The sequence below is a fragment of the Paramisgurnus dabryanus genome, chromosome 3 (assembly GCF_030506205.2).
Source record: "Paramisgurnus dabryanus chromosome 3, PD_genome_1.1, whole genome shotgun sequence".
Classification (NCBI taxonomy): domain Eukaryota; kingdom Metazoa; phylum Chordata; class Actinopteri; order Cypriniformes; family Cobitidae; genus Paramisgurnus; species Paramisgurnus dabryanus.
In genome coordinates, this window is record NC_133339.1 from 13,067,864 (window position 1) to 13,128,811 (window position 60,948).

The 60,948-nt window shown below is 36.9% G+C and overlaps 4 protein-coding genes across 4 annotated transcripts in view; all 4 read left to right on the forward strand.

Annotated features, from left to right (window-relative positions):
- The window catches only part of LOC135768945 (uncharacterized), a 2,281-nt gene extending 1,411 nt beyond the window's left edge, over window positions 1-870 (forward strand). Inside the window, exons 1-2 of the mRNA XM_065278309.1 lie at window positions 1-58; window positions 521-870. The exon at window positions 1-58 is cut by the window's left edge and continues 1,411 nt beyond it. The gene's annotated coding sequence lies outside the window, so the exon portion shown is untranslated. The remainder of the gene's footprint in view (window positions 59-520) is intronic.
- A 3,010-nt stretch (window positions 871-3,880) lies between these two features.
- On the forward strand, window positions 3,881-8,085 carry LOC135769146 (uncharacterized). Its single transcript, XM_073814104.1, has 2 exons — window positions 3,881-3,968; window positions 5,721-8,085. Exons 1-2 carry the CDS (start codon window positions 3,881-3,883, stop codon window positions 6,482-6,484), a joined length of 852 nt encoding a protein of 283 aa, XP_073670205.1. The 3' UTR covers window positions 6,485-8,085.
- A 24,292-nt stretch (window positions 8,086-32,377) lies between these two features.
- LOC135768948 (uncharacterized) lies at window positions 32,378-35,134 on the forward strand. The gene has a single exon (XM_065278313.1). The coding sequence runs from the start codon at window positions 32,380-32,382 to the stop codon at window positions 33,502-33,504; it is 1,125 nt and encodes a 374-aa protein (XP_065134385.1). The 5' UTR covers window positions 32,378-32,379; the 3' UTR covers window positions 33,505-35,134.
- Window positions 35,135-45,269: 10,135 nt separating this feature from the next.
- LOC135768957 (uncharacterized) lies at window positions 45,270-59,888 on the forward strand. Its single transcript, XM_065278321.2, has 2 exons — window positions 45,270-46,446; window positions 58,493-59,888. The coding sequence occupies exons 1-2, from the start codon at window positions 45,270-45,272 to the stop codon at window positions 59,581-59,583; spliced, it is 2,268 nt and encodes a 755-aa protein (XP_065134393.2). The 3' UTR covers window positions 59,584-59,888.
- Window positions 59,889-60,948: the final 1,060 nt, after the last annotated feature.

Genomic DNA, 60,948 nt, shown 5'->3' on the forward strand with positions numbered 1-60,948 from the left:
CCGTAATGGTTCAGTACCCACTTTATTTGAAACAACATGCATCTCCTAACCAGGACCTGTAAGTATGATTATAGCTAATGATGAATGATGTGTATTGATGTTGTTGTTTAAACTCTTAATATACTGTCAGAGAGTCATGTTAGCAAGCGGCTAACACATGTTGCCCGTTTTGCTATAACCCGGTTAGCTTACATTAATGCTTTAATGAGTGTAAAATCATTAGTTTCTGACGTCGTTTTTTTTTTTTTTTTGCTTGGAAGAACGATGAATGATGTGTATTAATGTTGATAATGTCTTCTCAGTAAATCATGTAAATCCAGGTCAATACATGTTGCACTATTCTGTGCCACTGATCTGTGCGAAGACTGTGTCAGTTGACCAATCAGAGTCGAGTAGGCTACTGAAAGGTGGGGTTTAGGCTAGGGCTGGGTCAGAATATTTGATTATTCAAATATTCGTTCGGTGGCATTCGATTTTTAATTTTAAGATTTGAATGTCCTATTTGTTTCAACATTATTAGCTGCAGAGACCGCCAAGCAGGAAGTGCACTTTACGCTCCTGGTCTGCAAGTGGTGGTGTGGCGCTGAGAACCTGGCTTGCAACTGCCACCAAACCCAACAAGAACATCGTGCTTGTGTTGGCTAGAGGCTTGACGCTTAATAATTGTCAAATACATTACATTCAAGATGCCAGTAAGTCACCAGGATTCACAAGGATTACATCTGCTTTTGAGTTCTCAAAGTTGTGGATATATTGACTTGCATTAAATGACAGGGCACTGGGGTTTTTGCTGTGCTGCTTTATTTTTCTACTGATGAAAAAGTCACCAACATGTCGCATAGCCTGATGATCAGTAAATAAACTTGATATTGAAAGTATGCTAACGTGTTCTTTCTTTATTATTCTTTGTTAAACTCATTTTTTATTTAAATAGCCTACCTTATCATTTAAATGTAATTATTGTGCTGCTAATTTCTGATCAGGAAATGATTTGTTTGTTTAAAAATTTTATGCTACTTTATTATAAGTATTGCTCTTAACAGCCTGTGTGTTTTGTCAACTGCACTAAGATGCAACACTACACTCCCTTGGGTCCGCAGCAACACACCTGCCACATATTAAAACTACAAACAGTCAGACAAGCACACAGAGATTCCTTCCTTTAGAAAGAAAAATATGCTCAGCCCCTCCCTCAGAAGCTTCGAATATTCAATTTGATTTCTACTAGCGCTTTGAAGCTCAAAAAATGCTATTCGGACCAGCCCTAGTTTAGGCATACTACTGAGTCATTGAACAGCTTCACATGAATCGTTTGGGGATCTGAGAAATGGGGTAATTTTAAATTTATATTTTGAGAAATTACAGTGTTTTTTGACCTTGCATGCATTTAAACCTGTTGTCTGAGACTTATGATCAGTGATAGGATGCTTAAAATTTGCATCTTACTGGCTCTTTAAAGTCTACGTGCGCACAAAAGCCCAAAATGTCTGTACTTGTGAAACCTAAATCAGTTGCGGCCCAAAGTACTGCTCCAATTCCAAGTTCGCATGAAGCCATGTTCACATAACATCCCTGGATGTGTTCTTGATCCACTAATTTTATCATTGCACCTCGCCAAATTTTTTACAGTGCGTCAGTTCTACGTGGACCGCAAGCACTGTGATTGGTCCACTAGAACCGCTCCCGTCAGGTAAAAAACTGCTTCATAGGTATTTCCGTTTGCGACAGTGAGAACAAAGATGGACCAAGTTGAGGAGTGATTTAACTTAAACTGCAACATTAGTCGCTGTTTATGTACTTCCCCCACTGCTAGTCATTTCAAAACATACACAAGAAGTTGCTGATTCTCCTTCGGTTGTGGGTTAAACTTGAAAAGCTGCTTCTTCATTGAAGGTTGTGCTGCTTCTGTGGTAACATGCGTGGATACTGCCTACCAATGGTCTGCATGCCACCCTGCATTGCTGCAGTAATTCATGCAAAAGGAGCTGGTGCTGTACATGCTTATCATAGTTTTCATGTTCATACTTTCAGTTGGCCAAGATTTCTAAAAATCCTTTCTTTGTATTGGTCTTAGGTAATATTCTAATTTTCTGAGATACTGAATTTAGGATTTTCCTTAGTTGTCAAGTCTTATTATGTTTCTGTGGGTCCTTACTTATGTGTGTATGGAGGCTAATGAAGGGGTTGACAAACTAGCTAAGCAAGCTTTAAATCACGCAGATGTTGACATAGAAGTGGCTATTAGTAAAAAAGAGGTCACTTGTAGTAAATGACAAGAAGCATGAAGTATTGATAGCAAGAGCAAACATCTTAATAACATTTAGCTACTTGTTGGAAACGGAAGAAGTGCATTTAAGAACAAAAAAAGAGATATTATCATTTCAAGTCTATGAATCAGACATTCTGGACTAAATAATTCTCTTTTTAAAATAGAAGTCATGCAACTGGTAAATGCAGACATTGTGATCAAAGAGACAATAGAGCATATTTTATTTACATTTATTTATCAACACAGTATGAAAATTAAAAAAATATCACTTATTCAGAAAATGGAAAAAATGGGAATAAAACATCTTTTTGGAATGTAATTTAGAGCAATGGAAGAAGTATAGAGCCATTATAAAATTTGTTAAAGAAATCGGGTTATACAGGATAATTTAGTGTTTTTTCTTCTCCACACTCCAGTACAGCAGGAGGCGGTAGTGCATCATAACCAACCGCCATAAAACCCCAGAAGAAGAAGATTCGAATCAAAAGACTCGTAAATGTTTTGAAGCCCCGCGAATCAGTGTTTAAAGAGATCGTCAATAGAGCCTGATGTCTTCAGCGACGTGTAAATGCATCGGTGTACATTGAAATAATTAATCCGTTTTTGATTATGTTATTGGTTTGTCAACAGAAGACAGGATTTCTTAATACGCTAACCGTTAGCAGTGAGATGAAGTTGAAAATTTGACCCGGACTCACTGTTGTCTCTGGAGCAGGGATCCATTGTCCGGACAGCGTCATAAACATCTCCTGACTCATACAGTTGTGTACTTTGAGGTAATGTCCAGCACGTTTAATACCAATATTATTAAATGTTTTACCCATGTATTATGAACCAGTGTACTGTGGAGATCGAGGACTAAAAACAGAAGATGTGCGATATTCAGACAACTTTAAAATTACCTGAGAACTGCATCTGTATTTATCACTTCTTATTTTAGGGAGGAGCAGGGTTACAAAGTAAGGCTAGGCCTTGACTACCACAAAAAGCCACACTTGCATTTTACCTCAATGACTACATCAAGTCAAGTAAGTTTTGATGATAAACTTGGAAAAATATATTTGATCTATATTATAGTTTAACTAGCAAATACCAAAATGTGTTTATACAGTAGCTAGCTAGCCAGTAAATCAGATACCTAAATGTAAGCTAGTACTATTATAGTAACTATAATAATGTTTATTATGCTTTTAATGAAAGTTTCTTAGTGAAAGACTTTAAGTACTACTTACAATTATATCAGTCAACACGTCATTTTTAGCATTTGTATAACTTGCATGCATGTCTGCTTATAACCAAACACTGTTTATTTATGTTTGTATATGATATAGATTATATACATTTTCCCAAATGTAAGAAAGCGTCCACAGATTAAAAATAAATAAAATAATATAAATGTGTTTTTGTAATCTGGGTAGTAAATAAAACAATCAATACTTCTGTTTTATGGCAACTTTAATGTCTCTTCTTTCACCTTTAGTTCACACCCATAGAGTGAAAGTGATTGAGACCTTCAGTGAAGCTCCTCCTACAACAATCCACCAATAAATGCTGGAGTCAAACACACAGAGAAATCACTCCATGTGTGACAACTGAAATCTTCATGACATAATGTTGATGCTGGTGAAAGAGGAGCTTGAGAAGATGACAGATCCACAACCATGCAGAATAAAGGATGAAGATACTGAGGAAAAAATAGGTTGGTGTCTATTTTTCAATCTTCATTATTGATGGTTGGTTGAGGAATAATCATAAAAACATTGACATTGAGAAACATGAGGAGAAAATAAACTAAAATCCATGAGGTGATAACTTTCTGCATCTATAATAGATTCAGTAGAATTAGATTGAAACATCAGGTAAAGAGTTTTATACAAAGCAACCTTCAGTGGATTGAATGACTGTGATCTCCATGCAATGCTCTACTACAGTTAAACCTCATGTTGTGTTCACATCATTATGGAGAGAAATTTCTTTTACCCAAAAATAGTAGTTAATGTTACTGCATCAGATTGAAATTTATGGACTTTGTTTACAAAGACTATAACAATCTCACTTATACAAAATTGTCGCTTTAAAAAAAAAATTCCCCACCTTGTTACACTTGAGGTGTTTTTGGTCATAAATGACCGGCCTACAGAAAAAAGTTTATAACCAGGACCTTCTAATGTCTCATACATGGATACATACATGGATCAGATGGTCACTTCTCATGTCTCATTCACCAGTGAGAAAACTTTGCAGTACAAAGTGAATAACATTTCCAAAATAACCAACATAAACAACTGGTTTACATCAGAATTAGTTTAAGCACACGTTCGGTTGTTTAGACGTCGTAACTATATCGTTATGATAATCCGTAAACTAACACAAATTTCATAAGCAACACAATGTTTCATCAAAGTAGAATATCTGAACGCTTACGTATGAGGGACAAAAAAGGAAACGTCTGTTCGGACCGAAATCTATGATTTGTTGAACATTTTTTGGTCCTATGCCTTTCATAGATGACATAAATTTCTACAAATACATTTAAACAACTTAACACAGTGATTGCTATCAGGATGTGAGGAGACTTTTAACCAGCATAACTAAAAATGTTTCAGGATCAAATCTGTTACCCTACCTTTAAGAAAAAAATATTTTGCATACTTAATCGATCAAATGTACCTAGGGATGCACCGATACCACTTTTTTGGAGTACGAGTACTTGCATTTCAGTACTTGCCGATACCGATAGAGAGTACTTAATAAAAAACATGATTTAAATTTACAGGTAACAGCTTTATTCATATAATTTAACAAAAAAAACAAGGGACTAGTTTGTTGTAAACTCTGCCTCTTTGGACAACACAAGGCATTAAGAAATATAATTAGTTTAAACAAACATGGCTTACTAAAAACATTACTTGTGTGCATTTTGAGGCCAAACTAAGGGCACTGATGGATTTTAAGATATGTCAGTGCAAGATGTTTTCAGTTTGGACAGCTCTTATATTTATTTTAGTCTAGGACTAGTCTAATCCCTGTCTGGGAAACCGCCCCTTTATGTCTGACAACAGAACAGATAATATGTGAAAATAGCATTCAGTTGTGTTAAAATACAATAAAACAAACAATGGCTGTCAGATCAGACAGAGTAGAAAAACAGATTATCCAACGATTAAATAGCTAATCAAAAAAAAGAACACTGTATTAATGCTAAAAAAAATAGTCGTTAGAGTAGTCGACTAATCGGAAGAATAATCGCTAGATTAGTCGACAGAAGAAATAGTCGTTAGTTGCAGCTCTAGAACACAGCATAAGAGTTAAACTACAAGAGCAGAAATTGACAATAGAAGTGACATAATGCACTTCACATTAAAAATAACATGGATACATGACATCTCAAATGTGTTTTGTTTTGTCTCTCTGATTTATCAATATGAACTATTTACTGTCTTCATTTTAGATCTGATGGAAGTGAAAGAGGAGAGTCAAGCTGAAGTGGATGATAAACATCAGATTGTAAAAATAAACCATAATGTTTCACAGAAAGAAACTCTGAAGACAGAAGACATAAAGTGTGAAAATAGTTTCAGTGAAGATGAACGCCCTGCAGATCACAAGAGGACTCACAGTGAGGAGAAACCTTTTACATGTCTACAGTGTGGAAAGAGTTTCAGAAGAAAAGATAACCTTAACATACATGTGAGGATTCACACTGGAGAGAAACCATTCACGTGTCAACTATGTGGAAAGAGTTTCACCTTTCAAACGAACCTTAACCGCCACATGAAAACTCACAGTGGGGAAAAGCCACACGCATGCCATCACTGTGACAAGAGTTTCATAGATAGAAGTCAACTTAAGATACACATAAGAGTTCACACTGGAGAGAAACCTTTCACGTGTCCACAGTGTGAAAAGCGTTTCATAGATAAACGTGGACTTGAGATTCATGTGAGAAGTCACACTGGAGAAAAACCTTACATATGCTCTCAGTGTGAAAAGAGTTTTACATGTCAAAGTAATCTTAGGACACACATGAAAGTTCACACTAGAGAAGAAATGTTCACATGTCTTCAGTGTGAAAAGAGTTTCATAAATAAACGTGGACTTAATAATCACATGAGAAGTCACACTAAAGAGAAACCGTTCAAATGCCATGAGTGTAAAAAGAGTTTCAAAACAAAAGCTTATATTAAAATACATGCAAGATTTCACACTCAATAGAAACCATTCATGTGTCAATAGTGTGGATATGGCAACAAAGTTTATAAATCAGCTGAGGTCTTATTAATAAAACTGTGCGTAGGATCCTTACTTAAAGAGCCACACAGATCCAAAATCGAAACTGACCTGTATTGCAGTGTGTCATGTAGCTGTCCATCAATGTAAACAACGTGTAAAGTAGTTGAACCAAAAAGTGCACGATTAATAAAGTTATTGGCATCTAAAGTAGGGAGTCGACTCTGAATCGCTCAAATGAGTAGTCATATGGATTGAATCTCCTGCATGTCTTTATCCACATTATAGGTAATAACGTAATGGTTCAGTACCCACTTTATTTGGAACAACATGTGTCTCCTAACCATAACTTGTAAGTATGATTATAGCTACATACTTGCTTAAATGAGTGTAAAAATTTGAATGTCTGTTGTCGTTTTTATAACTTGGACTAATGATGAATGATGTGTATTGATGATGTTGTTTAAACTCTTAATATACTGTCAGAGAGTCACGTTAGCAAGTGGCTAACGTATGCTGCACTTACGGTTTTGCTATGACCCGGTTAGTTTACATAAATGCTTAAATGAGTGTAAAATGTTAGTTTCTGTCGTCGTTTTTATTGCTTGGATTAATGATAAATGGTGTGTATTGATGTTAATAATCTGCCACTGATCTGTGTCAGTTGACCAATCAGAGCAGAGTAGGCTACTGAAAGGTGGGGTTTAGGCTAGGGCTGGGTCAGAATATTCGATTATTCAAATATTCGTTTGGTGGGTTGTAGGCTTGTGACAATTAATCGGGCAAATGCACGTTTTCTCAATGAATGAATTTGAATGAATTACGGTGATATGCAACCACTTTCAAAAGCCAGAGGGCGCTCTCGTGCAGAAACACCATTTGTGCCACAGAAGAAGTAGCATTACTAATGCTGCGTTCCAGGGAACCTGTAACCCGCAACTCACGACTTCAAAACCACGACTCACCACTCTGAACTGGGAGTACATCGATCTAGTACGAGTTCACGGGTGGGAAGTCACGGGTTTGACCTGGCTTGCAACTGCCACCAAACCCAACAAGAAGACCGTGCTTGTGTTGGCTAGAGGCTTGACCACATTAACGCTTAATAATTGTCAAATACATTACATTCAAGATGCCAGTATGTCACCAGGAGTCAGAAGGATTACTTGTATATCTGCTTTTAAGTTCTCAAAGTGGCGGATCTATTGACTTGCATTAAACGACAGAGCACTATAGGGTTTTTGCTGTGCTGCTTTATTTTTTCTACTAAAGAAAAAAGTCACCAACATGTCGGATAGCCTGATGGTCAGTAAATAAACTTGATATTGAAGGTATGCGAACGTGTTCTTTCTTTATTATAGTTTGTTAAACTCCTTTCTTTTATTTAAATAGCCTACCTTATCATTTAAATGTAATTATTGTGCTGCTAATTTCTGATCAGGAAATGATTTGTTTGTTTAAAAATTGTATGCTACTTTATTATAAGTATTGCTCTTAACAGCCTGTGTGTTTTGTTACTAGTGCAGTATTCCGTTCTCAGAGAATGCTGCAAATGCTGTGCCCGCTTTGGTCCAACTGCACTAAAATGCAACACTACACTCCCTTGGGTCCGCAGCAACACACCTGCCACATAATAAAACTGCAAACAGACAGACAAACACACAGAGATTCCTTCCTTTAGAGAGAAAAATATGCTCAGCCCCTCCCTCCGAATATTCGATTTGATTTCTACTAGCGCTTCGAAGCTCAAAAAATGCTATTCGGACCAGCCCTAGTTTAGGCAGACTGAGTCGTTGAACGGCTTCACATGAATCTTTTAGGGATCTGAGAAATGGGGTAATTTTAAATTTATATTTTGAGAATATTAAAGTGTTTTTCGACCTTGCATGCATTTAAACCTGTTGTCCGAGACTTATGAACAGTGATAGGATGCTTAAAATTTGTATCTTACTGGCTCTTTAAAGTCTACGTGCGCACAAAAGCCCAAAATGTCTGTACTTGTGGACTTGTGAAACCTAATCAGTCGCGGCCCAAGTACTGCTCCAATTCCAAGTTTGCATGAAGCCATGTTCACATAACATCCCTGGATGTGTTCTTGATCCACAAATTTTATCATTGCACCTCGCCAAATTTTTAACAGTGCGTCAGTTCTACGTGGACCGCAAGCACTGTGATTGGTTCACTAGAACCCCTCCCGTCAGGTAAAAAACTGCTTCATAGGTGATTCCGTTTAAGACAGTGAGAACAAAGATGGACCAAGTTGAGGAGTGATTTAACTCAAACTGCAACATTAGTCGCTGTTTATGTACTTCCACCACTGCTAGTCATTTCAAAACATACACAAGAAGTTGCTGATTCTCCTTCGGTTGTGGGTTAAACTTGAAAAGCTGCTTCTTCATTGAAGGTCGCGCTGGTACTGTGGTAACACGCGTGGATACTGCCTACCAATGGTCTGAATGCCAACCCACATTGCTGCAGTAATTCATGCAAAAGGAGCTGGTGCTGTACATGCTTATCATAGTTTTCATGTTCATACTTTCAGTTGGCCAAGATTTCTAAAATTCTTTGTTTTGGTCTTAAGTAATATTCTAATTTTCTGAGATACTGAATTTAGGATTTTCCTTAGTTGTCAGTTATAATCATCAAAATTAAAAGAAATAGAAATTTGAAATATATCCGTCTGTGTGTAATGAATGAATATAATATACAAGTTTCACTTTTTGAATGGAATTAGTGAAATAAATCAACTATTTGATGATATTCTAATGATATTCACCGTGCTCTGGGAAGGTGCAGTGGAGGGGGCCTGTAAACGGAACAACAAGGCTGGAATGTGAAGGTACTCCCAGTGGAAGTAGGTTGCAGAGGATTCGTAGCCACCTCAACATCCTGGCTCCTCAGGGAAATGGGCGTGTGAGGAAAGGCCCACCGGCAGGCAGTCAAAGAGTTCGCTGCGGAAAAGGGAAGCCAGTGGCTGTGGGTGAAGAGAAAAGACTCCACCTGGGTCTTGAAGTGAGTTGATGGCACCTAGGGAGTGAACCTGGGATTCACGGCTGAACCCTTTTGGGGTGTCGTGGGCCTATCAGTGAAACACCCAGGAAGGAGTGTGCCCACTTGACAACCCAAAGATAATGACAACCCAAAGTAGATTTGGCACTGAACCTGCATTAACGACGACAGTGGGGTTTCTGACCTTAGTCAAACGGGTTTCCGTGTATATGGTTGGGTTGTGATGAGATTGTAGTGTTAGAGATTGAGGTTAGGTCAAGGGTTTATGCACTGAGTTACGAGAAAGGAACAACTTCAGGAGATGGAAGGGCTGAGGAGAAGTGTGGCAGAGGGTCACTCAATTGACCATCCCACAGAGTCTCATGGGTGCCTCAAGTATGCATTAAGGGGTTTCAACATCAAGTCCTATACAACAGATCTATGACCAGCACCTGTATATACAGATGGTTCTAAAGATCCTGCCTCTACAAGAACTGCTTCTGCAGTGAGTGTCCCTACATTTCAATGCAATATCAGCAAAAGAATAACTGATAATGCTACCCAGTATCATGTAGATGCGTATATATAGCATGAAGTGTGAAAATCGTACAATACATACGCCAAATTTGGCATATGATACGGCCAGTCCTTCCCATTCACTTAAACGGTGCATCTCTTTTTTTTTTCGTTTTATTTATTGGTTCCTCAATTTTTTCTGTTTTTTTAAACAATGTTTGCTTGGGTTTAGGGTTAGATTTCAGATTTGCTTAAGGAGGCATTTAATATACAGGTTTCTCCATGTTTTGTCTATATTTAAGCCATGGTCACGTGGAGCTGGGGTTAGAATTGGGATTTGAATTAGGATGTCATTTTTATATAACAAGAAGTTGCTAACCCTAAACCCAAGCGAAAATGGTTTAAAACAGAAAAAAACGAGAAACCAATAAATAAAACGACAAAAAAGATGCACTGTTTAAGTGAATGGGAAGGACTTGGAATTTGGCGTATGTATTGCATGACTTTCGTGCTATTTATAACCAACTCCGTGAGACTGGGTTCAATAATGTGTCTGTGTATACAGCAGAACTTATTGAAATTCTAGTAGCACTCCATTAAGTGGAGGATGTAAAACCAATATTAGCAGTTATCTGTTCAGATTCACATGCAGCAAATGCAGCACCTTCAAGCCTTGCAAGTGGACTAAAATCAACTAGGCAAGATATTATATATGATATTCTTGCAAGTTGTAAGTTTATTGAGAAACAGTAATAAAAGTCATATTATGTTTCTGTGGGTCCCTGCTCATGTGTGAGTGGAGGCTAATGAAGTGGTTAACAAACTAGCTAGCAAGCTTTAAATCATGCAGATAATAATAATAAGTTTATTTTATATAGCGCCTTATTCAAACCCAAGGTCGCTTTACATAGAAATATCACACAGTCAGATAAACATTACATAAGAAATTGCAATACAAGTAGCAATACAACAAAACATACAGTAAATGGACTATGACTGTATTTTAGAGCAACAGAAAAAGTATAGAGCCATTATTAAAGCTCCACACTCCAGTACAGCAGGTGGCGGTCGTGAACCATAAGTTTGGTTACAAACCGCCATAAAACTATAGAAGAAGAAGATTCGAATCAAAAGACTCGTAAAGGTTTTGAAGCCCCGCGAATGTATCAGTGTTTAAAGCGATCCTCACTAGAGTCTGATGTCTTCACGTGTAAATGCCGCTGTGTGCACTGAAATAATTGATCCGTCTTCGATTATTTTATTGGTTTGTCAACAGAAGACAGGATTTCTTAATACGCTAACCGTTAGCAGTGAGATGAAGTTGAAAATCTGACCCGGACTCACTGTTGTCTCTGGAGCAGGGATCCATTGTCCGGACAGCGTCATAAACATCTCCTGACTCATACAGTTGTGTACTTTGAGGTAATGTCCAGCACGTTTAATACCAATATTATTAAATGTTTTACACATGTATTATGAACCAGTGTACTGTGGAGATCGAGGACTAATAACAGAAGATGTGCGCTATTCAGACAACTCCAAAATTACCCGAGGACTGCGTCTGTATTATCACTTTTTATTTTAACGTTAGTTCTTATTTACCTTTTATATTCAGTAACTGTAGGGGAGAGGGGAGTACAAACTAAGGCTTTTTGACTTTGGCTCCAGGGGCGGATCTAGAAAATTATTTTTGGGGTGGCATGAGAACTAGGAGGGGTGGCAATGAAGTAAGCATCCTTGCATGGTTGTCGTGGATACAAGAAATTATATACTGTATATACTATATTCTGTGTATACGCTGGACCTCAAATTTTTATAACATAAAAAATGCAACAACAAATGTTCCTATAAGTACCCAAGCAGCTGTCTTTAGCATCTCTACTGTAGCACCCTTTGTCTTAATATTAAGTTAATACATACATCTTACCATTATCTAAAAACACTGACTGTAACCATGATGAGCAAGGTTGAACATAATGGTATAAAGACTGTTTATAAATAAAATAGGTTTGCCTAGTTTATATTAATGTAAAACACATTTGAAAGGCACACATCTCTTTCTCTCATAACCCTCTTCTTTAATCCTTTCAAATTCACTCACTTCATGATGGATTTCTGTTTTTTCACTTCTTTTAGCTCTTCACCATCCATTTTTATGTTTCTTTCTTTCATGACTTCATCTACTCCTCTCCCTTCCACAACATATTTTCTGTTTTATTTGTACCTTACACTCCCATAGTATTTGATTTTTCTATTATTTTTGGTTAAAAAAATGGATATCAGCCTTTCTTTTCATAGTATCCTGGAAAATGCAACATTAAGTTGTCTTTCAAGCTTTCTAAACATACACAACACTGAATAGTTTTGTCTCCTTAATGAAGACATATAAAAACATTAGACTATATCATAACGAGCGATTTCATATGCACGTATGGAATATTTTGATTGCTGCAGTAGCTAACAAGACATGACGGGCTAGAAAGAACTGCTTAAAAGATATTTACTGCTTACACAAACCTGCAGTTCAGTTATAACTACCAAACAACTACCGTTACCTCAGGCAATATTAAACAATCACAGTTTAATTTTTGTATTTTATCCTAAAGCAACATTTATCTTGAAAATATGACCGTATTCAGTACTCTGATTTGCTGATGTGATGCTCAACTTAATCACTTTAAGACCCTAAAGAGAAACCACTAATGTTTTGGCAGCATGTGATGATGTGAGGTGCTTTATTAGATCAGAATTACTCTCTACAGACGTGAAGAGACTCTTTCTTCATGGGCATAAGTTGCACGTTCATAATCATTCTTGCCTTTCACCGCAACGAAGGAAAAGTAACGTTTGTGCTTTTTATACTTTGTGCTTGCGTCCGCTACCTTTGTTTTGAGATCGTTGTACTTGTCATCGCTCGGGTTTGTACGACTTGGAAGGGATGGACTGCAGCGCGAGAACCGAGCTGCATGTGAGTGCCTTGGATGGGGCGATGCATCCTTTCACGGCAGTTTCCAAAAGTCTCCAACCACGCCAGAAAAGATCGCTAGATTTGACCGTGTCGCTTTTTTAATAAAGTCGCTAAAGGGGTCTAAAAACGTTCTCAATCTAGCGACAAAGTCACCAAGTTGGCAAGACTGCGCAGACTTTTTTATACTGTAAAAGACTTTCTACTGGGACTGACTGTTCGTGCTTGTGTATGATCTCTGCTGCCTCTGGTTGGCAAACGATGGAAATTAAGCCAATCATCATCAGCTGTGTGGTTGTCCCACCCCCTCTAAGACACACACACCAATCATCATCAGATAAGTAGAGATCGACCGATATATCTGTTTTCCGATATTTTCCCCGATATTTGAGCATTTTCCGATGATCGGATATCTGTTTTGTAATATCGGATTGACCGATAAACAAGAAAATTGCGCGCTGGACGCATCTGAGGAGAGGAGCTCACAGCAGCAGCAGCGTGCACAGCAAATATGACGGCGGAGTGACGCGACTTTATTAAAAGGACTTTGAGTATACTTACTTTGCATATGAGGCATTTATAGCACAGCTAATTTGTGCATTAATGTATGTTATGTTAAATAAGTTGATATATTAAAAGCAATGTATGCAGCTTGTCCAAGAATAGAGACGAACTCACAGAGTCACGCTGGCTGATCCATAAAATCCGGTCCCAATAACGACGTAGCTTTGCATGAATAAAACAGCCATGAATTAATGCTTTGTGGAATTAAAAACGCTAAATTAAATTCGTTTTTCTGTTATTTATGCTTATCATTAGCATCGTAAAATCACGTTCATATTGCTGATCACTTACCGGAGGCTAAAGCACATCTACCACTTTTAACAAGATTAACCCTATTAACATTTACCAGATAAACATTATTTTGCTAAAATATCTAAATAAATGTCTGTGGATATTAATTAATTATTTATTACCTCCGCAAGCGGTCACAGTTTAATACAGTTAATGCGCGAGTAAATGCATAGATAAACAGCGCTGTCTACAGCCATTTCATAAGCTAAAACAACTAAATATTAATTATTCTGAAATCAAATAATGTTACCAGTTAAGAGATTTGATGATATATAAGCCGTTTTGATTGTTACTTTCCTGAATGTAGTATTCCAGTCAGTGATATTATTTGTAAAATCTCTTTGCTAACTACTGGTTGGATTGCTGAAGGCTCAGGTTGCTGGTCAAAACAACGATATTATATCCCAAAAAAGGCACTTAATCCACCTGTTTTACTCTATAAACTATGTATAACAAGCAGCCAACTCCGCTATACTTTTCTCTCTCTCCCGCTCTGTTACCTGAAAACCGTAGCGCGAACTTTGGATCAGTCCATTTCTGACGAAATGATAGGGGTGTTTGGAATAGTCCATGTATTGGGAATATAGTTTCTACATTATTCATTAAATTAATATTATTCTTCACTCTTTCAGACCCCTCTATTTATGACTTTGTATGCAAAGAGGGAGTGATTGTGATGATGATTATTATTATAAGGGTTTGTTCAGTTCAGTAGTGTAGTAATTATTGTGTCAAAAACAGAAGTATAACAGTAAATAAAAATCGGTTCAGCATATCGGTTATCGGGCACATAAGCCTCCAAATATTTGTTATCGGCATCGGTTTGAAAAAATGTGTATCGGTCGATCTCTACAGATAAGTGTCTCCCACCCCTAAACACACGCAGAGAAAAACTCCATTGCCTTTCTGGTTAAAAGAGCCTACTCGGGTATATATTAGATATATTAGGATACCAGCGCTGGGGTGGCATATGGGGTGGCAATGCTTTTATTTAGGGTGGCAACTGCCACCCCCTGCCACCCCGGTAGATCCGCCCCTGTTTGGCTCTATCATTCAAAAATATTTGCGTTAGATTTCATATTTTTTACACAATGAACACACACATCTTTACTACAAATAAACTCATAAGGGGTTAACATAGGCAGTGCGGTTTTCCAGACAGGGTTTAAGTCTAGCCCTGCTGAAAAAAACAGCATCAAACCAGCATGGGAATTATGCTGGTTTAGCTGGTGGTCACCAGCATACCAGCACCAAAACACAACATATGCAGGTATGACCAGCATGGGGTGCTGGTGCTAATGCTAGTTTAGCTGGTGCTAATGCTGGTTTAGCTGGTGCTAATGCTGGTTTAGCTGGTGCTAATGCTGGTTTAGCTGGTGCTAATGCTGGTGGTGATGCTGGATTAGGTGGTGTTCACTAGCAAACCAGCACCAAAACACAACATATGCTGGTCTTGCTGGTATGCTGTTTTTTTCAGCAGGGGTCCTAGACTAAAATATGTATTTGAGTTGTCTTGACTGAAAACTCATTGCCATTGTTTTGTCTCAAGATGCACACAAGTTGTTGTTTTTGTAAGATATGTTTGTAAAAATGAGTTAAATTGCCTAAAATAACTAAGACCTTGTCCTGCTGGATTAATCTAAACCCTGTCCTGGAAACCACCCCTAAATGTTTGTTTTTGGGATCTACCGTTATCGTAAATAGGGAGTGCAAACGTTACCTCATAGGTGGGGTTCATTGTAACAAACAGAGGGTTTTTGTAACACCTGCTAGAAAATTTAGTTTAAACACAAATAATTCAATCAAATTCTGTCTATATATTACAGGTGGATATTGTTTATATATCTGCCTATAATAGATAGATATCCACATTCATTCATTCATTCATTCATTCATTCATTCATGATCCTTCATCTAACCATCCTTGTATTATGCAGCAATGCATAGTAATATATTTTTTTAAAGGGCTGCACAAATAAGCCAAAAAAATCATAATTGTTATTCAACAGTTATTCCCCTGATATTTTATTAACAGTGATCTTTTTGATGAATAGTATCTTCAATCTCTTCATTTCATTACCATTGTATACCTGACGCTTAAAGAGCCACACAGATCCAAAATCGAAACTGACCTGTATTGCAGTGTGTCATGTAGCTGTCCATCAATGTAAACAACATGTAAAGTAGTTGAACCAAAAAGTGCACGATTAATAAAGTTATTGGCTTCTAAAGTAGGGAGTCGACTCTGAATCGCTGAAACGAGTCGTTATAGGGAGTGAGTCTTCTTCCTGATATTATCCACGTCACACGAACTTATCCACGTCACATGAGATACTAATCTCCGCCTACAGCCTTGCCCGGGAGAAACGAAAACTATGACCCGCCCACAGCTACTGTATGAGTGTAAACATCAGCTCACGCTGTGTTTTCAGCTTGTGTTGTTTTCACTACCAAAGGAGACTTTTTCAAGGAGGGATATACTAAACGTGTCTGGCTGTGAAGAATCAGTGGTTAAAATTAATTTTTATCGGAGGGATTTAGACGTTTGGCAATGAAAGTGGTTCAGTACCCACTTTATTTGGAACAACATGCGTCTCCTAACCACAACCTGTAAGTATGATTATAGCTACATACTTGCTTAAAAGAGTGTAAAATGTCTATATTCGTTTATATTGCTTGGATTAATGATGAACGATATCGTTGTTTAAACGCTAACTTATATACTGTCAGAGTCACTATAGCAAGCGGTTTTGCTATGACCCGGTTTGTTTACATAAATGCTTAAAAGAGTGTTAAATGTCTATATTCGATTTTATTGCTTGGATTAATGATGAATGATATCGTTGTTTAAACGCTAACTTATATACTGTCAGAGTCACTATAGCAAGCGGTTTTGCTATGACCCGGTTTGTTTACATAAATGCTTAAATGAGTGTAAAATTGTTAGTTTCAATCGTCGTTTGTATTGTTTGGATTAATGATGAATGATGTTGTGTGTTTAAACTGTTAATTTACTGTCAGAGAGTCACGTTAGCAAACGGCTAACGCATGCTCATTTACGGTTTTGTAATGACCCGGTTAGTTTACATAAATGCTTAAATGAGTGTAAAATGTTAGTTCCAATCGTCGTTGTTATTGCTTGGATAAATGATGAATGATGTGTATTGATGTTGATAATGTCTTCTCAGTAAATCATGTTAGCACGAGGTCAATACATGTTGCACTGTTGTTGGTCTGTGAGACTGATCTGTGATCTGTGCAATGACACTGTGTCAGTTGACCAATCAGAGCAGAGTAGGCTACTGAAAGGTGGGGTTTAGGCAGACTGAGTCGTTCAACGGCTTCACACGAATCGTTTGGGGATCTCTGAGAAATGGGGTAATTTTAAATTTATATTTTGAGAAAATTGCAGTGTTTTTTGACCTTGCATGCATTTAAACCCGTTGTCCGGGACTTATAAATAGTGATAGGATGCTTAAAGGGATACTTCACCGATTTAGCATTCAGCTTTGTATCTGTAGAAACCCGGCAGTATTACTGAATGACCATGTTTCCCTCCATCATTTCCCCCTGAGAGGAGAGATATCTGCATTTTGGTTCTGCAAAAAAGTCCTCCGATGATGCAAAAATCGTCATATTACATCATCGGAGGACTTTTTTGCAGAACCAAAATGCAGATATCTCTCCTCTCAGGGGGAAATGAGGGAGGGAAACATGGTCATTCAGTAATACTGCCGGGTTTCTACAGATACAAAGCTGAATGCTAAATCGGTGAAGTATCCCTTTAAAATTGTCATCTTACTGGCTCTTTAACTGTAACACTGTGTGACAACTTACCCCACTGTGTTAAATGTTTTCAATCCCATCTATCAGTTACTAGGAGTTGCTAACATGTTACCAGAGGTGGAAAAAGTAATAAAATATTTTACTTAAGTAAAAGTAAAGTTACTGGTCTAAAAATCTACTCAAGTAAAAGTAAAACATTTTAACTTTACTCAGAGTAAAAGTTACTTTTTTTACAGCAGGGAGAGGTGCAGGATTCTAGTATAGTTCAAAAACGACAAGGGAATATAAATCTCAAACTAGTTGTTTTTAATTGTAGGAACATCTTTACAATTAAAGTGCAATAACAAAAAGTTAATAAAATAAAAAGCTTTTTTTAAACTAAGAAACATTTATGGAATTGTTTATTGATTTTTACATGTGAGTTATGCACTTTTGAAGGTGGTCAGCAGCTAGTAAATACAATCACTATAGTAAGGTTGTAATTGATGTATTGCTGGTAACATTATTTTATTAAACTATATATAGTTTAAATGAGCATATAATGAGATGAATGCCATGGCTATACTTTTGACACGTTTATTGTCTTCTAGCTTCCCTGACCTGGGTACCTGATGTCAGACCTCTCTCTCTCTCAATTCAATTTCAATTTAAAGAACTTTATTGGCATGATTGTGTCACTTACAATATTGCCAAAGCATTATACATAAAACAAGAAACATACAATAACACAATATTAACAAACATTAAGGTGCAATTAATCTAAGGTGCTGAGTGATGGATGAAGTACTACTGCAAAATAAAATAAAATAGAATCAGAGGATATTTACAATATAAAGTTGACTTTGAAATATAAACATATGAAGTATACAAATGTACATTTATGGAGGCACATGAGAGGTAAAATAAAAGTACTGTACAAGATCAGGGCTGTGGATTATTTCTGATGGTGTGTAACTGATAAATGAATTTAGCAGCAACTGATGGGTGTCTGTCTTCCCCCAGTAACATCTTCATTTGATCTGAGTCTGAAGAGCTATGAAACTCTGCTATGAGCTTTGAGATTTTGTCAAAGTGTTTTTCTCTAAGCTCTTTATATTTACCACAGTAAAGGAGAAAGTGTGTCTCTGTCTCGATTTTGTCACTGTCACAATGGACACAGATTCGCTCTTCTTTTGGGAGCCATGTTTGTCTATGTCGGCCTTTCTCTATTGCCAGACTGTGATCACTGAGTCTGTATTTAGTGAGGATTCGTCTCTGCTTTACATCTCTAACTGTGGAGAGATATTCTGACAGACTGTATTTTCTGTTTAGTGCACGATAACATTCTAGTTTGCTTTGGTTTTTACTTTCATTATCCCAATGATCCAAATATAAAGTTTGACTTTCTTTAATGATTTGGTTTATTGTGGTTTGTTTGCGTTCATTAGTGCTGGTCTGGAGTTTTAGAGCCAGTTGACGGGACTGGTTTTAGGTCTCTTCTCTTGGGTTTTAAGGGCTTCATATTGAAGTCTGTTCGGGGGACTTGAGTTTAAGTGTGACCAGAATTTAATGTGTATTATTAGGGGATATCTGCCTAATTCAGCCCTGCATGCATTAGTAGGTGTTCTTCTCTGAACTCTTAAAATATTTCTACAGAATTCAGCATGCAGGGATTCCATTGGATGTTTGTCCCATTTGGAGTAATCTGTAAGGCATTGTGGACCCCAAACCTCACAACCATACAGAGCTATGGGCATTATTACACTATCAAATATTTTACACCAAACTGTAGCAGGAATGTCTGTTTGTTTAAATTTGCCTTTGATGGCATAGAATGCTCGTCTAGCTTTCTCTTTAAGTGCATTTACCGCAAGACCAAAACCGCCTGATGCGCTGATTTTTAACCCAAGATAGTCATAGTGTAAGGTGTGTTCTAGTGCAGTGTTTCCCAGAGTAAATGTGTATCTGTTATCCTGTAGTCTTGCTTTTTTCTGGAAAATCATAATTTTAGTTTTTTTCAGATTGACCGTCAGGGCCCAGTTTTGACAGTATTTCTCCAGCAGGTCCAGGTGTTGCTGTAAACCTTGTGCAGTGTCTGACAATAGCACCAGATCATCTGCATACAGAAGAGCTTTAATCTCAGAGTTGTTTAGGATGAGACCGGATGTGCTGGATTGTTCCAGTAACACTGCTAACTCATTAATATATAAGTTAAACAGAGTTGGACTCAAGTTACAGCCCTGTCTCACCCCACGCCCTTGACTGAAAAATTCTGTTCTTTTGTCACCGATTTTAACTCTGCACTTGTTTTCTGAGTACATGGATTTAATGATGTCATATACTTTTCCTCCTATGCCTGATTGTAGAATTTTATAGTATAAGCCGTCGTGCCATATCGAGTCGAATGCTTTTTTAAAGTCAACGAAACATGCATAAACTTTGCCTTTGTTTTTATGATGAACGTGTTGATTGACTAGCGTCTGTAGTGTATAAATGTGGTCAGTGGTGCGGTGGTTTGGTAAAAATTCAATCTGACTTTTACTTAAGACGTTGTGTTTGGTAAGGAAGGCCTGAATCCGAGCATTTAAGATACCACAGAAAGTCTTCCCTAGATTACTTTTTACACAAATGCCTCTGTAGTTATTGGGGTCAAATTTGTCTCCGCTTTTATATAGCGGGTGTATTAAACCTGTACTCCAGGTTTCAGTAAAGTGTCCAGTTTGTAGGATTAAATTAAACATTTTTAAAAGTGCCTCTTGCATTGCTGCAGGACTGTGTTTCAACATTTCTGTTCTGATGTTGTCTAAACCACATGCCTTTCTGGGTTTTAATTTCTTTAGTGCATCTTTTAGTTCTTCTAAGCTAATCGGGTAATCTAAGGGGTTTTGGTTGTTTTTAATGATGGATTCCAATTGTTTTAGTTTAGTTTGTAAATTTTTTTGATCAGGTGTAAGACTATCTGAGGAGATTTCCCTGAAGAGGTTTTTAAAATAGTCTTTCCATAGTTCTCCATTTTGTATGGGTATGTCCTGGTTTTGTTTTTTGTTTAGGCTATTCCATTTTTCCCGGAATTGATTATTATGAATTGAGTCTTGGATTTCTTTGAGAGTATAATTGAGGTGTTGTTGTTTTTTGTAGTGAATTGTATTTTTGTAATCCCTAAGTGCTTCGCAATAGTTTTGTTTTATTTCTTGTTTGTGTGGATCTCTGTGTTTTTGGTTGGAGAGTTGTCGAAGACGTTGTCTTTTACTTTTACATTCATTATCGAACCAGATTTCATCTCCAGATTTTACTTTAGTTTTTTTGTTTGTACGGAGTAGGTTCGCTTTGATTGCGCATCTTTCATAAATATGATTTATTTGTTGTACTGCAGCATTTACCTCGATTTTACTAGTCATAAACTTTGTTGTTTTAAATCTATTAATTAAGTTGGAAATGTCTTTGGAGCTGACTGCACTAATAAATTTGGTTTCAGAGTTTGGGGACCATTTAATGTTGGGTTCAATTTGGTCAAATTGCAGGGCTTTTGTTCGCTTCTATGAGTTTGTTGTGTTCTCTTTATAAACACGTTTATTTGACAGTGGTCTGATAAGGTAGACTGTGGTCTGACTGTAAATGCTCGTAATAGGGAGGGGTCTAGGTCTGTAATGGCATAGTCAACAACACTAGCACCAAGAGATGAGCAGTATGTGAATCGACCTAAGGAGTCACCTCGGATCCTACCATTAAGCATATATAAGCCCAAACCTCGACAGAGACACACCAACTCCCTACCATTTTTGTTAACTGTAATGTCAGGGTTGTTTCGTGTTGTAGTAGTGGGAATGAGATGCATGTTTGTTTTCAGTATATGATTATTCCCATGAGTGTCTATAATGTCCGGTTCTGAGCCTGTTCGGGCGTTAAAGTCTCCACATAACCGTACGTTTCCTTCAGCCTGAAAATGGCTGGTTTCCATCTAGGGCTGCACGATTAATCGTTTTTAAACCGAAATCGCGATGTGAATGGATGCGATTTTCGAATCGCAAGAGCTGCGATTATTTCGATTCAAAACTATCAAATATAACAATCATCTAGTACGCAGTTTTTGACAGTCCCCTTCATGCGCATTTTACGTTTGATGCAGTTTAAACCAATAGAGTGCATTAACACTGAGGTGCTGACAACACGTCAGATAACACCATTAGGAAACATGAGCGCGAGGAGCAGTTCAACTCCTCAACAAAGTGTACGGCCATATGATTTCCGCGATGCGGAAAACACGGACAGCATCGCGAAATGCATACAAATGGAATTAACTGCACAACGCGGAATGTCATGAAGTTGGCAGATTTTGGATTCAGTCATTTTAAAAACCCATTATAACTCATTAACCGGCAAATGAAAAGACAGAAATGCGCAAAAACATTTCCCTTTTGTGTAATGTTGGACTTAAAGAAAGGTGTATATACGTCCGTTTCTCGTCATGCATCGCAAACAATGACAAGCGCCTCATCAGACTATAAGCAGGTTTCATTAAAGCCCGGAACACAGCAGACGAAAGAGGTACATTATACTTTCTTGCACACGCACATCTGCACCGCTTTGAATATTTACAGGCACGAGGGTTCATGAAGCGCGCACACAGAGAGCAGTCAGCAGCACATGCGTGATCACTAAACTTAAGTTTTCTTTCTTGTCTAAGTGAACATAAACAGCTGGATGTTTATCAGTATATTGAAGCAGAGCAGTTTTAAAGCTGTCTTGTGTCTTAAAGTGACAGTAACCTGGTGCTTGCTGTGTCAGAAATGTTTATTACACACCAAAAATTAAAATCACTCCTTACTCTTAACTGAACAAGCTTCTGCAGCTTCACATTTAAAATCCTACAGTGAGGACTGTGCAGTGTTTTATTTGTATTTTTTGCTTATGTTAAATCATAGATTCTAATAACTAATATATTTACATTTATTACAGATGCCTGAAAAGTAAAACAAGATGAGTATAGTCTTATGATTAAAAGAAAAAACTAAACATTTGCTTGTCAGAAGCATTGTTGTAGTGACAGCCAAAATACGTTGGCCTACATGTTATTTTAAATAAAACTTTCAAAAAAAATTGTTAAATTGTATTTTAATGTTCTTAGATTAAAAAAAAGTTTGTCTGCAGAAGAGCAAAGTCCTGCAGACAACTTGGTACAATGTTTAAGAGGTTTTAAATAAACAGTAGCACAGCATCTTTCTTTGGTGCTATTTAAACCACCACAACAAACCTGGATGTAGCTCTTTTATTATATACTAATGAATCGCACTTTAAAACGTGATTCGCAATTTTGTTCAGAAAAATCGCAATTAGATTTTTTCTCTGAATCTTGCAGCCCTATTTCCATCTGAAGCTGATCAAAGAGATTGTCCTTGTAGTATGGTGATTCTGATGGAGGTATGTAGGCTGCACAGCTATAAAGGTCTTTTTCGCAGTCTATGATGCCTCTTTTGAGTTTAAGCCAGATGTGTGTTGAATCCTTTTTCTGTACAAATAAGTCATTTTTGAAAGTCTCTTTGTACCAAATGATAATGCCGCCAGAGTCTCTTCCACGTTTCACGTTGCAGTTCTTAAGTGATGACAATATAATTTCTATGTATCCCGAAGGGCAGCGAGTGTCAGTGTCTGATCTGCACCATGTTTCTTGTAGAATAATGATGTCCTGATTATTAATATTTTTTAGGAACTCTGTTTTTAGAGTTTTGGCCCCTAAGGTTGAGGAGTAGAGGCCTTGAATATTCCCAGAGCTTATAGTAAAAGATGCCATTGTGAGGTAGCGAGAGGTGTTTTGGTAGTCCAGTTGCCTTATGCTAGCATTTTACAGATGAGGTGTAGGAGATTTCTCACTTCTGTAATGTCTGAGGAGCCAGTGTGTTGTTTGCCCTTTGTAATCTCAGCATATGTGGACTGCTGTGATGTGAGATGGGCTGTGTTGCTCTGTTGGTAGCTTCTGACTGATAGGTAGAAGTGTCCATATTTGTAGATGGACTGAGGCTGAGCGGAGAAGTACTTGGTTGGGCTTCAGTCTGTTTTGATGTTGTTTGCTCTTCTCTGATGGGAGAGGTTTTTGTTTGTAGATGCCTCGTTGGGGTCGTATGCTGGTTACTGTCATGGCTGTTGGGTCTTGGGCGATGATGTTGTGAGGAAGAGGGTTGTGTCTTTCTACCAAGAGCTACATCTTTTAGGTTTTTGGCAAAGATTCGTACAAGTCCTCTGTAGTAAGGCTAGGATGGTGTGCAACTTTGATTGCCTTGAGGCTGGAGCATGCAGAGGTGATCTTCTGGTTTATGCTGTTGATCAGGCCAGCTGGATAGTCCTTACTGTGAAGTAATGTGGAGATGGTGATGTTGGCTTGTGGGAATATCCTGCGAGCCTTCTCAGCCACTCTTACAACACTGTCAGCGACTTTCTCTCTCTGGTTGTACAGATCATTTGTTCCGGTGTGTATGACAATGTTCTGTGGGTTGTGCAGAGTGGATTGGTGGAGGAGCTGGAGTGCGCTGTTGGTTGTGGGGCACCAAAATTTGCCAACCGCATGTTTGGGGAAGAGCTTCTGATGGTGTAAGAATTTGCCATTCGAGTCTATTAGAATGGCAGTTTTTGGTGGTTGTGGTTTTTCAGAGGGCTGTGAGGTCTGATTGGTGCGTTTTTGGGGACTCTGCTGGGTTGGTTGTGTGATTGTCCTGTTATTGTTTCTCTGGCAGTTATCTCTGGTGTTTTGTTCGTTGGCTGTCTGGGAGCCTGTGGATGTCCATCTGGGGTGGATCTTATGAGAGTTTTTGATTAAATTTTCCAGTTTTTCATTAATGCTTTGGATAAGTGTGTCTTTTTCCACTAGATGTTTCTTCAGTTTAGACACTTCTTCTGTAAGAGTTTTGTTGTCTCTTTGGAGATTTTTTACGATCATCTCCAGTGTGCATGTTCTGCTGTTGTTCTCCTCTTTTATATTCTTTATTTCCTCTCTTAGCTGTTGAGTAGTGTCGGATTCTTGGAGTTTGCTTTCTTTAAATTCAGCAATTTCCATCTCCAATTGTGAGAGGCACTCCTGAATCCGTTGGATTGACACTGTTGATCTTGGTGTGTGGGGGAGGGAAGGGCTGTGTGTTTTCGTGCAGGTGAGGCTGTGATTTCTTCATCTGCTGTTGTTGCAGCTGTCGATGATGTTGTGGGGAGGGAAGACTTCTCCTTCTCTGCTAGAGCTTTCAGGCCTGCAAAGTCTCTCTCAAATTGTTCCAGTCTGTCCTCAGAGCCCTGGATCATAACAGTGCCATTATGATATAGGTTGATGTTGAATTTAGGTGTAGTGTCCAGATATAATTGTCTTTTTGTTTCCACCCATTTTAAGATCTTTGTAGGTAGAGCAGAGTGCTAAATGCCAGGCGTTTGGGTGTTCTGTGTGGAAAAGCAGGTCTGCTTTTACGTTCCTCTCATTCACTTGTATAATGTCTGCTTTAAGTGTTTCTGGGGATTCTTTGATCAGTTTGGTTTTGAATTTCTTTCTTGCAGTTTCACTGGTTACATCATCAGGGTATATGACGGCCAGGGTGTTAGGATCCCATTCAGCTGATGTGTTACCTCCATCCATTGTTGTCTGTATTGCTGTATTTAAGTATTGAAATTTAAATGGTTTCCAGATGGCGGTCGTCAGAATTTGTAGTTAGATGGGTCGTTTGCAGATTGTTGTCCTTTCAGAGGAAAATTTAGCCTTTTGTTAGGCCTGGGTGCTCTCACAGTAGCCAATTGACACCTTGTTCACCAATATGGTCAGGTTTTTTTGGTAGCTCTTTGTTGTAGCTTGTATCCTTGAATCCTTGTTACTGTGATCTTTAAAAAGTTGTAGATCTTCTAAAGAGTTTGTATTTGGAGTTCAGATAAAAAGATATCTTAAAATCCAGCAATGAAATCCAGTAGAATAAAAAAAAATCCTAAAAATCCAATGGAGTTTTGGGTAGATGAAATTCACTTGTAATTTCTCCCTCGCTGTCAAGGTTGCTGCGTGTGATGATGATGTCAGAGAATATAATCCAGAGGGTAATATCCAAGAAAACCCCAAGTATTCTCTCTCTCTCTCTCTCTCTCTCTCTCTCTCTCTCTCTCTCTCTCTCTCTCTCTCTCTCTCTCTCTCTCTCTCTCTCTCTCTCTCTCTCTCTCTCTCTCTCTCTCTCTCTCTCTCTCTCTCTCTCTCTCTCTCTCTCTCTCTCTCTCTCTCTCTCTCTCTCTCTCTCTCTCTCTCTCTGCAATGTCTAATGACCAGCGCATTCTCGAGGACGTTCTTAAGTTGTGTTTGACTTGACGCGAAGACCTCGGATGATAATGCGCATGGTATTAAAAACGCATCGTGCAAATGACGGGTAAAAACCTGGTCGGCAATTTCGTACTCAAAGCATGAATCCTACCTTTCATAGGAATGAAACACTCGCTTCGCGTCAGTGGAAAGTGGTAGCTTAAATATGACCAGGGGTTTCTTTCATAAGATTTGAACTGAGGCGGGTCTGCATTAGCGCGCGACTGTCTCGTCCGTCTCCATGGTTCTTTTGGCGCGTTCCCCCGCCCATCAATCATCCGTTGCACGTCTTTTCACCTTGCTTAAAAAAAAAATATTTTTTTACTCCGTAACGGATATGATTTAAAATGTAGCAAAGTACAATACTTTAAACAAAACATAATTAAGTAAAAGTACAGATTTTAAAAACTACTCAAAAAAGTAAAAGTACACAAAAAAACTACTCAATTACAGTAACGTGAGTAAATGTAATTCGTTACTTCCACCTCTGCATGTTACCTAAAACATAACATCAATTTAAACAAAACAGTGATTAAAACTTGGATAAATACAAATCTTGCAGCATAATTTTATTTAAAACATCAAGATTTAAGGCAATTTCAGTGGAATTTATACCCTTAGGTGAGATAATAAAAAGTAGTGTCTAAAAATGACCCCCCCCATACACTATCACTCTCCTTGAAATAAAGAAATCCTCCATATATCATTAAGGGGGTTGATTGATTCCTCCATTTTCCAGGCCTTGACTACTACAGAAGCCACACTTGCATTTGACCCCAAGGACTACATCAAGTCAAGTAAGTTTTGATGATAAACTTGATGATAAATATATTTGATCTATGGTATTATGGTTTAACTAGCAAATACCAAAATATCTTCATACAGTAGCTAGCTAGCCAGTAAATTAGATATCTAAATGTAAGCGAGCACTATTATAATAATAATAATGTTTATTCTGCGTTTGTGTTTTTTAATGAAAGAATCTGTCTTTAGGAGCCATGTTAAGTGTATGTCATGTGACCGTGGGAGAATAAAGGCGTCATTAATTATGTAGGGTTAAAATACCTGTGTGTAGCTTTGGAAACATTGCGGTGAGTGCAGGAGCACATATTTTTGGTTGACTGTATAATCGTATATTCATTCAGACTCCGTATTGTTGACTGAAATAAAAAAACAAAAATCTTCCAGGTCTACACCAACCATAGATTCAGATTCTGTATTTAATACTTCAGAAAACATTCTGAAGTGAAACATAAAAAGTCTGAAACAGATGGTGAATGTTTTACTGACATTAAATGTTTTAATGTTTCTTCTTTCATCTCTAGTTGACACCCATAGAGTGAAAGTGATTGAGATCTTCAGTGAAGCTCCTCCTACAACAATCCACCAATAAATGCTGGAGACAAACACACAGAGAAATCACTCCATGTGTGACAACTGAAATCTTCATGACATAATGTTGGTGCTGGTGAAAGAGGAGCTTGAGAAGATGACAGATCCACAACCATGCAGAATAAAGGATGAAGATACTGAGGAACAAATAGGTTGGTGTCTATTTTTCAATCTTTATTATTGATGGTTGAGGAATAATCATAAAATCATTGAGAAAAATTAGGGGAAAATTAAACTAAAATCCATGAGCTGATAACTTTCTGCATCTATAATAGATTCAGTAGAATTAGATTGAAACATCAGGTAAAGAGTTTTATCCAAAGCAACCTTCAGTGGATTGAATGACTGTGATCTCCATGCAATGCTCTGCTACAGTTAAACCTCATGTTGTGTTCATGTCATTATGGGGATAATTTTTTATTTTACCCAAAAATAGTAAAAAATGGATCTTAATCCAGCATTTCTTAAATATTCAAGTAGGAAAGACGCAGTCTCGTCAGTTCTCTCGACAACACGCAATCACATCTGCCGCTTTTATTATTGCGCTAGCCCAAATGTGCTCGTGTTCGCTCCACTGGTATGTTACAGCAGATGCTTTCCCAAGATGTTAGACAGAAAGCAGGGCTCAAAATTAACTTTTTTATTTGGTAGCACTGGTGCTCCCAACTTTAAAGGGGACATATTATGAGATTTTTTTTTCAGATGTAAACTAAGTCTTAATCTAGGTCTGAGCAAAAGTGTGCCCTTTTGGGTGTGTCATTTAAAATGCAAATGAGCGGATGAAGTGCAAACACTGATCACAATGATGGTGGTTTGTTGCAATTGAAACTCAATTGTGCTGTGAATTATTTTCTCTCTCACTCTTTCTCTTTGTACTAAACGGCTGTGCTGTGGTTGGATAGTGCAGATAAAGGGGGCGGTATTACCTTATTCTAACATCACAATAGGAGCCAAATTACAATGACCTATTTTTCACATGCTTGCAGAGAATGGTTTACCAAAACTAAGTTACTGGGTTGATCTTTTTCACATTTTCTAGGTTGATAGAAGCACTCGGGACACAATTATAGCACTTAAACATGGAAAAAGTCAGATTTTCATAATATGTCCCCTTTAAAGAGTTAGGAGCACCAGCAAAAATTTAGGCGCATCCATCCAAAAATTAAAAGGCACCAAAACTACAAGGTATATGTTAATAGATTTATTTTAATAAAAATAAAACGCCACCATACCCAGCATTTAAAATTTGGTCTTCTATTTATTTTATTTTATTTTTTGCTGCATAGATTCCAAAATTAATCCCCAAATGCTGTTGAAATAGTATAGCAATAATAATTTAACAATTACAGGTAAAATGATTAAGATTACAATAGAAAATCTAGCAAACACGTAAAACACTGATTAACTTGGACATTACAAAAGTGACCTTAATATAGAAGGCATATATATATATATATATATATATATATATATATATATATATATATATATATATATATATATATAGGTATTGATAACTGCATTACCAGGATGCTATTACTACTAAATAGGCAATGTTTTAAAAAATACTATAAAAACATACCATCATTGTCGTGTTCCACATCAACATGGACTACAATGATGTTTGTCGGATGTCCATTCACCAGCGCATGCGCACATACACTATCAAACACTCTTTGACAGACAGGTCGGTGTCTCCATCAATAATGAACACATTTGTCATGACACCACTTGTGTTTTTGGCACTTTCGCCATGTTTAAGCAAGGTCTGGCGCTTAAAATGTTTTGATTCCGCCACCAACGCCGTTTTACAGGATTTACAGTAAACACAGTAAGTTACATCGAGCCATTCTTATAGTGGAGACACTCGCAATCTTTAAGCCACTATCTCCGAAAGGTTTAAAGTCAAGTCTTATTTTCCGGTGGTGGAGTCGCATTTGAATCCGGATCGTCGTCATTAATTACAGTAGTAACATTCGCTGTAGTCGGCTCGTTCTCATCATGCTCATGGTTCGTCTTTCACATTTTCGCGCTTCACGTACCAACGTAGCACGGCAACAAGGAATGACTGACGCTCATATTAGCCAATCTGCGGTCTTCATTAAACGTAAGAACTTAATGGTGAAATTTGATTGGTAATGTTACGTTGGAGAGAACACTGAACCTGGGACAGCAGCACGCAGCATCACAATCTAAATCAAGTCGCACCACACAACAAAATGGGCAGTCGCACAAATGCTTCCAAATATATTTTAAGGTTGCACAGATTAAATTTCGGTCGCATATGCGACCAAAATAGTCGCAATTTCGAGCCCTGGAAAGAAACAGAAACTGAAGAGAATGAGTGAGGCAGAGCAATGCGCAGGTACATCTGACAAGAACCTTGATGTAGTTTTAGTACCAAAAATAGGATCTTATTCCGGATCTTATCCCTTCCGAATAGGTTTTTAGCACAGGGGGAGCATTGGCTGCATCCAAATAACCACACTTGCTGTCTTTGCACTTGACCACTTTACTACTTTCATTACGTTTTCTTGTATTTGGCCCAAGTGTTTAAGTGGGCGTGAAGGTTAAGTGTGCATGTAGATTTATTCACCCGATGGACGTTCACGCCGCCAGCGATTCTCTGCAATCCTCTCAAAGCACAGCAAGCAACATACAATGCAACAATCACCCAAGGCACATTGAGCAACCCAGGTGCATCAAGCACACAAGGCACAGCAATCACAGAGCCGAACCACCGCAGTGCAGAGCAACAACAGCAAACATGGCAAAAATAGTACGTATGTGAACTACAGACAGGTTGAGAAGAATTGATGAGGAAGAACAAAACTTTAACAGAAGAACCTTATCCATGCCTCAGGTGGGATTTGAACCCAAGAATTCAGAATCTCAATGCATGTGATTTACTAGATGCGCCACTCAGTTGACACAGTTCAAAGGGGCAGAAGAAAAGAGCTTACACATCTGCAAGTATTGACATATGCCAATTACTGAAGATGCAGAAATGACACCACAGATCAGAAATAATATATACAATGAATAACAGAATCAGATAACTCAAACAACAAAGAAGTCAAGACAAAACCCACTCTCCAACATTTCAGTAGTTTTGGGAAAAATTAGCCTTTTTCCATATCTCATGCCCATAGGTGGCGCTGTTACCAAATGTATAATGGACCCCTCAGTTCATGGTCGACATGACGTGTACCAAATTTCATTTCAATTAATCAAAGAATGACTGAGATACAGCCTCAGAACTATTTTTGCGTCAACCTCGTTAAGTTTGCACATTTATTACTTTTCAACAAAGATAAATATCAAAATTTTGTCATTTCAATACATTTCTGTGCGGCTCACTTCAAAGATCACCTGTGCCAAAATTCATAACAAGTGAACCAAATTTGAAGGAGTAGTAGCGAATAAACGAAATGCTGTACATTTCAAAATGGCCGCTACTGTAATGGGTGGAGTCTTACTGTAAGGCAGGGATTCCCAAAGTGTGGTGCGCGAGCTGCCACCAGGGGGTGCGCGAGAGGAAAAATTTTATGGCGGTCTGTTTCTTTAAGTGGGATTTTTCCATACAATAAATAAATAAAAAAATTAACAGTAAACATTTCCTTTGTAATCGCTTTTATTTTAAATATAAAACTATAATTAATTAGTTTTTGATAGAAACGTAGAAGACAGCTGCTGTCTTTTTCTACGCACTGCTCTTCTGTTATGCACTGCAGCCGCTATATGCGTGCCAACTCGTTTCATTAATTCCCTATATATTATTAATATGCTTAACTGGCTGAAATCAGGGAAACTGTCAAGTGTGGGACGTCTTATAATAAAGTGCTAGTAACGAAGGAGGAGAGGGACCAAGAGAGAGATACTTTTTTATGGCAAAAATAGAAATAATGAAATGTGACGAGACATGGGCACGTCTAATGCACAGGATACGCGAGCAAAGTGTTTTCATGCATGGTAAAGAGACTGCCAATGAATTATATAATAAAATACATAAATACTTACAAAGACAGTGTAGAAAACTTATAAAAATCTTTCATTTAATTTTGTTTTAAACTTAAGCTGTTATAATGAATCTGCAAACTATTATACACCTTACAGCAAACAGTAAAGGCTTTCGTCAATGATGGGTCTGCACATTATGCACGCATCTAGAAGGAGAGCGCACTGGTAAATATGAGGAAACTCTCATATCATCTATTAGCTGACGGCAGTAAGTGTATGTTTTTTACCATAGTAAACTCGAATGGCATCTAAATATCACTGTGGTTAAACGTATACACGGGGGCGCGAATCATCTACGCTGAGCGTAGCTGCGTTTGGTCGTAGTTTCAGATGGTGCAACACGCATTAATTTTTTCCATAATGTCAGACGTAGGACTTACACCCAACTTCTTAACGTCCGGCTGTTGCAACTGGTCCCTGGTTATTTGCGGATGATTAAACATGAGTATTTGTTAGCGTTTTTTTTTTTTTTTGAAGTGGGGATTGGGGGTGCGCCAACCCGATTGGGACATAGAAGGGGGTGCGCAGGAAAAAAGTTTGGGAACCCCTGCTGTAAGGTATTAAAAACAGTAAGCAGGAGGAGAGCAATCACGTGTACTAAGTAGAATTTTCAAAGATCAAACGGATCAGCAGTTATAACCAATTGAATTTTTGCACTGCTGGTGGGTGGCGCTATAGAGTTAGTGCATTTTTGGCCACATGACTTTTTAGGACCACCACTACAACTGTGCCAAATTTCATAATTTCCCTACTTACGGTTCTAGGGCTGCCATAGACGCCTATAGCTAGGTAGCAGAATAATAATAATACTAACAATTCCATTAGGTGCCTCAGCACCTTCTGTGCTTGGCCCCTAAAAAGATAGAATCCAATGTTTGGTGATATTGGAAACACCAGAAGTGTTAAAGGGTTTTGAACACGGCACAAGAGTTAAACTACAAGAGTAGAAATTAACAATAAAAAATGACATAATGTACTTCACATTAAAAATAACATGGATACATGACATCTCAAATGTGTTTTGTTACTCTGATTTATGAATATGAACTATTTACTGTCTTCATTTTAGATATGATGAAAGTGAAAGAGGAGAATCAAGCTGAAGTGGATGAGAAACATCAAATTGTAAAAATAAGCCATAATGTTTCACAGAAAGAAACTCTGAAGACAGAAGACATAAAGTGTGAAAAGAGTTTTAGTGAAGATGAACGCCCTGCAGATCACAAGAGGACTCACAGTGAGGAGAAACCTTTCACATGTCAACAGTGTGGAAAGAGTTTCAGAAGAAAAGATAACCTTAAAGCACACATGATGATTCACACTGGAGAGAAACCTTACACATGTCAACTATGTGAAAAGAGTTTCACCTTTCAATCTAACCTTTACCGGCACATAAAAACTCACAGTGGGGAGAAGCCACATGCGTGCCACCATTGTGACAAGAGTTTCTCAGATAAAAGTCAACTTAAGACACACATGAGGACTCACACTGGAGATAAACCATTCACATGTCAACAGTGTGGAAAGAGTTTCAGAACAAAAGTTGAACTTAAAGTACACATGAGGATTCACACTGGAGAGAAACCATTCACATGTCAACAGTGTGGAAAGAGTTTTAAAGGTGCAAGTAACCTTAAGATACATTTGAGGATTCACACTGGAGAGAAACCTTACACTTGTCATCTGTGTGGAAAGAGTTTCTCTGCTGAAGGTACCCTTAAGGTACATGCAATGATTCACACAGGAGAGAAACCCCACAAGTGCCATCACTGTGAAAAGAGTTTTACAGGTGCAAGTAACCTTAGGATACACATGAGGTCTCACACTGGAGAGAAACCTTACATTTGTCATCTGTGTGGAAAGAGTTTCTCTGCTGAAAGTACCCTTAAGGTACACGCAAGGATTCACACAGGAGAGAAACCCCACGCGTGCCATTACTGTGGAAAGAGTTTTACAACTGCAGGTTACCTTACGATACACATGAGGTCTCACACTGGAGAGAAACCTTACACTTGTCAACAATGTGGAACTTGTTTCACCTTTCAAACAAACCTTAGCAAGCACATGAAAACTCATAGTGAGGAGAAACCTTTAACATGTCAACAGTGTGGAAAAAGTTTCACCTATAAATCGAACCTTACCCGGCACATGAAAACTCACAGTGGGGAAAAGCTACAAGCGTGCCACCATTGTGACTAGGGCTGGGTACCGAGTGAACGTCAATACTTTTATGGTATCGAATGAAAAACTTCGAAACTTGAGTATCGAAAAATGATTTATCTTTCAATGCCAAATTTCGATTCAAAAAGCGTCTGTGTCTGTGAGCCTGTACTTGCGTGTAAGGACCTAAAGCGCCGGCGATTGGCTGTCCACCACCACGTGACGGGGAGGATTTCTGAAAATACTCGCAGTCACCCAACACAAGTGTAGAAAGGATGCAATATGAGAAGAAAGTCTTTGTGACAGTTTTACCAATAGAGTTAGCCCAAGTATGGCCGTGTTGTCTCCGTGAAAGGCACGTCAACCAAAACCGCGCTTCTACTAAAGTGACGAGGGTTTTTTCATTTAAAGCACATGCGCAGCCTGTGTCTCTGCTTGTTTTACTCGCGCCTGGTTCCGCATGGCAAGGCTTTGCACTTGCGTCTCCAACAACAGTCTCGACAAGGTGTTTAAACTTGACCCACGCGTGCAGCTTGTGTCTCTAAATGCTTATGAAATACTCGCGCCTGTCTCTCCGCATCACAAAGCCTTCATGCCCTCGTCTCGCAAAATGGACGATGTGTTTAAACCAATTTTTTACAGTCTATGGTTTAAACTTGACGCACACGTGCAGCCCATCACTGCTTACAAGTCTGACTCGTTATTTACAACAAACTAAAATTCCATTTAACTGGTTTGCTAATTTCACTTGAATGAAATGACATTGAACGCATTTTCTACACATTTTAAAAATCCCAAATGTATTTAATATTTTGATAATTATAAAGTTGAGTATTTTTTACAAAAGACAAACATGCATACAAATCTTCCCAGTAAAACTCTGTCACCCATTTAAATATTTTAACTTTTTGTCAAAGTTGCAGCTATAATGAACCCACAAATACTGTTAGTGCAAGCTATATACCATTTTACATTTCATAAAATAAAGCAGTGTAAATAATATTCTTAATTTCTTTATTTTTGTTTCCTTATTTTCATAAAAAACCCGGATAAGGGTGTCTGCTGGCGCACCCCTATCCAAAAAGCACAACCAGTTTTATTAATGTTACCCTGAGTGAGAAGTGTTACCAGAATTTGTTTTAATTAAGGTGAAAAATAAAAGTTGTGTGTTTTAATGTATTTTTGTTAATGTTTCAATGGATTTTAAACCATATGGTATCAGAAAAAGTATCGTTAGGAACCTGCATCGAAACGGAGGTATCGAAATTGACACTGGATCGAAAAGATTTTAAACAATACCCAGCCCTAATTGTGACAAGAGTTTCCCAAATAGAAGTCAACTTAAGATACACATTAGGTTTCATACAGGAGAGAAACCTTACACGTGTCATCTGTGTGGAAAGAGTTTCGGAAGAAATCCTAACCTTAAAGCACACATGAAGACTCACACTAGAGAGAAACAAAGAGAAAACAAAGAGAAAACAAAGTTTTACAGCTGCAGGTGAACTTAAGATACACATGAGGACACTGGAGATAAACCTTATACTTGTCATCAATGTGGAAAGAGTTTCTCTATTGAAAGTAACCTTAAGATTCATGAAAGAATTCACACTGGAGCGAAACCTTACACATGCCATGAGTGTAAAAAGAGTTTCAAAACAAAATCTAACCTTGCCACACTCGATAGAAACCATTCATGTGTCAACAGTGTGGATTTGGCAACAAAGTTTAGAAATCAGCTGAGGTCTTATTAATAAAACTGTCTGGAGGATCCTTTCTAAAAGTCTGCATGCACACAAAAGCCTAAGATGTCTGTACTTGTGGACTTGTGAAACGTCATCAGTCGCGGCCCAAGTACTGTTCCAATCCCAAGTTCGCATCATGCCAAGTTCAAAAAACATGCCCAGATGTGTTCTTGATCCACTTATTTTATCGAGGATGCATCAGCAGGTGACTTGTGTAGACTTATGATAGACAAGTTTCCCAGAATGCATTTTGCGTCAGCGGCAATGAAGCTTAAAACCTGCACAATATTTGAAATATTTCTCTTTCTGTGTCATAAAATGTAGCTGTTTAGTCGAGAATATAGATGAATAAACTTTAAATCTGTGGTCAATTAGTAAAGATAGGACCTATATTAAAAGATTTGGAATATTTGAGTGTAAGTTGATCAGCGGGTTGTCAGTGCTGCTGTGTACACTGCCTAGGGCAGATTCATTACTGCAAATCCTTTTGAAATTTGCTGCTGGCTCAGTGCAGCTAGTCTGCCCTTCAGTGTCTGATGGTCAAACATGAAATATTCCCTTTGGATATATCTAAATGACATTTTTGGTCTCACGCACACAAGTTCAATTGGCTGCCAGTTCTGAAGCATCTCTGTGAAGGAGCCATATAGTTCTGGTGGTGCTGCTGGTAAAGTGGTGGGGAGGTTTATGGTGGAGTTTGACCTCCAGGGGATCCAATCCGGACACTCTTCCTATTTTAATATCTTTGACTTTATCAAACTTTAATAGAACCAACGGAAATATTTGCTATATATCCAAATATTACAGTAATCATTGAAAATTAAGAAATTAAAGTCGCAATGAAAATAAAATAAAAAACTGTCATTTGTTATGGAATATTGTGGTTTTTTTTACAAATTACTTATCTTTGAGCTTCATTTTTTTTTTTTTTTTTTATTAATGTGCACTCATAATCTTTAATCAAAAACTCAAAACTCATCCCCTCCTGAAATCGATCTCTCATTACTTCCGGTCATATGTTATGGCAGGTGGGCGGGGTCCGAGAGAAGATCGCTGCGATTAGCATTTAGCAACACAACCCAACTTCAAACGATCTAATCAGATCTCGATTGATAAATTCAAATCCAACCCTGGCTTATTTAACTTCAGAAGCTGGTTTCAACACTATAAAAGGCCAACATACGGTGGCCTCGGTACGGTGGCCTCGGGGTGCAAAAATAAATTACAATGCTAAATTACTTATTTACAAGATTAAAAACAAATTTACAATTTTTTAAACAAATTTACAATTTTTTTTAACAAATTTATAATTTTTTTTTTAACAAATTTACAAGTTTTTTTAACACATTTACAATGAGTGAATACATGTACAAGTTTTCTTAACAAATTTACAAGGAGTGAACAAATTTACAAGTTTTTTAAACAAATGTACATGTTTTTTAACTAATTTACAATGAGTGAAAAAATGTACATGTTTTTTAACAAATTTACAATGAGTGAACAAATTTACAAGTTTTTTAACAAAATTACAAGCTTTAAAACAAATTTACGTTTATTACGGAAAGGGTAGGTACAAAATGTGACGTCACGCATCTGAGCCTCTGGTGGGAGGAAACCCGGAAGTATCGCCGTGAATCACATGAGAGTTGTGAATGCGTTGTTGTGTATTAGGCTGTACATAATATTAACGGAAAGAGAGTGATAATATATAACCTTTCATCGCTTCCAAAGTGACTAAAAGGGATATTGGACCTTATTTTCAGGTAAGTGAAATAGTTTTAGTTTGCTAGATTACATTAATTACATTAATAATCATTAGATTACAGACAACACGAGAGGGTGCTTCAAACTTTTTGGACTGCATTGTTTGTTCGCTCCCAGGGTTACATAGACCTACCCTTTCCGTAATAAACGTAAATTTGTTTAAACACTTGTAAATTTGTTCACTCATTGTAAATTTGTTAAAAAAACTTTTACTTTTGTTCGCTCACTGTAAATTTGTTTAAACACTTGTAAATTTGTTAAAAAAAACTTGTAAATGTATTCACTCATTGTAAATTTATTCACTCATGGTAAATTTACAGAAATTTTGATTAGTTTATAAAGAATAAAGAATGTGGGACCATCGGCGAGGTTCGTTTGGGTACCAGCTCATGTTGGGATTCAGGGTTAGGGGAAGGTAGAACAAATGGCCAAAGAAGCACTTCAACTAAATAACATCAACGTAACAGTAAGTTTGAGTAAAATCGCTTATTAAACAAGCATGTAATGATAAGTGGCAGATACTTGGGGCTCATGCAAGGAAGACATTTTTATAACAAACAAAGTAAATTAAAGCAAAATAATATCAATCAAATTCTAAGTAGAGATATACATTTACGAGATTAAGAATGTACGGTGGCGCATTGCTGCCACATGCATATCATTTTTTTCCCACTCCGTTATGTCGTTATAACGAGATATTATGTCATTAAAACGAAATGTTTTTCTCGTTAAAACGACATCTATTTCTCGTTAAAACGACATCTATTTCTCTTTATATTGTCATATTTTCCCTTATTAAGAAAAAATTATATCATTTAAATTACACATATTCTCACGCCCGCTGTTTCATTAATCGACCATTCAATGCAGAACTGCTTTTTGCAAGATCATTGGACATTTAACTGACCTAATTCATTCTTACTTTATTCTTTTCATTTTTGCTTTTTTATTAATTTATTAGGATTAGTCTATTCATATATATATATACATATGTATCATATAAACGGCAACATCTGAAATGTATTTAGGCTGGATTTTTTTGTCAAAGTCGACCCAAGATAACAATAGACTCCGGGGCGGATCTGCTCAGAAGTCTGCTCTGTGTTTTTATCATGTCTATCTAAAATAAGTTAAACACTTGTCCATATAATACGGAGGAATACAATTTAATACAAATCTATAATAATTATATAATTGTCTATTGAAATATTACATGAATGTATTATGACACACAGGTTATTTAAAAAAATAGCTAAACAAATTGTACAACGCACATTGTATTTATATAACATTGTATTTTATCAAATATATAAATAACCAGTGACTTCAACACAATAGATTACTTAAAACAGATATTTATTTAAAAGAATAAACATTTAATTTTAGTCTAACAGATCTGACCAAAGTTGCCTCTGTTATTTAAAAACAATCAAAAGCTTCAAACATCACCTCTTCACTAAAATACATTTTCATACAAGTTTCTAAATGAAGAAAGAGAAAAATAAAACGCTAGAATAATGTTAGACTCTGGGGTGAAACGAAATGACAAATAAATAAACATTTCATTTACTTTACCTTTACATATCAGTTTAGCCGCCTAGCTCTCAGTTTTTACAACATCAAAAGCTTTTTATTCTCTATTGGAAATCACTAAAATATATTTTCGTTTTCACATATTTAAGTTACTAAATGAACAAAAAAAGAAATCGCTAGAATAATGTTAGACTCTGGGGTAAAAACGAAATGACAAATAAACATTTCATAACAGATCTTACCACAGTCGCCTATCCGTTTGTAGAACAATCAAAAGCTTCTAACATCATATTCTCCTCATATAGACGTGTCAAATCGATCGAAAATTACTTAAATAATCCTTCTCACATATTTAAGTTACTAAATGAAGAAAGATAAAAAAGAAACGCTAAATAAAGGTAAGTCTCTGAGAGGTAAAACGAAATGACCGTTATTTTTGTATTACTTGAAAAAATAAGAAAAAGCGGGTAGGCCTACTGGTGAAGAGCGGTGCCTGAAGAAGCGCGTAGAGAAACGCTTTTAAATAAAACATTTTAAATATTTTTAAATAAAATAAATAATAATAACAATAACCATTAGATAAGGTTCTGTATAAGTTACTTATAAGTAACCACCCTGCAAAGCTATGGGAACATAATTTTTTTGGTTGCAAAAATAAAACATAAAAAGAATATTCCCAGACCATTATTATTTGGTTCCCAAAAATTTACCGAAAGATAACCAAAAACTAATGTTAGGGGAACGTTCTGTGTTAGCTGTGACAGTCTGTTTTCTGGGTGGGATATTAAATTGCTTCTGCAACTTTTTATATGAATTGATCATAATAAAATCTTGAAATGACTTGGGCAAATTTATATTTCTCTAAAAACAAAAATGTCATGAGCAAAATATTGCATAAAAAATAAAAATACAGCTTTGATCACAGCATACAATTGTAATTAACTCGGGTTTAATGTTTGTAACATTAAGTAATAAGGTAAACCACACCATCTAAGGTCGAATTACACTTTGACAAAAAAAACAGCCTAAATACATTTCAGATGTAGCCGTTTATATGAATAGTTTCCCATTAAGGCCAAGTTCATCCACAAAGAATTATGCCATTTCCAATTGCTCCGTTTGATTCTTTCGAAAGTCTTAGTTTCTGAATATGCCAACGTAGAGTCTGCAGCATCCGGTCAACATTTCCTAATCATAATCAATTAATAAAAAAGTAAAAATGAATTAGGTCAGTTAAATGTCCATTGATCTTGCAAAAAGCAGTTCTGCATAGAAGAGTTGATTAATGAAACCGCGTGAGAATATGTGTAATTTAAATGATATAATATCTCCTTTATACGGAAAATATGTCAATTTAAAGAGAAATATATGTTTTATTGACATAATGTCTCGTTATAACGAGAAAAAATTTCGTTTTAATGACATAATTTCCTAATATGTATGTTGCAGCAACGAGCCACCGTAAGAATTGGACATACTACTCAGTGCAACTAATAACATTATAGGTGAACGCAATACAGGTCTTTTTGATGTGTGCCAGGAAATGGAGACAGTGGAGCATTATAATGACATGTGTGAGCCGGAAATAATACCTTATATTAGAGAAGTAAAAGACAAAGGTATTACAAAATTCACAATGGGTAATATTTTAAATGAAGGGACAGCGGGTATGTAAATAATAGCAAAAATGAGGTTCTTACCGCGTTAATTATGTAAGGGATAATCCACGGCTAGCCATGGATTAAAGGGTTTTAATGCACGACGTAGAGGCGAAGAACCACCCGACGCGTAGCGGAGGGTGGTTGTCTCTGCGAAGTGCATTAAAACCCTTTAATGCATGGCTAGCCATGGATTATCCCGCTTATACCTTGGATATTTGCCAAGTTAAAGCTGTTATTAATGTTTACAGTGTAATTTTTTTAACAGACGGGTAAAAATGACAGTCATTTTTAAGTTAAGGCTCGAACTCCATCCGCTTTAAATAAAGTAGTGCTGAAATAAAACTTGCGCACTTTAAAGAGAGATACACTTATGTCTCGCTCGCTTGCTCTCTCTGCAAGTGTAACTGTGTTACTATGGTTACCAATGTTTATAGTAGCAGATTATTTCTAACTGTAATTAAACTGACTGGGACTACCTGTGCATTAAACAGTTTTAATGCACACCTTCCAGCCAATCAGAATCAAGTATTTAAACAGACCATGGTATAATATAATTTAACCCGCATCATGCAGATTATCCCAGTACAGTAGGTGGCAGTATGCACCTTTACAGTTGGTTTGCAACCCGCCAGTAAACCCACAAAAGAAGAAGATTTGAAACATTTATTTTGTAAAGGTTTCGAAGCCTCTCTGCCGGCCGAATCAGTGTTTCAGGCGTCCATCTACCCTGGTGTCTTTAGCGACGTGTAAATGCTTCGGTGTGCACTGAAATAATTAATCCGTCTTCGATTATTTTATTGGTTTGTCAGCAGAAGACAGGATTTTTTAATACGCTAACCGTTAGCAGTGAGATGAAGTTGAAAATCTGACCAGGACTCACTGTTGCCTCAGCAGGGATCCAGTGCTCGTCCAGTACGTATAATACCAATATTAATTATTAAATTGCTGTTTCCAGGACAGGGATTAGACTAGACCCACAAGGATTAAATTAAGTAGAGTTTTAAGATAATCTAGGGTTTGTTGATCCCAGTTTAATTTTAATTTGAGTTGTGTTGCACCACTTAAATGTAAATACTGATTAACATATCTTAGATTAAAACTCTCGATTTATTTTTTCCGCCATGATGAATTTGCCGGTATAATTAAAGAGCAACAATGTTGACGTTGACATTCAAAAATCAAATCAACAGTGCATGCAGGCAAATGTTATGAATTTTTTGTACCACAAATCACTACACCTACATACATCGGTAATCTAAAGGTCTTATTCAAAATAAAAAATTGTTGTAACATTGTGTGAACTAACCCCGCTGTGTAAAAATGTTTTCAATCCCAGCTATCAGTTATTAGGAGTTGCTTACATGTTTAACAAGACCGTGGTTAAAACTTGGATACAAAAATCTTGCAGCATAATTTTGTTTAAAACATCAAGATTTAACCTACTAAGGCCCAAACTTTTTTTTCAGATTTCTACCAGCTATTTTGGGGTTAGGAAGAACCAATAAATATAATAACCAAATATTTATCTACAACAATGAAGCAGTGTATTTGTCCATGTTTGTGTACAACAGGCTCCAGTTACACAGAATTAAGTATTATGGTGCAAACATAAAAAAATTGATGTCCACATATGTGGACTTCAAGGTCTTAGGAGGTTAAGGCAATTTCAGTTGAATTTCTACTCTAAGGATGGGATAATAAAATATAGTGTCAAAAAATTACCCCCCCCCCATACTCTATCACACTCCTTGAAATAAATAAATCCTCCATATCATAAGGGGGTTGATTGATTCCCCTCCATTTTCCAGGCCTTGACTACCACAGAAGCCACACTTGCATTTGACCCCAAGGACTACATCAAGTCAAGTAAGTTTTGATGATAAACTTGGATAAATATATTTGATATGGTATTATGGTTTAACTAGCTAAATACCAAAACGAGTTTATACAGTAGCTAGCTAGCCGGTAAATTAGATATCTAAATGTAAGCTAGCACTATTATAATAATAATGTTTATTATGCTTTGTGTTTCTTAATAAAACAATCTGTCTGTAGGAGCCATGTTAAGTGTATGTCATGTGACCGTGGGAGAATAAAGGTGTTGTTAATTATGTAGGGTTAAAATTCCTGTGTATAGCTTTGGGAACATTGAGGTGAGTGCAGGAGCACATATTTTTTGGTTAATTGAATAATCGTATATTCATTCAGACTCAGTATTGTTGACTGAAATAAAAAGGAAAAATCTTCCAGGTCGACACCAAACATAGATCAGATTCTGTAATTAATTCTTGAGAAAACATTCTGTCGTGAAACATTAAAAAGTCTGAAACAGATGGTGAATGTTTTACTGACATTAAATGTTTTAATGTCTCTTATTTCATTTCTAGTTCACACCCATAGAGTGAAAGTGATTGAGACCTTCAGTGAAGCTCCTCCTACAACAATCCACCAATAAATGCTGGAGTCAAACACACAGAGAAATCACTCCATGTGTGACAACTGAAATCTTCATGATATAATGTTGATGCTGGTGAAAGAGGAGCTTGAGAAGATGACAGATCCACAACCATGCAGAATAAAGGATGAAGATACTGAGGAACAAATAGGTTGGTGTCTATTTTTCAATCTTTTTTATTGATGGTTGAGGAATAATCATAAAAACATTGAGAAACATGAGGGGAAAATAAACTAAAATCCATGAGATGATAACTTTCTGCTTCTATAATAGATTCAGTAGAATTAGATTGAAACATCAGGTAAAGAGTTTTATCCAAAGCAACCTTCAGTGGATTGAATGACTGTGATCTCCATGCAATGCTCTGCTACAGTTAAACCTCATGTTGTGTTCACGTCATTATAGAGAGAATTTTCTTTTACCCAAAAAATAGAAATTAAAGGGACATATGGAATAGTTTAAGTATTTTATTAGCTAAAATAAATGTATTCATTCATAAATGTGTCCTCATTGGTGTAAAAGGATCTGACTTTTCCCCGTAAGCGAAGATTTTCTTATTTGTATAAACATAGGATGGGTAAGTCCATGGAGGTTTCCATGCCGTTGAAACTATAGGTCACAGAGAGGGACATAAAACACTAGCCTACCTGCCTAGCTAATCCTCAACGCGTTTTCGTTCAGAACCAAAGTCATGTGACTGAAACCAGCTATAATAAGTGAGAGGCGCTTGTCACTGCCACTGCAAATTTGAAAGCCTGCACTTTATTTCATTATGGAGGATCATACTTATGCCAAGCCACAGGAGAAGGAATCATCGTTGCCAAAAAAAGGGTTTTTAAAAGGAAATGTGACGGCGAATTAAAAAAACGAGGGTAAACATTGCACTTGTGGTGTTCTCAGTCAAACATTACCGGCCTACAGAAAATAGTTTATAATCAGGGTCTTCTAATGTCTCAGACAGAAGAGAGAAAAGGAAGAGATGCACATTGTGTGCCCCAAAAGATGTCCAAACAAGCACTGTCTGTTTTAAATGCAAAGCGCCCATTAACAAGGCACATTAAATAGGCTATTGTCATTCATGTGCATACGTTCAGTAAATTCATTAGATGCATGCTTCATTTACATGAGTTCACACAAAGTTGATGACATTTTGGTTTAATGACTCAGATTTGATAATGACTCTGTGCAATAGTGTACAGAATAAAAGCAAACTTCCTAGTTAAACATTAAAGTAGACTACCCTACTGAATAAAACCATTAAAGGGAATATGTATTGGTTCTAATGGAATATTGCCCAAAACACATTACAGGGTAGTGGTTTTAATGGTAAAAGCTAATGGTTCCTATTGTTATATTAATGGAAACCATTAGAATTTTCTGTAATGGTTTTATTGTTTTTTTCAGCAGGGTGTTGTGATCAACAGGAGTGATTCTAAGATTTTCATTTTAGGGAGGTTCAGCCCCCCAATAAGTCTATAATAAAAAATCATATATAATAATAAAAAAATGTATACAGTGTAAGGTTAGGTCTATATATGAACCATGGCAGAGCTGGATTTAAATGGGGTGGCCAAGGCTACTTACATAGTCAATGAAAGAAAACAATTTGCAACCTGTATCAAAAAGCATGAATGATTCTCATAATTACTGATTGCTTGACAGAGAATTCAAAAGGAAGGCCTACTATAACCCTTATGAAAATAAACCATGTTTTTATGGTAAAAGTGCAGTAACCATGTTTTTTTGGTGTATTGATAACTATTAGCTAAACGTGGTTTCACTCCAGTAAACATGTTATTTGGTGAATCATTTATTTACTACGATACTCACAAAGAGCTATTTTGAGACGTGTTTATTTGTATGTAAACCAAAAAAGAAAACACAGAAAAATTTTTGGACAACATAAACAGCAAAGTACAGTAGCTAAGATTAACCTGTACTAGTAATAATGTAATGTATAGAAGAGAGATCTAATTTAAACCAATGTCAGCTGACTCCCTAGGGCTTGAGAAAAAACTCCTAGGAGGAAAAAATCTGCTAGGAGGAAAAAGTCCTAGGAAGAAAAAAAACATTGACAGAGAGAGCCAGACACAGATGATTTATAGATGACATTATATATATCAAAGACTATTTTTATAAAATTTTATGTGAATTTAAACTTTAAAATAATGTGTGCGTGCGTGCGCGTGTCTGTGTGTGTTTGTATACAGGTGATTTATTTCACTAATTCCATTCAAAAAGTGAAACCTGTAGATTATATTCATTCATTACACACAGACTGATAAATTTCAAATGTTTATTTCTTTTAATTTTGATGATTATAACTGACAACTAAAAAATCCCAAATTCAGCATTTCAAAAAATTAGAATATTATATAAGACCAATACAAAGAAAAGATTTTTAGAAATCTTGGCCACCTGAAAAGTGTAGTCACCTTTTTTATCCATGGCCAGATATTGGAAATACCACAAATGTTATAGGGTTTTGAACAGCGCACAACAGTTAAACTACAAGAGCAGAAATTGACAATTGGAATTACATAACGTACTTCACATTAAAAATAACAAGTGACAAAACACATTTAAGATGTCATGTATCCATAAGTTTATTAATATAAACTATTTACTGTCTTCATTTTAGATATGATGGAAGTGAAAGAGGAGAGTCAAGCTGAAGTGGATGAGAAACATCAGATTGTAAAAATAAACCATAATGTTTCACAGAAAGAAACTCTGAAGACTGAAGACATAAAGTGTGAAAATAGTTTCAGTGAAGATGAACGCCCTGAAGATCACAAGAGGACTCACAGTGAGGAGAAACCTTTCACATGTCAACAGTGTGGGAAGAGTTTCAGAAGAAAAGATAACCTTAACATACATGTGAGGGTTCACACTGGCGAGAAAGCATTCAAGTGCCATCAGTGTGGAAAGAGTTTCAGAACAAAAGATCATCTTAACATACATGTAAGGATTCACACTGGCAAGAAAGCATTTAAGTGCCACCAGTGTGGAAAGAGTTTCACCTTTCAATCAGGCCTTTACCGGCACATGAAAGCTCACAAGGGAGAAAAGCCACACGCGTGCCAGCATTGTGACAAGAGTTTCCCATTTACAAGTGAACTTAAGATACACATGAGATCTCACACTGGAGAGAAACCACATGTGTGCCATCAGTGTGGAAAGAGTTTTGCAACTGTAAGTGTCCTTAAGATACATTTGAGAATTCACACCGGAGAGAAACCTTACACGTGTCAACTATGTGGACAAAGTTTCACACATCAGACGAGCCTTATCCGGCACATGAAAACTCACAATGAGGAAAACCCACACGCGTGCCATCATTGTGACAAGAGTTTCCCATATAGAAGTCAACTTAAGAGACACATGATGTCTCACACAGTAAAGAAACCACATGTGTGCCATCAGTGTGGAAAGAGTTTTATAACTGCAGGTGAACTTAAGATACACATGATGTCTCACACTGGAGAGAAACCATTCACATGTCATCTGTGTGGAAACAGTTTCACAACAAATCCTACCCTTAAAGTACACATGAGGATTCACACTGGAGAGAAACGACACGTGTGCCATCACTGTGAAAAGAGTTTTATAACTGCAGCTGAACTTAAGAAACACATGAGGACTCACACTGGAGAGAAACCTTACACATGTCATCAGTGTGGAAAGAGTTTCTCTGTTAAATGTAACCTTAAGATACACACAAGGATTCACACTGGAGAGAAACCTTACAGATGCCATGAGTGTAAAAAGAGTTTTCAAACAAAAGCTAACCTTAACTCACACATGAGAATCCACACTCGATAGAAACCATTCATGTGTCAACAGTGTGGATATGGCAACAAAGCTTAGAAATCAGCTGAGGTCTTATTAATAAAACTGTCTGGAGGATCCTTACTAAAAGTCTACATGCACACAAAAGCCAAAAATATCTGGGGCCCGTTTCAATAAGGAGGTTCAACCAACTCTGAGTTTAAACTTGAACTCTGAGTTGACTTACTCTGAGATAGGAAACTCTTGAGTTTTCGGTTACAGAACAGCTGATCTGAGTTCAATCGACTCTGAGTAGGTTGACTCTAAGTTAAGTGTGTGCATAACCACTATGAAAAGCCATCATCAATGGAGCTCCGATATTACGATTTACCATGGCAACAGCACGTGACAAAGAGGTCTCTCCTTTTTACTACTAAAACTGAAAGTGTTACTGCAAGTGTACAGTAACTACAAGCATATATTTTAAAGAAAGTAGTTGTTTTTGGAAATTGCTACTCTAGTAAATGCGTACATTTAATTTTTCATCACCGTTAAAATATCAGTAACAAGTAACTTTCCTAACACTGAATGTATGTGAGATTCTTTCTGTTGTGTGACTGTGGAATTTCTTTGAATTGCCATGAATTAAATTCCACTTCCTGTCATTCCAATTCAAATTCAACTTCCTGTTGGGCGGAGTCAATTCAATTCAAATTCCAATTCATGAATTGAATGGAGACCAATTCTGAAATTCTGAATTGTGCACAAGCCTGGTGGATAATAACAATTAAATTGTAAATAATATGAATAATTGAAGATTAACATTTAACATTGCATTCATAACATTAATGTAACAAAGCTGGCTACTGTATGTCATATGCATTGTTATAGTTTAAATATTAAACACTGAACAATGACATTATACACTTTTAAGGCTAGCAGGTGGTTTAACAACGGTGCGCTGGCATGTACCACGCATATGCGCATACGTTTGTTTACTCTGAGACATAAAACACTTTAACGATAGTTCACTTTAAAATGAAAATTCTATCATCATTTACTCAACCTCATGTTGTTCTAAACCTGTATGAATTTATTTTTTTCTGATGAACACAAAAGAAAATATTTTGAGAAATGATGGTAAACACACAGCAGTAAGTAAGTGAGCATAGACTTCCATCGTAGGAATAAAAAGTTATGCTGGAATTTAATGGGTAACTTTGTGCTTACCATCATTTATCAAAATATTTTCCTCATTATTTATCACAATACTTCCAAAATGTTTTTTTTCTACTATGGAAGTCAATGGTCACTTACTGCTGTGTGTTTACCATCATTCCTCAAAATATCTTATTTTGTGTTCTTTAGAAAAAATAAATTCATACAGGTTTAGAACAACATGAGGATGAGTAAATGATTACAGAATTTTCATTTTAAAGTGAACTATCCCTTTAAATCCACACTTTTAACAATATAATTACACTAATGACATAAATATGTGGAAATGACAGTAGCAAACGTGAAATATAAGCGTAACAGAATTAAATGACCACATAAAACCGTTTAAATAATAATTATTAAGCTTAATAAACCAATTCACGTTGTGGCAAATATAAGAAACAGAAGTCAAACCGTACAGAACACAGGATTGGTCATTACCGAAGTCAAGTAAGATGCACTTACTTCGCATTTACGCATAAACACACATAACATTTAAGAAATTGTCTTTTAAGCAACAGCAAAAGTTTTCGTTTTGTGGGCGGAATGCTCGCCTGCACATCGCGGGCGCTGGATGCTGTGCGTCAATCAATCTCGGCAAGAAAAGAGATCTTATTAGCGAACTTTCATAATTACTATAACAAGTAACAGCCTTTTTAACAACCGCATAAACAAGTCTAAATAAGCAATAAAAATGGAAACACATTATTATCTCTTATACCCTAATATGACAAAAAAAATATTTAAAGGAAATATTCTTACAGTTATTCAAAGATGCACACATTATTCCATATTTTATTTCCTGTTTATGAGCACGTTCGTCTCTGGCCTCGCTCTGTTATGTAGCTGATTGACAGGTGCGCATCCCGTCTTTCAAACAGGTATCATTTTGTAAAGTTACTCCCTTAGAAAAAATTACCATGAATTTATTATTGTGAAAATGTTTTTTTTTTGCAGATTGATTACGATTTGTATTTCCCTAGTTTACTACAAAAACCATGGTTATGGTTATTATTATTTTTTTTTTTTGACCACTGAGGGTTGGTGGTCTACGAAATGTTCTGTTATATTTTTTGGTTCCACTCCGCCCCCTATGCTTTTAAGCCTTGCAAGTGGACTAAAATCAACTAGGCAAGATATTATATATGATATTCTTGCAAGTTTATTAAGAAATAGTAATACAAGTCTTATCGATGCGGTTTCCTGGGCAGGTTACAAGTCCTAGACTAAAATAAATGTAAGAGCTGTCCAAACTGATGATAACTTGCATAGCCTATCTTAAAATACATGAATGCCCTTTGTTTTGCCTCAAAATGCACACAAGTAATGTTTTATAAGGCATGTTTGTTAAAACTAGTTATATTTCCTAATTAAACTAAGGCCTAGTCCTGGTTTAAGCTAATCCTTCTCCGGGAAACCACCAAATTATGTTTCTGTGGGTCCCTGCTCATGTGTGAGTGGAGGCTAATGGTTGACAAACTAGCTGCAAGCGTTAAATCATCATGCAGATATTGACATACAAGTGTCTCTTAGTAAAAAAGAGATCACTTGTAATAAATGTCAAGATAAATTAAATATTGATAGCAAGAGCAGACATTTTAATATCGTTCAGCTACTTGATGGAAATGGAAGAAGTGCATTTAAGAATGGAAAAGAAGATAATATCATTTCACGTCTTCAAATCAGACATTCTGGACTAAATAATTCTTTTTTAAAATAGGAAAGCATGCAACTGGTAAATGCAGACATTGTAATCAAACAGAGACAATAGAGCATATTTTATGTCAACACAGTAAGAAAATAAAAAAATATCACTTATTCAGGAAATGGAACAAAATGGGCTTAAAAACCTTTTGGAATGTAATTTAGAGCAACAGAAGAATAGAGCCATTATCAAATGAGTTAAAGAAATCGGGTTATATGGGATACTTTAGTGTTTTTTTTCCTTGCACGTCTGTGTTCCACACTCCAGTACAGCAGGAGGCGGTAGTGCACCATAAGTTGGGTTACCAACCGCCATAAAACTTCAGAAGAAGAAGATTCGAATCAAAATATTCGTAAAGGTTTTGAAGCCTCGCGAATCAGTGTTTAAAGAGATCGTCCATAGAACCTGATGTTTTCACGTGTAAATGCCTCTGTGTGCACTGAAATAATTAAACCGTCTTCGATTATTTTATTGGTTTGTCAACAGAAGACAGGATTTCTTAATACGCTAACAGTTAGCAGTGAGATGAAGTTGAAAATCTGACCCGGACTCACTGTTGTTTCTGGAGCAGGGATCCATTGTCCGGACAGCGTCATAAACATCTCCTGACTCATACAGTTGTGTACTTTGAGGTAATGTCCAGCACGTTTAATACCAATATTATTAAATGTTTTTATCCATGTATTATGAACCAGTGTACTGTTGAGATTGAGGACTAAAAACAGAAGATGTGCGCTATTCAGACAACTTTAAAATTACCTGAGAACTGCATCTGTATTTATCACTTCTTATTCTAGTTCTTATTTACCTTTATATTTAGTAACGGTAGTGGAGTGAAGAATAAAGGCGTCGTTAATTATGTAGGGTTAAAATACCTGTGTGGGTCCTATTTCATTTTCAATGCAGGAATAATCAGGTGATGTCTGATTTATATCACTTTGACATGTAAAACTAACTTCTATTCAAACCTTGATCGCTCAATTTAAATAAAATGAAAACGTTCATTTAAATTAATTAAAAAAAGGAAAATTGCCCAGGTCTACATCAAACATAGATTCAGATTCTGTAATTAATGCTTGAGAAAACATTCTGAAGTAAAACATTAAAAAGTCTAAAACATATGGTGAATGTTTTACTGACATTAAATGTTTTAATGCCTCTTCTTTCAACTTTAGTTCACACCCATAAAGTGAAAGTGATTGAGACCTTCAGTGAAGCTCCTCCTACAACAATCCACCAATAAATGCTGGAGTCAAACACACAGAGAAATCACTCCATGTGTGACAACTGAAATCTTCATGACATAATGTTGATGCTGGTGAAAGAGGAGCTTGAGAAGATGACAGATCCACAACCATGCAGAATAAAGGAAGAAGATACTGAGGAACAAATAGGTTGGTGGCTATTTTTCAATCTTTATTATTGATGGTTGAGGAATAATCATAAAAACATTGAGAAACATGAGGGGAAATAACCTTAAATCCATGAGATGATAACTTTCTGCATCTATAATAGATTCAGTAGAATTAGATTGAAACATTAGGTAAAGAGTTTTATCCAAAGCAACCTTCAGTGGATTGAATGACTGTGATCTCCATGTAATGCTCTACTGCAGTTAAACCTCATGTTGTGTTCACGTCATTATGAAGAAAATTTTCTTTTAGCCAAAAATAGTAGTTAAAGGGACATTGTGTCATATTTTAAGTATTTTATTAGCTAAAATAAATTTCTTCATTCATAAATGTCTCCTTATTGGTGTAAAAATTAACTCTACCAATGATCTGACTTCTCCTCGTAAGCGAAGAATTTCTTATTTGTATATACATAGGACAAAGGTAAGTCATAAACATGGGTAAGTTCATGGAGGTTTCCATGTCGTTCCGTCATTTTGAAAAACTATAGGTCACAGAGAGGGACATAAAGCTACTCCACAACGCGTTTTCATTCAGAGCCAATGTCACATGACTGAAACCAGCTATAATGAGTGAGAGGCACATTTTCATGATGGTCTTACGCCTGCCATCAAGCTGTAATATAATTTTTGTCTAAAGGGACATTTCTATTTTTCTTATTCATGCTAAGAGTGCTCATGAATGCAAACGACAATCTCTACCCGCGAATGGTGGATGGGTTGGCTATTGAGTAAAGTGTAAAGCAGAGAAGACCTAATGCTGCGTTCAGACCAGCTGCGGTAGAGGCGTCAAGCGCGAGTGATTTCAATGTTAAGTCAATGTGAAGACACGTTGATGCTAAAAAGTCGTTTTAGCGAGGCGCGGTAGTGACAATTGCGCCTCGTTCGCGCAAATTAAGCGTTGCCTCAAGAAACGCGCAAGTTGAAAAATTTGAACTTTGGCGGAACAACGTGCAGCGTTATCCAATCAGAGCTTGCTCTAGTAGTGACGTGACTACAGAAAGCGAGCAGAGTCACAGAAGACCCTCCCATGACGCGTATTTTTTCGTGTGAAAGTCTCGATGACTAGAATTTCACACGCGAATGTAGCGAGTAAACTCAAAATGTTTAAGCGCCAAACTAGACATGAATTTGACGCCTCAAACGTGGCAGGTGTGAACCCAGTGAGACGTTTTGTAGTCTACTCTAGAAGTTTGATTGAGCATATGACCGATCTTGCATCTCGGACGCAAATGAAGACATGTTGTAATAACTTTTTGATGCATAATGGCTACCGTAGTTGCAATACCCATTTGAAAACGCGAGGCACTAGAGAGCACTATTTGTTTGAATGCAATATTCAATTTCATCGTTAGATGGGAGAATTTCCTACACAATGTCCCTTTAATGTTATTGCACCAGACTGAAATTACTACATGAACTATAACAATCTCAATATAAGAGAGCGAGAGCGCGAACGAACGAGAGAGAGAGCAACGCGACGGTTCCCTTTCATCAATACAAAAAGTATGTTGTTTAATATGTTTCTCTGAAGTTTATATGAATGAACACGAGGATTAATGCACTGCAGACAGAGTGAGAGAACAACACGTATTCACTATCATACACAATAAGCATAAATTATGTTGTTTAATGTTTCTCTAAAGTTTCAAATGAATACAAGGATTAAGAGAGTGAGAGAGTGTCAGAAACGTGAATATGTTCAATCACAATAAACTTAAACATGTCATTTGATCTGTTTCTCTAAAGTTTAAGCATTAAACGTGTTATTTTATTACAGATCATTTAAATGTGCTCGTGTGGTTTGGTCAAAAAGTAAACGTCTGAGTGCTTGTGGACGTGTATTTTATTGTAACATGCTGAAAATCATTGTGCCTGTTTAAAACAAGGGCAGGATGAGACTTAAAAGTCTTTATTTTTATTCCACAATGTTCCCCATCTGCTGATAAACATGTATTTAGTGTGCAAAAAACAGATGATTGACTTTTTAAACTTGTTCAAATATATAATGCTTAATATCGCTCACTAACTTCTTTCGTGAGAAAATCTCCCTGATGCTCTGTCATGTCTACAGTGCAAGCGCTTGAGACTCCGCCCACCTGAGCAGGTCATTTGGATTTAAAGGGATACACACAAAAACGGTGCATTTTTGCTCAGCCACATAAAGTGCCTATTTTAACATGCCACAAAAAATTACCTATATGGTATTTTGAGCTTAAACTTCACATATGTGCTCTGGGGACATCAAAGATTTATTTAATATCTTAAAAACGTCTTGTGGAATGTCCCCTTTAAATGCAAAGCACCCATTAACAAGGCACATGAAATAGGCTATTGTAATTCATGTGCATACGTTCAGTAAATTCATTAGATGCATGCATCATTTACATGAGCTCACACAAAGTTGATGTCATTTTGGTTTAACGACTTATATTTGATAATGATTGTGCAATAATGTACAGAATAAAAGCAATTTAAAGCAAACTTCCTAGTTAAACAGTAAAGTAGACTAGTGTGATCAACATGAGTGGTTCTAAGATTTTCATTTTACCCCAAAGAGGGTATAATGAAAAATAATATATATTAATTAAATAAAAAATTTATTTGAATACAGTGTAAGGTTACGTCTATATATGAACAGTGGCAGAGCTGGAATTAATTGGGGTGGTCAAGACTTCTTTACAAGGTCCATAGACGATGAAAGAAAACAATGTGCAACCTGTATCAAAAAGCATGAATGATTCTCATGATTACTGATTACTTGACTGAGACTTCAACAGGTAGGCCTACTATAACCCTTAAAGGTAGAGTGCACAATGTTTGAAAACGCTTTAGAAAAGGGAGTCGGGTCGACCAACAAAAAAACACTTATAACCAATCAGCAGTAAGGGGCGCGTCTACTAACCAACATCCTTGCCGGGGCTGCGTATGTGTGGGGCGGGTCTATCAAAAGAAGGTCCAGAAATTGGGTAGGAGCGTGTTTGTTTAGGTGATTTCAAATGTCAACATTGGCTTTCAAACATTGTGCACTCTGTGTTTTTTCATTTGTTTACTATGATACTCACAAAGACAGCTATTTAAAAAAGTGTTTATTTGTCTTTAACCAAAAAAGAAAACATAGAAAAATCTGTGGACAATATAAACAACATAGTACACTGGCTAAGATTAACCCGTACTAGCAATAATGTAATGTATAGAAAAGAGATCTAAGTTAAACCAATGTCAGCTGACTCCCTAGGGCTTGAGAAAAAATTCCTAGGAGAAAAAATCTGCTAGGAGGAAAAAGTCATAGGATGAAAAAAAACATTATGAGAGAGCCAGATATAGATGATTCATAGATGCCATAATATTCAGTCAAGCTCAAAATTATTCATACCCTTTGTAAATATGACCAAAGAAGGCTGTGAAAATAAATCTGCATCATTAATACTTTTGATCTTTAATTTAAAAAATCCACAAAAATCCAACCTTTCATTGGAGAATTATAATTTAAAAATGAGGAAAAATCTCATTATGAGAGAGATATTTTTCTCTAAAACACACTGCTCACAATTAATCAGACCCTTTTATTCGATACTTTTTGCAACCTCCTTTTCCCAAGAGATCAGCTCTGAGTCTTCACCTATAATGCATGATGAGTTTGGACAAAACCTGATCAGAGATCATTCCTTCATGCAGAATCTCTCCGGATCATTCAGATTCCAGCTCCATGTTAGTGCTTCTTCTCTTCAGTTCATCCCACTCATTTTCTTTAGGGTTCAGGTCAGGGGACTGGGATTGTCATGGCAGAAGCTTAGTTTTGTGCTCAGTGACTCATTTTTGTGTTAGTTTTGATGTTTGTTTTGGATCATTGCCCTGAAGGAAGATCAAACCATGGCCCATTATATGATTTCTAACAGGGACAGTCAGGTTTAGATTTTTTTATATGTTGGTATTTCATAGAATCCATTTTGCCATGTATCTGATCAAGATGTCCAGGACCTCCAGCAGAAGAATACGCCCACAACATTAAAGATACAGCAGTATATTTCATTTTACACATGGGGTACATTTTATCCCTGTGTGCACCAAACTAATGTTGAGTGTTTGCTGCTAAAAAATCAATTTTTTTTACCATAAAACCCATCCTGTTTGAAGTTCAAGTAGTGTTAGTTACTTTTCAAATGTAGTAACACAATTATACACAATTATACACAATTATATGATGTTGACTGCAAACTACAGCTTACAGATAGTTTGTCACACGTAGATTAATATGAAGGTAATAACGTTTTTTAAACCTTATTGCAGGAGTCACAAGTGTTTTGTTTTAGACCTATAGTAAAGGTGATGGTTCAATTAAAGGAATGTTAAAAGAAAAGCTGTGAATTAACAAGCTATTACTAAACCTACTGTATGTTGTAGGCATAAAAGATATAAATTAGGAGATTAGCTATCATTTTGACAAATGGCTTAAAACAATACCCGCTGTAGCCCATCTTTGTCCTGTATTTTATAGTGACAGTTGGCAACCTTAAATTTATATATGCCTCAGGAGACTTTAAAGGCGCTCTAAGCGAATTGAAGCGTTTTAGACCATAAAACATTTTTTGTTACATACCGGAAACATCTCCTCACTATCTGCTTGCTGCCTGTCCGCTGATCAAACTGTAAAAAAAGCGATCTCTGTAGACAGCCCAGGCTTCACAAACGGCAATATCAACAAGTGGCCAAACCTAGCATCACTAAACAAAACAAAGTATTCCAGCCAATAAATGACAAAAAGGATTTGGGGGTGGGGGTTGGGCGCGTTCATGAAAGCACGGAAGGGAGGGGGAGGGGGAGGAGTTAGCTACGCTCCGTCTGTTTGAAAACAGACAACAATAACTAACGTCTCGCAGATTCGCTTAGAGAGCCTTTAATATGCAGGCATGTGATTTTTCCGGATTAATCCAGAATTCCGGATTTTCCGACCTGAAAATGTGACCTACGTGAATCATGCAGATATGTAAAAAAAATAAGGGGGGAGGGGGGTATCTCACAGCCGTCGCCATGGTAACCCGGGACGGAACCACAATCACCGTCCCCGCGCAACAGGGCCACACCGGTGGCAGATGACAAAGAGATGCATTTTCCTTCCTTTCCAAGTATCAACAAGGACGTGTTTCTGACCGTTCGCAAATGGCGGATGGCGAAGTATGATTGTATTCACCAATTAGACCCGATCGTTTCTCTCCTCTCTTCTCCTCATTTGCGACGTTTGGCTGTCACTCGCGTGACGCGAAACAAAGCGGCAAACATACACGTCGATTTACTTGGTGGATTTGGAGCAGCAATTTTCACAGAAATGAGAGGAAAAACGAGCGCCATTGCATAAAATCCTGGTGGCGACTGAGAGAGGGACGATGCAACAATATTGGTTCCGAAAAAAGGCAAGGAAATAAGTTACCTCATCGAGCCTGGTTTAACCTAACTGAGCATTACATTCGTGCATGAAACCTGATCGACGAACACGGAGGGGCGGGAATCGCGGGACGGAGTGGAGTCTAGAGTGATGTTTCTTCAGGCTCCGGCGTGAATATAAATGACAGACACTTCAACCGCGTTTTCATCACTGCGTTTTTTCTTCTAAAGTTCGGTAAAAACACATAAATGGCTTGAAATCTTGTTTAAGAATCTGTTTTATAATGAGAATCTCTCTTTCAGCGTGCCTCTGTGTGTGTTTGCGCCGCGTGACAGCCGATTTTAATCTGACAGAGTTCGTCACTGTACATTAAAAATCCCACACGAACATTACAGCGTAAATGCAAGGATTAAGATTGATTTTATATATAACAGATAATCTAGATACATTTACCCTAATATGTTTTTAAAAACATGGTAATGTTTTAATGTTTTGCTTTAGTGTTTTAATGTCAGACAATCATTGAAATGAGGGAAAAATGAAGAGAAAGGCAGCAGATATAGCATCCTTCTTCAGAAAGAGTAGCAAGAAGCAAAACAAATCTTAGTAAAATACATTAAAGTAGCCTTCAAAATTCACATGATTTTCTGGTCTCTACTTTTTTCAGCAATGGGAGATATAAATTCTGGTTTCATAGTAAATTTCAAAAGTTTTATTTGATTAAATAGTTTAAAAAACATGGAGGTTGAATTATGACTATAAATTGTATGTTAATCTCAATTCATTTTAATTAAAATTAAATTATTGTAGCAATTGTATGTTATACATTATTCTGATTAACACACTATAATACTTAAAAGTATTTTAAGGTTGGATGATAGAGATTTTATATGCCACCCCAGAGTAACTGCTGGCCCCTGCCTGGCCACCCCTATGAAAAATCCCTTGCTCTGCCACTGATTAGCAAAACACAAAAAATAAATTATATTATAAATCTTTACCCGGACAAGTGACTTTTGTGCATGGACAAGTGAAACACAAATTTACTTGTCCGAAGGACAAGTTCCTCAGAAAGTTAATGTCAAGCCCTGATAAACATATTACAACAATTTACGATTAACTAAGAATAATAGTAAACTTCATTATTGTTAATATTGTGACTCTTGATGAGTCTTGATGACGTATTCAGCTTAGAAATGCGACCTCCGGAAGGATGCAGACTTAGGATTGAGAAACGGCCTCTGTATCATCGTTTGTTTCAAAGGTTTCGTGTGTTTATAGTTTTAAGGTTGACCAGTTTGATTAAAATAAATAGCACCTGCACTTTTTTGTACAATTACTTCTATTTATTAGTGTCAACCTTCTATTGTTCATGTTTAACAGCTAACAAAGTTACTCATCTACAGGGGTCTAAAATTAGAAAAAGAGACCTTTAAGACACTTTATTATAACTAATGGTCCTGTGTAGCACATTTTACAGATATTTGTATTAAAAAATACTCTGGTAAAAATAGAAGTACTGATTTAACTTCTTTACTCAAGTAAAAGTATCAAAGTACAGGCTTGGAAATTTACTTAAAGTATAAAATTAAAAGTAGCCATGCCTTTAGTTCTTTTTAAGCCATTGCCTACATTTTATTTGGATGTCGGCAAAATAGGCCTTCTTTTGACATGAACATTTGCATGTTGCACATTTAGCTGTTAAAGTTTTGTAAAAATGCAAAACAAAAATAAGTTAAAACATATTTTTTATCATGGTTGTTGATATAGAGAGAGGTGGTGATGGAGCAGTGGACAAGACACTTGCTTTTGATTCCCACTGTTACACATCCACCAAATAAGTTGTTATGTGTCATACTGTACAAAAAAGTTGCATGTTGCACATCTAGCTGTAAAATAAATTAAAATGTGTTTTTTTGTTCAAATAAGTTGTTATGGGTCCTACTTTACTATCCGTATAGATCCGCCACCAGTTTGATTGGCGTGTGTGGGAGGGTCTCAATATATTTTCCTGCTTTTTTGTCCTTAGCCAATCACATGCCTGAATATGGCATTAATGGCAAAAAAGTGCTAGTTAAAAGGTTGGCAAAAAAAAAATGAATCTCAAAATTCATCAGATTGATGCTTTAAAATATGGAATTTTCTAAATTTCCGTACGAGGGAGCAACCAACATACCCCCCTAGGGTGGTAATATGCTTTTCACCTTTTTTACCCATGCCCGGATATTGGAAACACCACAAGTGTTATAGGGTTTTAAACACAAAACTACAAGAATGACATAATGTACTTCACATTAAAAATAACATGCATACATGACAATCTCAGATGTGTTTTGTCACCCAAGGTTATTAATATGAACTATTTACTGTCTTCATTTTAGATATGATGGAAGTGAAAGAGGAGAGTCAAGCTGAAGTTGATGAGAAACATCAGATTGTAAAAATAAACCATAATGTTTCACAGAAAGAAACTCTGAAGACCGAAGACACAAAGTGTGAAAATAGTTTCAGAGAAGATGAACGCCCTGCAGATCACAAGAGGACTCACAGTGAGGAGAAACGTTTCACATGTCAACAGTGTGGAAAGAGTTTCACCTCTCAATCGAGCCTTTACCGGCACAAGAAAGCTCACAAGGGGGAAATGTCATATGCATGCCAACATTGTGAAAAGAGTTTCACCTCTCAATCGAGCCTTTACCGGCACAAGAAAGCTCACAAGGGGGAAATGTCATATGCATGCCAACATTGTGAAAAGAGTTTCCCAGATAAAAGTCAACTTAAGATGCACATTAAAGTTCATACTGGAGAGAAACCTTACACATGTCATCTGTGTGGAAAGAGTTTCACTTTTCAATCGAACCTTAGCCGGCACAAGAAAGCTCATAGTGGGGAAAAGCCACACACATGCCAGCATTGTTACAAGAGTTTCCCAGATAGAAGTCAACTTAAGATACACATGATGTCTCACACTGGAGAGAAACCTTACACATGTCAACAGTGTGGAAAGAGTTTCAGAACAAATCCTAACCTTAAAGGACACATGAAGATTCACACTGGAGAGAAACCACACGTGTGCCATCAGTGTGGAAAGAGTTTTATAACTGCAGGTGAACTTAAGCAACACATGAGGTCTCACACCGGAGAGAAACCTTTCACATGTCAACAGTGTGGAAACAGTTTTAGAACAAAAGAGAGCCTTAACATACATATGAGGATTCACAATGGACAGAAACCATTTACGTGTCATCACTGTGGAAAGAGTTTCAGAAGAAAAGATCACCTTACCTTACATGTGAGGATTCACACTGGAGAGAAACCATTCACATGCCATCAGTGTGGAAAGAGTTTCACCTTTCAAACAAGCCTTACCCGGCACATGAAAGCTCACAGGGGGGAAAAGCCACACGCGTGCCATCACTGTGACAAGAGTTTCCCATTTACAAGTGAACTTAAAGGAGCATTTCACCCGTAGAAACATTAATCTTTATTGAAAGTGTGTCATATTTGTAGTCGAAATGTAACATACATTTAGAATTTGGTGCCTATTTGACAGAGAAAAGGGGTGTTTGTAGTCTCACTCCCTCAACAAAGACATTGCACTTCCTTCTTTCAATGATGCAAAATGATGATTTTTACATCATTGAAAGAAGGATGTGCAACACTGAAATCTGTATTTCTCCTGTCTCAGCGGCAACTGAGGAAATGATGCATGACCATTCAAAAACATGACTGGGGTTCTAACTATACAAAGTTTAATGCAAATGGGTGAAGTGTCCCTTTAAGATACACATGATGATTCACACTGGAGAAAAACCACATGTGTGCCATCACTGTGGAAAGAGTTTTGCCACTGCAAGTTTCCTTAACAGACATTTGAAAATTCACACTGGAGAGAAACCTTACACGTGTCAGCAGTGTGGAAAGAGTTTCTCTATTGAAAGTAACCTTAATGTACACACAAGGATTCACACTGGAGAGAAACCGTTCACATGCCATGAGTGTGAAAAGAGTTTCAAAACAAAAGCTACCCTTACCACACACATGAGAATCCACACTTGATAGAAACCATTCATGTGTCAACAGTGTGGATATGGCAACAACGTTTAGAAATCAGCTGATATGGCAACAACAGCTTGAAATCAGCTGAGGTCTTATTAATAAAACTGTCTGGAGGATCCTTACTAAAAGTCTACAGGGCACAAAAGCCCAAAATGTCTGGACTTGTGTTCTTGTGGACTTCATCAGTCTGGGCCCAAGTACTGTTCCAATTCCAAGTTCGCTTGAAGCTAAGTTTACTTAACAACCTCAGATGTGTTATTGATTCACTCATTTTATCGAGGATGCATCAGGAGGTGACTTGTGTGGACTTGTATCAGCCAAGTTTTCCAGAACTTCAAATCAGTGGTCAGTTAGTAAAGATGGGACCTAATATTAAAATTTCCTCTGACAATTTTGGATATTTGAGTTCAAGTTGATCAGCCGGGGTCAGTGCCGTGTACACCGCCGAGGGCAGATTCATCTCTGCAAATCCTTCTGAAATTTCCCGCTGGCTCAGTGCAGCTGCTCTGCCTTTCAGTGTTTGATGGTCAAACATTAAATATTTCCTTTGGATTTATATCTGGCATTTTTCTGTCTCTTTATTATTCATATGAAGTCTGTTATTTGTTGTTTTCATTTTAACTGATGTTAAAGTTAAAGTTGACATAGAATGATTGAACGGGGTATTTATCCTTGTTCTGTAATGTGACATGTAGAAAAAAAATACTTTGTTTGGGTCTGTAATGCCTTAGAAGCTTCCTAAAAACCTCTCTCAGATAGCTCTATTAGGGTGGTGGAT

Coding starts and splice junctions, on each gene's coding strand:
- LOC135768957 (XM_065278321.2), top strand. CDS start 45,270: ATGGAAGTGAAAGAGGAGAGTCAAGCTGAAGTGGATGAGAAACATCAG. Junction 46,447..58,492: donor CATGAGAATCCACACTCGAT/AGAAACCATTCA, acceptor TCTTCATTTTAG/ATATGATGGAAGTGAAAGAG.
- LOC135768948 (XM_065278313.1), top strand. CDS start 32,380: ATGAAAGTGAAAGAGGAGAATCAAGCTGAAGTGGATGAGAAACATCAA.
- LOC135769146 (XM_073814104.1), top strand. CDS start 3,881: ATGTTGATGCTGGTGAAAGAGGAGCTTGAGAAGATGACAGATCCACAA. Junction 3,969..5,720: donor AGATACTGAGGAAAAAATAG/GTTGGTGTCTAT, acceptor TCTTCATTTTAG/ATCTGATGGAAGTGAAAGAG.